We start from the raw sequence: 72089 nt of genomic DNA on the forward strand, positions 1-72089 counted from the left end.
TCAAGGCTTAAAAATCCTTCTTTAACTTGTCTCCTCCCAACATCTACACTGACTGGAAGTGGATTTAACAGGTGACATCAATAAGGTATCATAGCGTTTACCTGGATTCACCTGCTCAGTTTATGTCATTGTAAGAGCAGGTGTTCCTAATGTTTTGTACAATCAGTGAATATCATAAATACACACAGAACAAGTGTTGGTCCCATGTTTCCTGAGCTGAAATAAAAGATCCCAGATCTTTGCCAAGATAATCCATCCTTCTAACAGGTGTGGCATATCAAGAAGCTGATTAAACGGATTGATAATTACACAGGTGCACCTTGTGCTGTGGACAATAAAAGGACACTCTAAAATGTGCAGTTTGTCACACAGCACAATGCCACAGATGTCTCAAGTTTTGAGAGAGCATGCAATTGGCATGCATGCTGACTTGCCAGAGAATTCAATGTTCATGTCACTACCATAAACTGCCTCCAATGTCGTTTTAGAGAATTTGTCCAACCGGCCTCACAAACAGCTTGTGTGGACGAGCGGTTTGCTGATGTCAATTTTGTGAACGGAGTGCCCCATGGTGGCAGTGGGGTTTTATTTGCTTATTTTACCTTTAACTAGGCAAGTCAGTTAAGAACAAATTCTTATTTTCAATGACAGCCTAGGAACAGTGGGTTAACTGCCTTGTTCAAGGGCAGAACGACAGATTTTTTACCTTGTCAGCTCGGGGATTCAATCTTGCAACCTTTCGGTTACTAGTCCAACGCTTTAAACTCTAGACTAAATGCCGCCCGGGTTATGGTATAGCCAGGCATAAGTTACGGACAACAAACACAATCGATGGAAATTTGAATGCACAAAAATACCGTGTTGAGATCCTGAGGCCCATTGTGAGGCCCTTTATCTTAAGGTATCTGTGACCAACATAGCATATCTATAATCCCAGTCATGTGTAATCCATAGACTAGGGACTAATTAGTTAATGTATTTCCTTAAATGACCTGCAACTCAGTAAAGTCAATGAAATTGTTGTATATTGCGTTTATATTTTTGTTGAATATAAATCCAAAAATGGACGAGGCAACTAAGGATTCTAGTTTAGCCCCTTCCCCTAGGACCTATTCCCCTAACTCACTAGCCCCTTCCCCTAGCCCATACGTCTAGCTCCTTCCCCTAGCACTCTAGCCCATACGTCTAGCCCCTTCCCCTAGCACTCTAGCCCATACGTCTAGCCCCTTACGCTAGCACTCTAGCCCATATGTCTAGCTCCTTCCCCTAGCACTCTAGCCCCTTCCCCTAGCACTCTAGCCCCTTCCCCTAGCACTCTAGCCCATACGTCTAGCCCCTTCCCCTAGCACTCTAGCCCATACGTCTAGCCCCTTCCCCTAGCACTCTAGCCCATACATCTACCCCTTATTCCCCTAGCACCTAACCTCCTCATCTAGACCTTACTGTGTGCAGACATGAAGGAGCGGGTTGGGAGTGCTGAGTGCCCATGGCCCTGGCTCTACCCTCAGAGAGTGATTCATATTCTGAGTACCTCTTCAGTCCTGCTCCAGTCTGGATGATGACTCATTCAAACTGATTCTATATGGGAGGTTGATATTCTGGGATCTCCTTTGAAAATGTGCTCTATATTTGAGATAGTAGTAGCTACTCACACATATATCGATCAGACTACGGGGTGCTCATACTATTTCATTCACAGCCTTCCCCTGGGCCTGGCTATTGATTCTACTTTACTTTTATTCACATTCAGAGTATGCCTTCTCGCCTCAGAATCAAACACATCTGCTGTAAAGTGAGTCTTATTGATGTTACACTAACCAAGCCTTTGTCCGACCGTGAGGTTTGCTCCACACTGTGTGTGTGTGTGTGTGTGTGTGTGTGTGTGTGTGTGTGTGTGTGTGTGTGTGTGTGTGTGTGTGTGTGTGTGTGTGTGTGTGTGTGTGTGTGTGTGTGTGTGTGTTGAAGTTAGTTTGATCACGTGGAGCTGATTTACTCCATCTCTCAGTGACAGAAGGACCCCGTGATCAAACCTCCTTTAGATATCTCTCTCTTTCCCTCTCTCGCTCTGGCTCCTTCTTTTAGAAGTCACAGGGGAGAGGGAGAAAGAGGAGGTAGAGAGAAAGTTCTTGAAAGAAGAGAGTGGAAGAATCTCTCCATTCAATTCAAGGGGCTTTCTTGGCATGGGAAACATACGTTAACATTTCCAAAGCAAGTTAATTAGATAATATACAAAAGTGAAATAAACAATAAAAATGAACAGTAAACATTACACACACAGAAGTTCCAAAAGAACTAAGACATTACAAATGTTATATTATGTAAATATATCCAGTGTTGTAACGATGCGCAAATAGTTAAAGTAAAAAAAGGAAAATAAATAAGCATAAATATGGGTTGTATTTAAAATGGTGTTTGTTCTTCACTGGTTGGCCTTTTCTTGTGGCAACAGGTCACACATCTTGCTGCTGTGATGGCACACTGTGGTATTTCACCCAGTAGATAATGGAGTTTATCAAAATTGGATTTGTTTTCGAATTCTTTGTGGATCTGTGTAATCTGAGGGGAAATATGTCTCTCTAATATGGTCATACATTGGGCAGGAGGTTAGGAAGTGCAGCTCAGTTTCCACCTCATTTTGTGGGCAGTCAGCACAGAGCTTGTCTTCTCTTGAGAGCCAGGTCTGCCTACAGCAGCAGGGCTATGCTCACTGAGTCTGTACATAGTCAAAGCTTTCCTTAAGTTTAGGTCAGTCACAATTGGCAGGTATTCTGCCACTGTGTACTCTCTTTTTAGGGCCAAATAGCATTCTAGTATGCTCTGTGTTTTTTAGTTAATTCTTTCCAATGTGTCAAGTAATTATCTTTTTATTTTCTCATGATTTGGTTGGGTATAATTGTGTTGCTGTCCTGGGGCTCTGTGGGGTGTGTTTGTGAACAGAGCCCCAGGACGAGCTTGCTTAGGGGACTCTTCTCCAGCTTCATATTTTATTTCACTCGTTAAGTCAGTTAAGAGCAAATTCTTATTTACAATGACAGCCTACCCTGGCCAAACCCAGATGACGCTGGGCCAATTGTGCACCGCACTATGGAACTCCCAATCAAGGGCGATTGTGATACAGCCTGGAATCGAACCAGGGTCTGTAGTGACGCATCTAGCACTGAGATGCAGTGCCTTAGACAGCTGCGCCACTCATCCCTCTCTAGGTGAAGGCTTTGTTATAGAAGGTTTGGGAATCGCTTCCTTTTAGGTGGTTGCAGAATTTAACGACTCCTTTCTGGATTTTGATCATTAGTGGGTATCGGCCTAATTCTGCTCTGCATGCATTATTCTCTCTCGCTCTCTCTGTCTCTCTTACACACACTCTCACATATCCGTGCTACAATTCACAACCAATTACAACAAATTAGCGGGTAGACCCTGGGTGTATGTGTGTGTGTGACCTTGCTGAGGTTGGCATTAAACTAAAGACCAGGGCTACCTGGTCACACAGAGCTATCATAGACAACGCTGATGCTACGGCAGGAGGCGGGAATAAGTACAGGAAGTCCTGCTATGACCTCCACAGAGTCATCAAATAATAACAATATAGGAATAAGGTGGAATCATAATACACAGGCTACGACACCCACTGCATGTGGGAGAGGCTACAGTTCATTACGGATTACAAAGGAAGACCCAACCGTGATCTGCCCGACGATGCCTCTCTACCAGACAAACTCAATGCATTTTATTCCGTCTTTGACAACAACAACATCAAGCCGGGTGTGAGGGCCGTCACCGACCCAAAGGACTGGGGTGATCTCGCTCTCCGAGGCCAACGAGGGTCTTTAATCAGGTCAACACCCGCAAGGCATGAAGTGCTTTGAGAGGCTGCTTATGGCACACATTAACCATCCGACACCCTAGACCCACTCCAATTTGCATGCTGCCCAAATAGATCCATAGACGACGCAATCTCAATAAGAATAACAATAACGAGGCTATATACTGGGGGCACCGGTACCGAGTCAGTGTGCAGGGGTACAAGCTAGTTGAGGTAATCTGTACATGTAGGTGGGGGCGAAGTTACTATGCATAGGTAACAAACACACAGAGAGTAGCAGCAACACAAGAGGGAAGGGGGGGTATTGGTGCTGAACCCTGAGCTGTAGTTGATGAACAGCATTCTCACATATTTATTCCTTTTGTCCAGGTGAGAAAGGGCGGTGTGGAGTGCGATTGAGATTGTGTCATCTGTGGATCTGTTGGGGTGTTATGCAAATTGGAGTGGGTCTAGGGTATCCGGGAGGATGCTGTTGATGTGAGACATGACCAGTCTTTCAAAGCACTTCCTGGCTATCGAAGTAAGTGCCACGGGGCGGTAATCATTTAGACAGGTTACCTTTGCTTCCTTGGGCACAGGGACTATGGTGGTCTGCTTGAAACACGTAGGTATTACAGACTCAGTCAGGGAGAGGTTGAAAAGGTCAGTGAAGACACTTGATTGGTCCGATTGGTCAGTTGGTCCGCGCATGACAACGTCATCGATGCACTTATTGATGAAGCCAATGACTGAGGTGGTGTATTCCTTAGTGTCATTAGATGAATCGCGGAACATATTCCAGTCTGTGCTAGAAAAACAGTCCTGTAATGTAGCATCCGCATCATCTGACCACTTCCGTATTGAGGGAGTCACTGGTACTTCCTGCTTTAGTTTTTGCTTGTAAGCAGGAATCAGGAGGATAGAATTGTGGTCAGATTTGACAAATGGAGGGCGAGGGAGAGCTTTGTATGCATCTCTGTGTGTGGAGTAAAGGTGGTCCAGGATTTTTTTTTCCCTGATTGCACATGTGACATGCTGATAAATATTTGATAAAACTGATTTATGTTTGCCTGCATTAAAGTCCCCGTCCACTAGGAGTGCCGCTTCTGACTACTGAACATCTAAATCAAATCAAATTTTATTTGTCATATACACATGGTTAGCAGATGTTAATTCGAGTGTAGTGAAATGCTTGTATAAAAAAAATTAAGAACAAATTCTTATTTTCAATGACGGCCTAGGAACAGTGGGTTAACTGCCTTGTTCAGGAGCAGAACGACAGATTTTTACCTTGTTAGCTCGGGGATTCGATCTTGCAACCTTTCGGTTACTAGGCCAACGCCCTAACCACTAGGCTACCTGCTGCATCGAATCTACCTCCATCATCATTAAGTGCGATAGAGAATCTACCTCATCATCATTAAGTGATCGATAGAGATTCTACCTCCATCATCATTAAGCGATCGATAGACAATCTACCTCCATCACTCCAGCATCCCTGCACATGTAAATATGGTATTGGAACTGACTTTTTAAATATTTCCTGTATATGGTATGTTTACTTCATATATATCTATTGTGTTTTAAATGTTTTTAATTTTAAGTAATACATTGTAATTGATTATTCCATTGTTGGGCTTTCCGTTGTTGGGGTTTGCGAGAAAGACATTTAACTGTACTTGTGCATGTGACATGAAAAAAATGAAACTTGAAACTTAAGTGATCGATAGAGAATTGAGGGACTTTGTCTTCATAATGTAATTTTTTTAATGAACTGTTTTGACTTTTTCTCCTCAATTTCGTGATATCAAATTGGTAGTTACATTGTTGTCCCATCACTGTGTGGTGTATTTGGCATCTTTAAAACTGAAGACTTATTTTTCAAATAGCTCTCTGTAACTATTGTTACGCGATTAAACTGATTAATCATGTAACTGTAATTAACTAGGAAGTCGGGGCACCAAGGAAAATATTCAGATTACAAAGTTATAATTTTCCTAATATAACTTTTCAGATATTTTAATATCTGATCAATTAGTCTTCGAATTAATGAATTATTATTTACCTCACGTTAGTCTCATTCCAAACATCGTAAATTGTTGGTTATCTGCACGAACCCAGTCTTCACTATGAGTCATCCATACATCAATTGTCTTAAAATCGTTTATTTACTAACTAAGTAATTCACAGAAATGCATAAACAAACAAACAAAGTAGATATGGTTACAAAGAAATGATAGGGGGATGTGCCCTAGTGGGCTAAACCGGTATGGCAGCTTGTTAGACAAAAGGGGAGTGGGGGTCAGCTGAGAAGGCACTACAGAGTTGATAATTATAACAATTGAAATGCTAATCCTTTGCACATGAACGCTCACTCATTCTGGAATAATTGCAATCAATATATATATATATATATTTATGGTCAGTGAGTCGTCGGGATCTCTGTTGAAAAGTTTGTTTTTGTTGGAGAGTTTTTCCTCTCTCTCTCTGTTGTGGTTAGAATGGATAGTTCAGAGTGACATTCATTCATGTCGTTATAGGCTAGAAGGTTTCGGCGGTTGTCGGTCTTCGCGTTCAATGATACCAAATTCCTAGCTGCAGACTAGTAATTAATATCAAAGACTTGTTCTTATTCTGTCGGTATCGATAGTCTAAGAGTTTAACCATGTGGTATGGTTAAAATATTAATCCATCTACTCAAACCTTAGCTTATACTCAGGTTTATGGTCTCTGCTCAAACCTTGGCCCTCTTGTGGTAAGCTGGTCTGCAACCTTTAGCCATCTCGTAATTGAGGTAAGCTCGGTCTGGTGATAGAAAACGCAGGTGGGAGTTTTATTCGGGACATAGAAAAAGGCTGTCTAATGACGCCAGGTCCTGTCTGTGCCCCTGGGGGCGTGCCAATGACTTAGTGAAACTTTTTAGGGAATTGGAGTTACCTTCATTAAACAGTCCAAAATCACATTACACAATTTCAAACAGTATCATCCTAACTCATTCATCTTATACAACAATTAGATGTAAGCCTCATAACTGAGGCTATTGTATAAACAGTGTTATGGTAATGTATTGTCTCCCATGAGTTTCACAAACTTGTACCAAACGGACCAGTTCGTAGCTGGAATCTTCACCGATCTGTTATACCTTCTCAAGAACATAAATGTCGTTCTGTTCTCCAGTTCTGTGGGGTGGAAGAAATTCCTTTGTTCTCTCTATGAAACTCACTCTCTCTATATACTGTGGCCATGAGGAGATAATCTCCTCCAGGAATTTACGACCTCTCTGACCACATCAGCCTGGTTGTAGGAGACAGAGAGAGATTGTGCCGAGGTAGGGAGATGGTGCTCGCTGTGTCCAAAGAGGGCAACGTCATGACAACTGCAAGTCCCGTACGGACTCGGGAGAGGCGAAGGTTAAGAGCCATGAGTCCTCCGAAACATGACTCTTCCAAGCTGCACTGCTTCTTGACACACTGGTCATTTAAGCCAGCCGCACCAATGTGTCGGAGGAAATACTGTACAACTTGTGACTGACGTCAGCGTGCATGACTGGCAAGCGGTACCGGAGCGCCAATTCTAGGTCCAAAAGCCTTCTCAATAGCTTCTAACCCCAATCCATAAGACTGCTGAACATCTAATCAAATGGCTACACAGACTATTTGCATTGCCCCCCCACCCCCCTATTTTACGCTACTCTGTTTATTATCTATACATAGTCACTTTAACTCTACCTAGCTGTACATATTACCTCAACTAACCTGTGCCCCTGCACATTGACTCTCTACCCCCTGTATATAGCCTCGCTGTCACGGCTGTTAAAAGGAGAGGACCAAGGTGCAGCGTGGTGAGCGTACATTTACCTTTATTGATCAAAATGACGCCAAACAAAACAATAAACACTACAAAAACAAACCGTGAAGCTAACGGCTCTGTGCCCTAAACAAAATCAACTTCCCACAAAGACAGGTGGGAAAAGGGCCACCTAAGTATGGTTCTCAATCAGAGACAACGATAGACAGCTGTCCCTGATTGAGAACCATACCCGGCCAAAACATAGAAATACAAAATCATTGATAACAAAACATAGAATTGCCCACCCCAAATCACACCCTGACCAAACCAAATAGAGACATTAAAAGGCTCTCTAAGGTCAGGGCGTGACACTCGCTATTGTTATTTTACTGCTAATTATTTGTTAATTTGCTAATTATTTGTTTTTATTATTTCTTACTTATCTATTTTTTACTTAACACATATTTTCTTAAAACGACATTGTTGGTTAAGGGCTTGTCAGTAAGCATTTCACTGTAAGGTCAACATCTGTTGTATTCGGCGCATGTGACAAATAACATTTGATTTGATGTAATTTCTAATCAGAGGAGTGAATATTGAAATGCTTGATAGAAAATGTGGATATCTGTGTGGACATTCAGGTCATGGCAACCGGTATGTGCTGAGAGAGATGAGGGAAAGGGGAGATACCTAGTCAGTTGTACAAGCTAACGCATTCAACTGAAATGTGTCTTCCGCACTTAATCAACCCCTCTGAATCAGATCAGGTCAGTCTGCCTTAATAGACATCCACCTCAACAAGGGCAGAATGGCAGATTTTTCAACCTTGCCAGCTCAGGGATTCAAACCAGCGACCTTTTGGTTACTGGCCCAACGCTCTTACAGTTTTTCTCAATAGCTTAGACCACAATTCCTGGAACAACTCACACATTTTCTCAAATCTTCACGCACAAAACTTAAAAAACTCCCACCCAAACGGTACAAACATTTAACTTCTGGTTCCCAATTCCAACTTTACCCTCAGACAACACACACAAGCTGTCAAAAACACAGACTACATGACTGTTTGTTACACACTGGAGGGATTCATTCAAAACACTGCTACCAAAATGTTTAGAATAGGTTTTCAGATAAATAATTTGAAACTTTGTAAAATCACAGCACTGACTATCCAGATAACCCTTTCAGAAACACCCTGGAGAGAACTTCAAAACAGTACTGTAACAAATACCTCTTACATTAGTGGATAAGGTAATACTACTGTAACAAATACCTCTTACATTAGTGGATAAGGTAATACTACTGTAACAAATACCTCTTACATTAGTGGATAAGGTAATACTACTGTAACAAATACCTCTTACATTAGTGGATAAGGGAGTACTACTGTAACAAATACCTCTTACATTAGTGGATAAGGGAGTACTACTGTAACAAATACCTCTTACATTAGTGGATAAGGTAATACTACTGTAACAAATACCTCTTACATTAGTGGATAAGGGAGTACTACTGTAACAAATACCTCTTACATTAGTGGATAAGGGAGTACTACTGTAACAAATACCTCTTACATTAGTGGATAAGGGAGTACTACTGTAACAAATACCTCTTACATTAGTGGATAAGGGAGTACTACTGTAATAAATACCTCTTACATTAGTGGATAAGGGAGTACTACTGTAACAAATACCTCTTACATTAGTGGATAAGGGAGTACTACTGTAATAAATACCTCTTACATTAGTGGATAAGGTAATACTACTGGATATGCTGTTTTGGTCAAAAACCTGACCTTTTGAAATGTCACACTGACAAAACATGTAAGGAAGAGTCAATGCACAGTAAAATACCCAATTCCCAAAAGCTTAATTTCCAAATGCAGCAAATGTACAGGTTTCTCATCATCTCCTCTCAGGTCTGGGTCAGGCATTAATATCTCATCAATGTCACACATTATGTTGGCTCTTGCCAGGCAGTGTGGGAAAAATGCCATTTTGTGCCGTAGAAAACTCTGGATAGACTCCACAGACACATCACCACAGGCGTCCACCATTGCCTCCAGGAGGTTTTGCTGTGGCGTAGGGGTTGCTGTCATACACTCTCCACCGCCATGCTGAGAAAATTCCTCAATCGGATTCAGAAATGGGGAATATGCTGGCAAAAAAGAATGGGGGTGGTCATTGAACCAGGCGCGAACCAGGCGCGAACCAGAGCAGCCCGATGGAAACTCACGTTATCCCAAATGACAACATATTGGGCTTGCTCTGGTACCCTGGCTCCCCTTCCTGTTGAAGAATGTTATTGTGCAGCTGATCTAGAAATTGAAGGAGTTGTGTCGTGTTGCACTTTGACATGGCGGTGGAGGACGCCACGATTGCTGATGGCTGCACATAGGGTGACGTTGCCTGCCCTCTGGGGCCAGGAACTTGTATGATGGCACGGTGACCAATGGAGTTGCACCCCCTTTTGAGCATTTTTGTTAGGTTGAACCCTGCCTCGTCGATGAAGATGTCTTCCTGTGGGTCAGCCATGGCATCCAGCTCAAAGATTCTTTACAGAAGTAAAAAATAAAAATACATTTTACTATATTTCAAATACAGTACTGTACTGGAATGAAACATTGTGTACTGCAGTTACTATAACACATTACTATACAGTACTGTATTGATATGCTGGAGAGACGGGCCATACTCTACATACTGTAAAAGTTATATACAGTATAGAAATGACCTGCACAATTTGGAATCGTTGCTCCTTAAATCTGATTTCCGTTCAAAAGGCTCACGGTACAGCTGCTTTGTCCTTATTTGGTTCTTCTGAAGGATCCGGTCAATGGTGGAAATGCTGATGCTGTCAATTCCTTGGAAGACTACCTGGTCTTCAACTATTTGGGTTTGAATTTCCCTCAAACGGATGGCATTACTGGCAATCACCATATTCACCAGGGCAGTCTCCTGCTCAGCTGAGAGAAGTCTCCGCCTACCTCCAATAGATGGCCACCTCCCAGTTCTGCAAAAATGTTAAATTTAACCATTACTGACCTATGGTCATCCATTACCGTGGTAAAAACTACACTGAGAACAAAATGGAGATTCAGTCTATATGCACTACAATATTACATGTATCACAATAACAACAAGGCAAATTACCTGTTTTCCCTTCTGAAAGTACGGACAATGGATGCAACCGTGTAACGGCTTAGACTGGGTTGCACTAGCTGCCCAGCTTCTCTCATATTTCTCCCATGTACGAGCACATCTGAGATTACTTGTCTTTGTTGTTGTCGTCCTCGTCCTGTCTGTTGTCTTGCAACTTCGGGCATTGTTAGGATCCATTTTTCCAAAGCACATGGACATGCCTCCAGGCCCTATTTATTGATCCTGCAATTCTGATTGGTGTGTTAAAAACCTCTTAGGGCTAGGCGTCCCGACTTCCAGTGAAACTGGAGGGCGCGCAATTCAAATAAATAATCATACAAATGATGGATATTAAACATTTAGGTACATATGTCTTATATCGGCAGAAAGCTTAAATTCTTGTTAATCTAACTGCACTGTCCGATGTACAGTAGCTATTACAGCTAAAACATGCCATGCGATTGTTTGAGGATGTTTTTCCTAAATATTTTTCTACCGGCACAGGTTTCATACATTCACAAATAACGATTACATATTCACTTACTTTTTGAAAATCTTCCTCTGATATGTCATCCAAAGGGTTCCAGCTATAACATGTAGTGTCATTTTGTTAGATAAAATCCTTCTTTATATCTCAAAAAGTTAATTTAGTTGGCGCCATCGATTTGAGTAATCCACTCGTTCAACATGCAGAGAAAGGAATCCGAAAATCTACCCCTAAACTTTGTTTCAACAACTCAAAATATGTTTCTATTTACTCCTGAGATACCCTAAAATGTAATCAAACTATAATATTTCTTACGGAAAGAAACATGTTCAATAGGAAACCGATTTTAGCAGGGGAATTTCCAAGACTGTGTCCCTGTACTAAAACTGATATTTCTTATTCGTTTTTGAAGTTACAAGCCTGAAATCTTGAACAAAGACTGCTGACACCCTGTGGAAGCCATAGGAATTGCATCCAGGGAGCCAGGGAGCTATTTTCAATGACCTTTTCCTTGCCTTTCTAAGACGATGGTCTCTCAACAAACAAACAAAAAACTCAGGTTGGTTTTTCTTTGGATTTTCTCCTACCATATCTATTGTGTTATATTCTCCTACATTATTTAAACATTTCTACAAACTTCAAAGTGTTTTCTTTCCAATGGTACCAATTATATGCATATCCTGGCTTCAGGGCCTGAGCTACAGGCAGTTTACTTTGGGCACGTCATTCAGGCGGAAATGGAGAGGCTTAGTGTTTGCACTTGGAGAAAGGTTTGCTGTTTCAGTTTAGTTTGTGATGACTTTAGTTAATTATATTGAGAGCATGTGTTTGCTGAATGAGTATATAGTGCAATGATTGATTTATTTGGCCACTTTCGTGTAAAGTTTTGCAGAAAATGTTTTGAATATTGAAACTTGTGGAAACAGGTGAATAGTGTTTATGGTTATGGGAAATGTGTGTGTGTTTTGGGGAATGACGTAAGGGTATGGGTTTTTGTGCTACAGGAACCAGTTTTTGTGTTTAAGCAATCTAGAAAAACTGTAACAGCTAGGCTACTTGCTACCCATAAGTGAGAATAAGGAAACAGGGAAAGAGGATGTTTGGAAGGAGACGGCGAGGCTGGGATTTAGACTGGGATGCATTGTAGTGAATGGTAATATTGGGATTGGTAATGTTTGAGATGTGAGCCTAATTCCGTGCCACAGGGAAGGAATCTGTTTTTCGTGAATCCAATAACAGTGATCCAAGGGGCTTGTTTGGAGTTCTGATTGAACCAATCAAACAACAGGGTTTACAACGCATACTGCTTCATCCTGTTACCGCTCTCTTTGTTTCTCTCTCTGTCTCACACACACACACACACACACACACACACACACACACACACACACACACACACACACACACACACACACACACACACACACACACACACACACACACACACACACACACACACACACACACACACAGAGAGAGAGAGAGAGAGAGAGAGAGCTCTAACACAGTGTTGACACACAACAGGAAGTTGACACAATCATCTGAAAAGCTATGGTTTATTCAAAGCATAATCTCTAAAAGTGAATATAAATCTGTTATTACAACCTGGCTACATTGGTATGTACAGTTGATATATATCTATTAACCTAATATTCAAACACATTACAGAAGGATCACAATACAACATTCATTAAATAAATACAACAAAATGTTGAGGTGGGTACATGATGGTCTGTGTTGCAATTCATTTAAACACCATATTTAAGATAAAAGTGAATAAAAACAAGACACATTGTCCGTTATAAAAGCAGCAGTCCATGGATATTTGACTACCAGCTGTAACACACTGAGAACATAATGTACCGTGAACATAACACCAGCGCCACAAGAAATAATTAACAGATTATTACCACAATACTAAGAAGAGAATGTGTATACAGTCCACTGTTGAGTGGACAGAGAATGGACTGGCAGGGAAGTACTGCACTGGTGGACTGGCAGGGAAGAACTGTACTGGTGGACTGGCAGGGAAGTACTGTACTGGTGGACTGGCAGGGAAGAACTGTACTGGTGGACTGGCAGGGAAGTACTGTACTGGTGGACTGGCAGGGAAGTACTGTACTGGTGGACTGGCAGGGAAGTACTGTACTGTACTGGTGGACGGGCAGGGAAGTACTGTACTGGTGGACTGGCAGGGAAGAACTGTACTGGTGGACTGGCAGGGAAGTACTCTACTGGTGGACAGGCAGGGAAGTACTGTACTGTACTGGTGGACTGGCAGGGAAGTACTGTACTGGTGGACTGGCAGGGAAGTACTGTACTGTACTGGTGGACTGGCAGGGAAGTACTGTACTGGTGGACTGGCAGGGAAGTACTGTACTGGTGGACTGGCAGGGAAGTACTGTACTGGTGGACTGGCAGGGAAGAACTGTACTGGTGGACTGGCAGGGAAGTACTGTACTGGTGGACTGGCAGGGAAGTACTGTACTGGTGGACTGGCAGGGAAGTACTGTACTGGTGGACTGGCAGGGAAGTACTGTACTGTACTGGTGGACTGGCAGGGAAGTACTGTACTGGTGGACTGGCAGGGAAGTACTGTACTGTACTGGTGGACTGGCAGGGAAGTACTGTACTGGTGGACTGGCAGGGAAGTACTGTACTGGTGGACTGGCAGGGAAGTACGGTACTGGTGGACGGGCAGGGAAGAACTGTACTGGTGGACTGGCAGGGAAGTACTGTACTGGAGGACTGGCAGGGAAGTACTGTACTGGTGGACTGGCAGGGAAGTACTGTCCTGACAGAGAATGGACAGGCAGGGTAGTACTCTACTTTGTTACAGACTACAGAAGCCTTGTAAATGTGATTGGTTAAATGTGGGAAACATGGGAGTTGTAGTCAGGGAAGAAGAGACAACAGAGAAAGAAAGAGAGAGATGCAGAGGAAGAGGGGATGGATAAAGGGAGAGAGAAATAAAGAGAGAAAGAAAGAGGGATATATGGGGGCGAATCATTTAACAGAAGTAGCTAACCCAGAGCCGCGAAGTGTGTGTGTCTTCCTTAGCTCTGTCTCCATGGTTACAGAGACTGCGACAAGGCTCCGAGTCGCCTTGAGGGTGACCTTGTCTCTGATAAAAACCCACAGGCACAAATAAACACACACTTACACAAACACACACAGCACAGGAGGCTGCTGAGAGGAGGACGGCTCATCATAATGGCTGGAATGGAGTGAATGGAATAGAATGGAATGGAGTGAATGGAATTGAATGGAATGGAGTGAATGGAATAGAATGGAATGGAGTGAAGGGGATAGAATGGAATGGAATGGAGTGAATGGAATAGAATGGAATGGAATGGAATGGAATGGAGTGAATGGAATTGAATGGAATGGAGTGAATGGAATATAATGGAATGGAGTGAATGGAATAGAATGGAATGGAGTGAAGGGAATAGAATGGAATGGAATGAATGGAATATAATGGAATGGAATGGAGTGAATGGAATGGAATGGAGTGAATGGAATGGAGTGAATGGAATGGAATGGAGTGAAGGGAATAGAATGGAATGGAGTGAATGGAATGGAGTGAATGGAATGGAGTGAATGGAATGGAGTGAATGGAATGGAATGGAGTGAATGGAATGGAATGAATGGAATGGAGTGAAGGGAATGGAATGTAGTGAATGGAATGGAGTGAATAGAATGGAATGGAATGGAGTGAAGGGAATAGAATGGAATGGAATGGAGTGAATGGAATGGAACGGAATGGAGTGAATGGAATGGAATGGAGTGAATGGAATGGAGTGAATGGAACGGGATGGAGTGAAGGGAATAGAACGGATTGGAATGGACTGAATGGAATGGAATGGAGTGAATGGAATGGAATGGAGTGAATGGAATGGAGTGAATGGAATGGAGTGAATGGAATGGAGTGGAGTGAATGGATTGGAGTGAATGGAATGGAGTGAATAGAATGGAATGGAATGGAGTGAAGGGAATAGAATGGAATGGAGTGAATGGAATGGAATGGAATGGAGTGAATGGAATGGAATGGAATGGAGTGAATGGAATGGAATGGAGTGAATGGAATGGAGTGAATGGAACGGAATGGAGTGAAGGGAATAGAACGGATTGGAATGGAGTGAATGGAATGGAATGGAGTGAATGGAATGGAATGGAGTGAATGGAATGGAGTGAATGGAGTGGAGTGAATGGATTGGAGTGAATGAAATGGAGTGAATGGAATGGAATGGAGTGAATGGAATGGAATGAATGGAATGGAGTGAATGAAATGGAATGGAACGGAATGGAGTGAATGGAATGGAGTGAATGGAGTGAATGGAATGGAGTGAATGGAATGGAGTGAATGGAATGGAGTGAATGGAATGGCATCAAACACATGGAATCCATGTGCTTGAAGTGTTCCATACCATTCCATTGATTCTGTTCCAGTCATTACCAGAAGCCCATCCTCCCCAATTAAGGTTTAATTAAGGTCCTCCCCAACCTCCTGTGACACACACACACTGCACACTAACAAGAGGAGAGACTTTTTGCACCTCAGAGACTATCTTGCACTGACTCACCACACATCGAATCCAATAACACACACACACACACACACACACACACACACACACACACACACACACACACACACACACACACACACACACACACACACACACACACACACACACACACACACCAATGTTCTGTATACTATTTACTACAGTGTTGAGGGAGCTAGCAGGAAAGCATTTCACTGCACCTTTTATACCTGCTGTAAACTGTGTATGTGACCAATAACATGTGATGTTTTATATGATTTGGAAGAGGAGGGAGAGCTCCTGCACGCGTCCTGGATTCTCTCCCTCTCCCTGGTGGAGGAGTGTGTAGTGGTGGAGGAGGGTGTAATGGTGGAGGACGGTGTAGTGGTGGAGGAGTGTGTAGTGGTGGTGGTCCTGGTGGAGGAATGTGTAGTGGTGGAGGAGTGTGTAGTGGTGGAGGTCCTGGTGGAGGAGTGTGTAGTGGTGGAGGTCCTGGTGGAGGGGTGTGTAGTGGTGGAGGAGGGTGTAATGGTGGAGGAGGGTGGAGGTCCTGGTGGAGGTCCTGGTGGAGGAGTGTGTAGTGGTGGAGGTCCTGGTGGAGGAGTGTGTAGTGGTGGAGGTCCTGGTGGAGGAGTGTGTAGTGGTGGAGGAGGGTGTAGTGGTGGAGGAGTGTGTAGTGGTGGAGGTCCTGGTGGAGGAATGTGTAGTGGTGGAGGAGTGTGTAGTGGTGGAGGTCCTGGTGGAGGAGTGTGTAGTGGTGGAGGTATTCTATGATTTGAAACAGGAGGAGCAGGTCCTGCCCCTGCCAGAGTTTAATTGTGGGGAGATGGTGTCAGGGACTTCTGATTGGAGAAAATCGTTCTCGTTGGCGATGATGTGCTTCACCAGACAGTTAGCTGCTTCATCTATATTAATATTCTCCTAGAGAGAGAGAGAGAGAGAGAGAGAGAGAGAGAGAGAGAGAGAGAGAGAGAGAGAGAGAGAGAGAGAGAGAGAGAGAGAGAGAGAGAGAGAGAGAGAAAGAGAGAGAGAGAGAGAGAGAGAGAGAGAGAGAGAGAGAAAGAGAGAGAGAAAGAGAGAGAGGAAAAAAACAATACATTAATTTGATTCATTTACTGTCAAACTCAGAGACCACTGCATACAGTATGTGTGAATAAGTTGGTTCTGTTTCTGTGTGTCTGTGAGTGTATTAATGTGTCTGTGAGTGTATTACTGTGTCTGTGAGTGTATTACTGTGGCTGTCAGTGTATTAATGTGGCTGTCAGTGTATTACTGTGTCTGTGAGTGTATTACTGTGGCTGTCAGTGTATTAATGTGGCTGTCAGTGTATTACTGTGGCTGTGAGTGTATTACTGTGGCTGTGAGTGTATTAATGTGGCTGTGAGTGTATTAATGTGGCTGTGAGTGTATTAATGTGGCTGTGAGTGTATTAATGTGGCTGTGAGTGTATTAATGTGGCTGTGAGTGTATTAATGTGGCTGTGAGTGTATTAATGTGGCTGTGAGTGTATTAATGTGGCTGTGAGTGTATTAATGTGGCTGTGAGTGTATTAATGTGGCTGTGAGTGTATTAATGTGGCTGTCAGTGTATTACTGTGGCTGTGAGTGTATTAATGTGGCTGTGAGTGTATTCATGTGGCTGTGAGTGTATTAATGTGGCTGTCAGTGTATTACTGTGGCTGTGAGTGTATTACTGTGGCTGTGAGTGTATTACTGTGGCTGTGAGTGTATGTCTCTTCAGTAGTGTCAGTGTATTGTTGTGTCTGTGAGTGTATTGCTGTGTCTGAGTGTATTGTTGTGGTTGTGAGTGTATTGCTGTGTCTGTGAATGTATTGTTGTCGCTGTGAGTGTATTGTTGTGTCTGTGAGTGTATTGCTGTGTCTGAGTGTATTGTTGTGGTTGTGAGTGTATTGTTGTGGCTGTGAGTGTATTGTTGTGGCTGTGAGTGTATTGTTGTGGCTGTGAGTGTATTGTTGTGGCTGTGACTGTATTGTTGTGGCTGTGAGTGTATTGTTGTGGCTGTGAATGTATTGTTGTGGCTGTGAGTGTATTGTTGTGGCTGTGAATGTATTGTTGTGGCTGTGGGTGTATTGTTGTCGCTGTGAGTGTATTGTTGTGGCTGTGAGTGTATTGTTGTCGCTGTGAGTGTATTGTTGTGGCTGTGAATGTATTGTTGTGGCTGTGAGTGTATTGTTGTGGCTGTGAATGTATTGTTGTGGCTGTGAGTGTATTGTTGTGGCTGTGACTGTATTGTTGTGGCTGTGAGTGTATTGTTGTGGCTGTGAATGTATTGTTGTGGCTGTGAGTGTATTGTTGTGGCTGTGAATGTATTGTTGTGGCTGTGAGTGTATTGTTGTCGCTGTGAGTGTATTGTTGTGGCTGTGAGTGTATTGTTGTCGCTGTGAGTGTATTGTTGTGACTGTGAGTGTATTGTTGTGACTTTGTATTGTTGTGGCTGTGAGTGTATTGTTGTGTCTGTGAGTGTATTGTTGTGGCTGTGTATTGTTGTGGCTGTGTATTGTTGTGGCTGTGAGTGTATTGTTGTGACTGTGAGTGTATTGTTGTGGCTGTGTATTGTTGTGTCTGTGAGTGTATTGTTGTGACTGTGAGTGTATTGTTGTGACTGTGAGTGTATTGTTGTGACTGTGAGTGTATTGTTGTGGCTGTGAGTGTATTGTTGTGGCTGTGAGTGTATTGTTGTGACTGTGAGTGTATTGTTGTGGCTGTGTATTGTTGTGTCTGTGAGTGTATTGTTGTGACTGTGAGTGTATTGTTGTGAATGTGAGTGTATTGTTGTGGCTGTGAGTGTATTGTTGTGACTGTGAGTATATTGTTGTGGCTGTGAGTGTATTGTTGTGACTGTGACTGTATTGTTGTGGTTGTGAGTGTATTGTTGTGGCTGTGACTGTATTGTTGTGGTTGTGAGTGTATTGTTGTGGCTGTGAGTGTATGTCTCTTCAGTAGTGTCAGTGTGACGTTTTGATGCTGTGAAATAAAAGTTGGTATCCATCAATCAAACTCACACAGACACACACACACAGAGGCACAGAACGACACATACACACATACACAGAGGCACAAAACGACACAGACACCCAGACACATACACAGAGGCACACAACGACACACACACACTCACTCACTCACTCATGGGTTGATGTGCAGTGACACATCTGCATCTTCTACCTATTGCAGCGGTTTGATAATGAGACTAAAACACCAATCCACACGTTAATAATTTGGTGTGGTTTCTGTAACGAAGCCTTCGGGGTTGAGGTGAACTATGGGTTCAAGTCAGGAGAGGACAGGATCAGTGATCACTGATGAGAAGTTAATGAGAGGGAGAACATTAAGACAGGGATAAAAGTCTACAGTCTGATTTTAGAACATTTCAAGCCTCCAACAGCTGCTTCGCCAGCGACACACGCGCACACACGCGCACACACACGCACACGCACACACACAACACACACAGTCTTCCTCAGACCATGGGGTGAGTTGGGCAGCAGAATTAATTAGTTGAATATTGAATCTTCATGAGGTCCTTTATCAGCTTGCTCAGCAAGATGTGACATAGTGTAGTCTACAGCAGACTTCCTCTCTAATAACATCTTACATTACCACACACACAGAGAGAGAGAGAGAGAGAGAGAGAGAGAGAGAGAGAGAGAGAGACAGAGAGAGAGAGAGAGAGAGAGAGAGAGAGACAGAGAGAGAGAGAGAGAGAGCGAGAGAGACAGAGAGAGAGAGAGAGAGACCGAGAGAGAGAGAGAGAGAGAGAGAGAGAGAGAGAGAGAGTCTAATGTTTACTGTTAATTTTTTATTGTTTATTTCACTTTTGTTTATTATCTACTTCACTTGCTTTGGCAATGTTAACATATGTTTCACATGCCAATAAAGCCCTTGAATTGAATTGAAATTCAGTGAGAGAGAGAGAGAGAGAGAGAGAGACAGAGAGACAGAGATACAGTGCCTTGTGAAAGTATTCGGCCCCCTTGAACTTTGCGACCTTTTGCCACATTTCAGGCTTCAAACATAAAGATATAAAACTGTATTTTTTTGTGAAGAATCAACAACAAGTGGGACACAATCACGAAGTGGAACGACATTTATTGGATATTTCAAACTTTTTTAACAAATCAAAAACTGAAAAATTTTGCATGCAAAATTATTCAGCCCCCTTAAGTTAATACTTTGTAGCGCCACCTTTTGCTGCGATTACAGCTGTAAGTCGCTTGGGGTATGTCTCTATCAGTTTTGCTATCACATTCCTCCTTGCAAAACAGCTCGAGCTCAGTGAGGTTGGATGGAGAGCATTTGTGAACAGCAGTTTTCAGTTCTTTCCACAGATTCTCGATTGGATTCAGGTCTGGACTTTGACTTGGCCATTCTAACACCTGGATATGTTTATTTTTGAACCATTCCATTGTAGATTTTGCTTTATGTTTTGGATCATTGTCTTGTTGGAAGACAAATCTCCGTCCCAGTCTCAGGTCTTTTGCAGACTCCATCAGGTTTTCTTCCAGAATGGTCCTGTATTTGGCTCCATCCATCTTCCCATCAATTTTAACCATCTTCCCTGTCCCTGCTGAAGAAAAGCAGGCCCAAACCATGATGCTGCCACCACCATGTTTGACAGTGGGGATGGTGTGTTCAGCTGTGTTGCTTTTACGCCAAACATAACGTTTTGCATTGTTGCCAAAAAGTTCAATTTTGGTTTCATCTGACCAGAGCACCTTCTTCCACATGTTTGGTGTGTCTCCCAGGTGGCTTGTGGCAAACTTTAAACGACACTTTTTATGGATATCTTTAAGAAATGGCTTTCTTCTTGCCACTCTTCCATAAAGGCCAGATTTGTGCAATATACGACTGATTGTTGTCCTATGGACAGAGTCTCCTACCTCAGCTGTAGATCTCTGCAGTTCATCCAGAGTGATCATGGGCCTCTTGGCTGCATCTCTGATCAGTCTTCTCCTTGTATGAGCTGAAAGTTTAGAGGGACGGCCAGGTCTTGGTAGATTTGCAGTGGTCTGATACTCCTTCCATTTCAATATTATCGCTTGCACAGTGCTCCTTGGGATGTTTAAAGCTTGGGAAATCTTTTTGTATCCAAATCCGGCTTTAAACTTCTTCACAACAGTATCTCAGACCTGCCTGGTGTGTTCCTTGTTCTTCATGATGCTCTCTGTGCTTTTAACGGACCTCTGAGACTATCACAGTGCAGGTGCATTTATACGGAGACTTGATTACACACAGGTGGATTGTTATTATCATCATTAGTCATTTAGGTCAACATTGGATCATTCAGAGTTCCTCACTGAACTTCTGGAGAGAGTTTGCTGCACTGAAAGTAAAGGGGCTGAATAATTTTGCACACCCAATTTTTCAGTTTTTGATTTGTTAAAAAAGTTTGAAATATCCAATAAATGTCGTTCCACTTCATGATTGTGTCCCACTTGTTGTTGATTCTTCACAAAAAAATACAGTTTTATATCTTTATGTTTGAAGCCTGAAATGTGGCAAAAGGTCGCAAAGTTCAAGGGGGCCGAATACTTTCGCAAGGCACTGTATATATATATGACATTTGTAATGTCTTTATTGTTTTGAAACTTCTGTATGTGTAATGTTTACTGTTAATTTGATTGTTTATTTCACTTTATATATTATCTACCTCACTTGCTTTGGCAATGTTAACACATGTTTCCCATGCCAATAAAGCCCTTGAATTGAGAGAGAGAGAGAGAGAGAGAGAGAGAGAGAGATCCTTTATAGACTCTTGTAATAGGCTTATATCACCACAAATAATAGACATACAAAAATAAAACAAAATTCAGAATGGGTTCATGTAACAGAGGGGCCTTATCTAATAGCAGGCACATGACTGGTCCACACACACACATCTCAAAGCTCTTTCTGAGAAAATCAGTCATTTGCGTCATCTTGCGTTTCCACTAAGACGTGAAGAGAAACACGTCGTCATGGAGTCTTCAGGGAGATGGACCGGACAACTCAACACCACTGGAAGGATCAAGGACTTGTCTTAATGTTCTGCACACCCCTCTCTACACCACCGTCTATAGCACTGTCTATATCACTCCATACACCACTCTCTACACCACTGTCTATAGCACTGTCTATATCACTCCATACACAGCTCTCTACACCACTGTCTATAGCACTCCATACACCACCTCTACACCACTGTCTGTAGCACTCCATACACCACTCTCTACACCACTGTCTATAACACAACATACACCACTGTCTACATCACTGTCTATATCACTCCATACACAGCTCTCATATATAGCACTCCATACACCACGCCATACACCACTGTCTATAACACGCCATACACCACTCTCTACACCACTGTTTATAGCACTCCATACACCACTCTCTACACCTCTCTCTACACCACTGTCTATAGCACGCCATACACAGCTCTCTACACCACTGTCTATAGCACGCCATACACCACTCTCGACACCACTGTCTATAGCACTCCATATACCACTCTCTACACCACTGTCTATAGCACTCCATACACCACTCTCTACACCACTGTCTATAACACTGTCTATATCACTCCATACACCACTCTCTACACCACTGTCTATAACACAACATACACCACTGTCTACATCACTGTCTATAGCACTCCATACATCACTCTACACCACTGTCTATAGCACTCCATACACCACTCTCTACACCACTGTCTATAGCACTCCATACACCACTCTACACCACTGTCTATAGCACGCCATACACCACTCTACACCACTGTCTATATCACTCCATACACCACTCTCTACACCACTGTCTATAACACAACATACACCACTGTCTACATCACTGTCTACACCACTGTCTATAGCACTCCATACACCACTCTCTACACCACTGTCTATAGCACGCCACACAACTCTCTACACCACTGTCTATAACACTGTCTATATCACTCCATACACCACTCTCTACACCACTGTCTATAGCACTCCATACACCCCTCTCTACACCACTGTCTATAACACTGTCTATAGCACTCCATACACCACTCTCTACACCACTGTCTATAGCACTCCATACACCACTCTCTACACCACTGTCTATAGCACTCCATACATCACTCTACACCACTGTCTATAGCACTCCATACACCACGCCATACACCACTCTCTACATCACTGTCTATAGCACTCCATACATCACTCTACACAACTGTCTACAGCACTCCATACACCACGCCATACACCACTCTCTACATCACTGTCTATTGCACTCCATACACCACTCTACACCACTGTCTATAGCACTCCATACACCACTCTCTACACCACTGTCTATAGCACTCCATACACCACTCTCTGCATCACTGTCTATAGCACTCCATACATCACTTTACATCACTGTCTATAGCACTCCATACATCACTCTACACCACTGTCTATAGCACTCCATACACCACGCCATACACCACTCTCTACATCACTGTCTATAGCACTCCATACATCACTCTACACCACTGTCTATAGCACTCCATACACCACGCCATACACCACTCTCTACACCACTGTCTATAGCACTCCATACACCACGCCATACACCACTCTCTACATCACTGTCTATAGCACTCCATACATCACTCTACACAACTGTCTACAGCACTCCATACACCACGCCATACACCACTCTCTACATCACTGTCTATTGCACTCCATGCACCACTCTCTACACCACTGTCTATAGCACTCCATACACCACTCTCTACACCACTGTCTATAGCACTCCATACACCACTCTCTACACCACTGTCTATAGCATGCCATACACCACTGTCTATAGCACTCCATACACCACTCTCTGCATCACTGTCTATAGCACTCCATACATCACTTTACATCACTGTCTATAGCACTCCATACATCACTCTACACCACTGTCTATAGCACTCCATACACCACGCCATACACCACTCTCTACACCACTGTCTATAGCACTCCATACACCACTCTACACCACTGTCTATAGCACTCCATACACCACTCTACACCACTCCATACACCACTCTCTACACCACTGTCTATAGCATGCCATACACCACTGTCTATAGCACTCCATACACCACTCTCTACACCACTGTCTATAGCACACCATACACCACTGTCTACATCACTGTCTATAGCACTCCATACATCACTCTACACCACTATCTATAGCATGCCATACACCACTCTCTACACCACTGTCTATAGCACTCCATACACTACTCTACACCACTGTCTATAGCACTCCATACACCACTCTCTACATCACTGTCTATAGCACTCCATACACCACTCTCTACACCCCTGTCTATAGCACTCCACACACCACTCTCTACACCACTGTCTATTGCACTCCATACACCACTCTCTACATAGCTCTCTATACCACTCTCTACATAACTCTCTATATCACTCCATACACCACTCTCTACATCCCTCACTATACATCTCTCTACACCACTTGCTATACCACTCTCTACATAACTCTCTATAGCACTCCATACACCACTCTCTACACCACTCTCTATACCACTCTCTACAACACACTATATCACGCCCTACATCACACTATATCACTCTCTACACCACTCTATACCACCACTCTATATCACTCTCTACAGCACTCTATATCATTCTCTACATCACTCTCTATCACTCTATATCACTCTCTACAGCACTCTATATCACTCTCTACAGCACTCTATATCACTCTCTACAGCACTCTATATCACTCTCTACAGCACTCTATATCACTCTCTACAGCATTCTCTACATCACTCTCTTCATCACTCTCTACACCACTCTCTACACCACTCTATATCACACTCTCCAGCACTCTCTATCACTCTCTACATCACTCTCTACACCACTCTATATCACTCTATACACCACTCTATATCACTCTCTACAGCACACTATATCACTCTCTACAGCACTCTATATCACTCTCTACAGCACTCTCTACAACACTCTATATCACTCTCTACATCACACTATATCCCTCTCTACACCACTCTATATCACTCTCTACAGCACTCTATATCACTCTCTACATCATCACTCTCTTCAGCACTCTATATAACTCTACATCACTCCATATAACACTCTATATACCACTCTGTCACTCTATATATCACTCTTTACACCACTCTCTACACCACTTGCTATACCACTCTACATAACTCTCTATAGCACTCCATACACCACTCTCTATACCACTCTCTATATCACACCCTACATCACACTATATCAGTCTCTATCACTCTATATCACTCTCTACATCACTCTCTACACCACTCCATATCACTCTCTACATCACACTATATCAATCTCTACAACACTCTATATCACAATCTACAGCACTCTATTTACACTCTTCATCACTCTCTAAATTACTCTATATCACTCTCTACATCACTCTCAACTGCATCCCAATTTCACTTTCTACACCACTCCATATCACTCTCTACATCACACTATATCAATCTCTACAACACTCTATATCACAATCTACAGCACTCTATATCACTCTCTATATCACTCTATATTACACTCTTCATCACTCTCTACATTACTCGATATCACTCTCTACATTACTCAATATCACTCTCAACAGAACTATATATCATTCTAAACCACTCTCTACAGCATTCTACATCACTCTCTACACCATTCTACATCACTCTCTACACCACTATATCACTCTCTACACCACTATATCACTCTCTACAGCACTCTGTACATCACTCTCTACAGCACTCTCTACATCACTCTCCACATCACTCTCTACATCACTCTCTCCAGCACTCTCTACAGCACTCTATAGCACTCTCTACATCACTCTCTATAGCACTCTATATCACTATATCACTCTCTCCAGCACTCTCTACAACACTCTCTCCAGCACTCTATATCACTCTCTACATCACTCTATATCACTCTCTCCAGCACTCTGTACATCACTCTCTCCAGCACTCTCTACATCACTCTCTCCAGCACTCTCCACATCACTCTCTCCAGCACTCTCTACATCACTCTCTACATCACTCTCTACAGCACTCTATATCACTCTCTACATCACTCTATATCACTCTCTCCAGCACTCTCTACATCACTCTCTCCAGCACTCTATATCACTCTCTACATCACTCTATATCACTCTCTCCAGCACTCTGTACATCACTCTCTCCAGTACTCTCTAAATCACTCTCTCCAGCACTCTCCACATCACTCTCTCCAGCACTCTCTACATCACTCTCTCCAGCACTCTCTACATCACTCTCTACAGCACTCTATATCACTCTCTACAGCACTCTATATCACTCTCTACATCACTCTCTCCAGCACTCTACATCACTCTCTGTAGCACTCTGTATCACTCTACACCACTATATTACTCAATACATCACTCTCTGTAGCACTCTATATCACTCTCTACACCACTCTCTATCACTCTCTACATCACTCTCTACACCACTCCCTACAGCACTCCCTACAGCACTCTATATCACTCTCTACAGCAGTCTATATCACTCTCTACAGCACTCTATATCACTCTCTACAGCACTCTATATCACTCTCTACAGCATTCTCTATCACACTCTCCAGCACTCTATATCACTCTCTACATCACTCTCTACAGCACTCTATATCACTCTCTACAGCACTCTATATCACTCTCTATATTACTCTCTACACCACTCTATATCACTCTCTACACCACTCTATATCACTCTCTACAGCACACTATATCACTCTCTACAGCACTCTATATCACTCTCTACAGCACTCTATATCACTCTCTACAGCACTCTATATCACTCTCTACATCATCACTCTCTTCAGCACTCTATATAACTCTACATCACTCTCTACATCCCTCCATATAACACTCTATATACCACTCTGTCACTCTATATATAACTTTTTACATCACTCTCTACACCACTTGCTATACCACTCTACATAACTCTCTATATCACTCCATACACCACTCTCTATACCACTCTCTATATCACACCCTACATCACTCTATATCACTCTCTACATCACTCTCTACAGCACTCTATATCCCTCTCTACATCATTACACCACTCAACATAAATCTTTACAGCACTCTATATCACTCTCTTCAGCACTCTATATAACTCTACATCACTCTCTACATCACTCTATATAACACTCTATACACCACTCTGTCACTATATATATCACTCTTTACACCACTCTCTACATATCTCTACACCACTTGCTATACCACTCTACATAACTCTCTATACCACTCTATATCACGCCCTACATCACACTATATCACTCTCTATCACTCTATATCACTCTCTACATCACTCTCTACATCACTCTCTACAGCACTCTCTACAGCACTCTCTACAGCACTCTATATCACTCTCTACATCACTCTATATAACATTCTCTACATCCCTCACTATACATCTCTCTACACCACTTGCTATACCACTCTCTACATAACTCTCTATAGCACTCCATACACCACTCTCTACACCACTCTATATCACGCCCTACATCACACCATATCACGCCCTACATCACACTATATCACTCTATATCCCTCTCTACAGCACTCTATATCACTCTCTACAGCACTCTATATCACTCTCTACACCACTCTAAATCACTCTCTACAGCACTCTAAATCACTCTCTACAGCACTCTATATCACTCTCTACACCACTCTATATCACTCTCTACAACACTCTATATCACGCCCTACATCACACTATATCACTCTATACCACCACTCTATATCACTCTCTACATCATTACACCACTCTACATAAATCTTTACAGCACTCTATATCACTCTCTACAGCACACTATATCACTCTCTACAGCACTCTATATCACTCTCTACAGCACTCTATATCACTCTCTACAGCACTCTATATCCCTCTCTACAGCACTCTATATCCCTCTCTACAGCACTCTATATCCCTCTCTACAGCACTCTATATCCCTCTCTACAGCACTCTATATCCTTCTCTACATCCCTCTATACATCCCTCTCTACAGCACTCTATATCCTTCTCTACATCCCTCTATACATCCCTCTCTACAGCACTCTATATCCTTCTCTACATCCCTCTATACATCCCTCTCTACAGCACTCTACATCCCCCTATACATCCCTCTCTACAGCACTCTATATCCTTCTCTACATCCCTCTATACATCCCTCTCTACAGCACTCTATATCCTTCTCTACATCACTCTCTACATCCCTCTATATCCTTCTCTACATCCCTCTATACATCCCTCTCTATCACTCTCTACATCCCTCTATACATCCCTCTCTATCACTCTCTACATCCCTCTATACATCCCTCTCTATCACTCTCTACAGCACTCTATATCCCTCTCTACAGCACTCTATATCCCTCTCTACAGCACTCTATATCCTTCTCTACATCCCTCTATACATCCCTCTCTACAGCACTCTATATCCTTCTCTACATCCCTCTATACATCCCTCTCTACAGCACTCTATATCCTTCTCTACATCCCTCTATACATCCCTCTCTACAGCACTCTATATCCTTCTCTACATCACTCTCTACATCCCTCTATATCCTTCTCTACATCCCTCTCTACATCCCTCTATACATCCCTCTCTATCACTCTCTACATCCCTCTATACATCCCTCTCTATCACTCTCTACATCCCTCTCTATCACTCTCTACATCCCTCTATACATCCCTCTCTATCACTCTCTACATCCCTCTATACATCCCTCTCTATCACTCTCTACAGCACTCTATATCACTCTCTACAGCACTCTATATCCTTCTCTACATCCCTCTATACATCCCTCTCTACAGCACTCTATATCCTTCTCTACATCCCTCTATACATCCCTCTATATCCTTCTCTACATCCCTCTCTACATCCCTCTATACATCCCTCTCTATCATTCTCTACATCCCTCTATGCATCCCTCTCTATCACTCTCTACATCCCTCTCTATCCCTCTCTATCACTCTCTACATCCCTCTATACATCCCTCTCTATCACTCTCTACATCCCTCTATACATCCCTCTCTATCACTCTATACATCCCTCTCTACAGCACTCTATATCCTTCTCTACATCCCTCTATACATCCCTCTCTATCACTCTCTACAGCACTCTATATCACTCTCTACAGCACTCTATATCCTTCTCTACATCCCTCTATACATCCCTCTCTACATCCCTCTATATCCTTCTCTACATCCCTCTCTACATCCCTCTATACATCCCTCTCTATCACTCTCTACATCCCTCTATACATCCCTCTCTATCACTCTCTACATCCCTCTCTATCACTCTCTACATCCCTCTATACATCCCTCTCTATCACTCTCTACAGCACTCTATACATCCCTCTCTACAGCACTCTATATCCTTCTCTACATCCCTCTATACATCCCTCTCTATCACTCTATACATCCCTCTCTATCACTCTCTACAGCACTCTATATCCTTCTCTACATCCCTCTATACATCCCTCTCTACAGCACTCTATATCCTTCTCTACATCCCTCTCTACATCCCTCTATACATCCCTCTCTACAGCACTCTATATCCTTCTCTACATCCCTCTATACATCCCTCTCTACAGCACTCTATATCCTTCTCTACATCCCTCTATACATCCCTCTCTACATCACTCTATATCCTTCTCTACATCCCTCTATACATCCCTCTCTATCACTCTCTACATCCCTCTCTACATCCCTCTATACATCCCTCTCTATCACTCTCTACATCCCCCTATACATCCCTCTCTATCACTCTCTTGTATTTGAGTGAAGAGGCTGAATGCTTCATGTGGTTCATTTTCCAGTGCATCCATTCCAAAGAGTTGTCTCCTCACTTCTGCCCTCTTCCTCTTCCACTCCTCAATCCAACTGGATAGGTGAAAGTATATGTAGAACTAACTTCTGGAGAGAACAAAGGCAGTCAGATAGGGACAACTTTTCAGAAATAAAATGCAGCTGCATAAATCTGGTAACCCACGGTAATGACCTTTCACCTTTTTCTGACTCTCAGAATGTAGAGCTCCACTGGCACACGGGGTTCTCGGGACAGGAGAGTGGTGTGTGTGTGTTTGATCCAACTGACTCTGCTCACTTTCAGTTCATTTGTGAAATTCCAGAGCTGTACAAGGTGCCATGACTCCATAGCATGTGAGCAGGCTGGGGCTGTATACCGTTTATACCATATACCGGGGTATTTCAATAGCGTTTTCAAACATTTAAAAATGTAAAATAAATTGTGGGAGGTTGCGTGCTAAATGATCTCCAGCTCCGGGCTCCAGCTATGCATCGTGTTGCTAACTTGGTAGCTAAGCGGCTAGATACCAACATCAAGCTTCTTTGTTACAGCAGAATCATTGAATCCCCTCCTGAATCAAGATCCATGTTTCCTAAATTGTTTTTGCGTCAATTGTTTTATATTTTTATATAATAATAATAGCTCCACTGTGTGTGCACTTCCGGTAATACCGTATACCACGGTATGGTACAGAATTGAACATCTGGACACCACCCAACTTTACCTGTGAGTGTGTGTGTGTCAGTGTGTTAACAATATGTACGGAGGTGTGAGTGTGTGTGGAGGTTTGGTAAGACATTCTCATGAATGTACTTCTGTGTGTGTACGTGTGTGTCTGTGTTCTTACCTTGGCAGAGGTCTCGTACCATCCCACAAAGCCATTCTCCTGACAGAATTTCTCCATCTGGATCCCATTGTTGGTCAGCACGTCCTGCCCCTGGTCACACTTATTAGCCAATAACACAGCGGCCACATTTTTCCCATTGGCCAGCGTGAGTTTAGAGTCCAGGTCCTCCTTCCACTTGGTGACGGCCTCGAAGGAGGACGGCCGCGTCATGTCAAACACGATGAACGCCCCCATGGCCTCACGGTAGTAGACCCGGGTCATGTTCCCAAACCGCTCCTGACCTGACACACACACACACACACACACACACAGACACAGACACACACACAGACACACACACACACACACACACACACACACACACACACACACACGCACACGCACACGCACACGCACACACACACAGACACACACACACAGTCACACACACACAGTATTGTTAGTACTGATAGCAGGACTAAACGCTATACCTTAGCCTTGTGATAAAACATGTGTCTTGTTGCCACACCACCCCTGACCCTAATACCATATCATAAGCCCTGGTAACACCACTGAGATGAAGGTTACTTTAGGCTGTAAACAACCATTTGCCTCAGGGCAAAGAGTCGACTACACAGTCCTAGTCACAGTTGTAGAGGGTCAAATTCATTAATCAATCCCGGTAAAATACGACAATGTGGACAGACAGGATACATCTCACTCCACACATAGATCAAATATACAGTACCAGTAAAAAGTTTGTCACACCTACTCATTCAAGGGCTTTTCTTTATTTTGACTATTTTCTACATTGTAGAATAATAGTGAAGACATCAAAACTATGAAATAACACATATGGCAAAGTGTTAAACAAATCAAAATATATTTTATATTTGAGATTCTTCAAAGTAGCCACCCTTTGCCTTGATGACAGCTTTGCACACTCTTTGCATTCTCTCAACCCGCTTCAATGCTCTCCAACAGTCTTGAAGGACTTCCCACATATGCTGAGCACTTGTTGGCTGTTTTCCTTCACTTCGCGGTCCAACTCATCCCAACCCATCTCAGTTGGGTTGAGGTCGGGTGATTGTGGAGGCCAGGTCATCTGATGAAGCACTCCATCACTCTCCTTCATGGTCAAATAGCCCTTACACAGCCTGGAGGTGTTGAGTCATTGTTCCGTTGTAAAACAAATGATAGTCTCACTAAGTGCAAATCAGATGGGATGGTGTATCACTGCAGAATGCTGTTGTAGCCATGCTTGTTAAGAATTCTGAAATAAATCACAGTCACCAGAAAAGCACCCCCACACCATCACACCTCATCCTAGTCCATCTGTAAATAGCCCACCCAATCTACCTACCTCATCCCCATACTGTTTTTATTTTATTTACTTTTCTGCTCTTTTGCACACCAATATCTCTACCTGCACATCATCATCTGCTCATTTATCACTCCAGTGTTAATCTGATAAATTGTAATTATTCGCTCCTATGGCCTATTTATTGCCTACCTCCTCATGCCTTTTGCACACACTGTATATATACTTTCTTTTTTCTACTGTGTCATTGATTTGTTTATTGTGTTATTGGCTTGTTTATTGTTTACTCCATGTGTAACTCTGTGTTGTTGTCTGTGTCACACTGCTTTGCTTTATCTTGGCCAGGTCGCAGTTGTAAATGAGAACTTGTTCTCAACTAGCTTACCTGGTTAAATAAAGGTGTTCTCAACTAGCCTACCTGGTTAAATAAAGGTGTTCTCAACTAGCCTACCTGGTTAAATAAAGGTGAAATAAATAAAAAAAAATCCTCCATGCTTCATGGTGGGAACCACACATGCGGAGATCATCCGTTCACCTACTCTGTCTCTCACAAAGACACGGCATTTGGAACCAATAATCGCAAATTTGGACTCATCAGACCAAAGGATAGATTTCCACCGGTCTAATGTCCATTGCTCATGTTTCTTGGCCCAAGCAAGTCTCTTCTTCTTATTGGTGTCCTTTAGTAGTGGTTTCTTTGCAGCAATTTGACCATAAAGGCCTGATTCACACAGTCTCCTCTGAACAGTTGATGTTGAGATGTGTCTGTTACTTGAACTCTGTGACACATTTATTTGGGCTGCAATTTCTGAGGCTGGTAACTAATGAAGTTCTCCTCTGCAGCAGAGGTAACTCTGGGTCTTCCTTTCCTGTGGTGGTCCTCATGAGAGACAGCATCATCATAGCGCTTGATGGTTTTTGGGACTGTACTTGAAGAAACTTTCAAAGTTCTTGAAATTTTCCAGATTGACTGACCTTCATGTCTTAAAGTAATGATGGACTGTCGTTTGTCTTTGCTTATTTGAGCTGTTCTTGCCATAATATGGGCTTGGTATTTTACCAAATAGGGCATCTTCTGAATACCACCCTACCTTCTCACAACACAACTGATTGGCTCAACGCATTAAGAAGGAAAGAAATTCCACAAATTAACTTTGAACAAGGCACACCTGTTAATTGAAATGCATTCCAGGTGACTACCTCATAGAGAGAGAGAGAGAGAGAGAGAGAGATAAATAGGGAGCCCACCAGAGAGTGAGAGAAAGAGAGAGCCCACCAGAGAGAGAGAAAGAGAGCCCACCAGAGAGAGAGAGAGAGAGAGAAAGAGGGAGCCCACCAGAGAGAGAGAGAAAGAGGGATCCCACCAGAGAGAGAGAGAAAGAGAGAGGGAGCCCACCAGAGAGAGAGAAAGAGAGAGGGAGCCCACCAGAGAGAGAGAGAAAGAGAGAGGGAGCCCACCAGAGAGAGAGAGAGAGAGGGATCCCACCAGAGAGAGAGAGAGAGAGAGAGAGAGGGATCCCACCAGAGAGAGAGAGAAAGAGAGAGGGAGCCCACCAGAGAGAGAGAGAAAGAGAGAGGGAGCCCACCAGAGAGAGAGAAAGAGAGAGGGAGCCCACCAGAGAGAGAGAGAGAGAGGGAGCCCACCAGAGAGAGAGAGAAAGAGGGAGCCCACCAGAGAGAGAGAGAGAGAGAAAGAGCCCACCAGAGAGAGAGAGAAGGGGGGGGAGCCCACCAGAGAGAGAGAGAGAGAGAGGGAGCCCACCAGAGAGAGAGAGAAAGTGGGAGCCCACCAGAGAGAGAGAGAGAGAGGGAGCCCACCAGAGAGAGAGAGAGAGAGAGCCCACCAGAGAGAGAGAGAGAGAGAGGGAGCCCACCAGAGAGAGAGAGAGAGAGAGAGAGGGGAGCCACCAGAGAGAGAGAGAGAGAGAGGGAGCCCACCAGAGAGAGAGAGAGAGCCCACCAGAGAGAGAGAGAGAGAGAGGGAGCCCACCAGAGAGAGAGAGAGAGAGAGAGGGAGCCCACCAGAGAGAGAGAGAGAGAGAGAGAGAGGGAGCCCACCAGAGAGAGAGAGAGAGAGAGGGAGCCCACCAGAGAGAGAGAGAGAGAGAGGGAGCCCACCAGAGAGAGAGAGAGAGAGAGAGAGAGAGAGAGGGAGCCCACCAGAGAGAGAGAGAGAGAGAGAGAGAGAGAGAGAGGAGGGAGCCCACCAGAGAGAGAGAGAAAGAGGGAGTCCACCAGAGAGAAAGAGGGAGCCCACCAGAGAGAGAGAAAGAGGAAGACCACCAGAGAGAGAAAGAGGGAGCCCACCAGAGAGAGAGAGAAAGAGGGAGCCCACCAGAGAGAGAGAGGTCATAGGTGTGTAAATTCCTCTGCTTACAGCAGTGTAATGAGTGGAATGTGCTACTATGACTCCATCTCCCATCACTGACTCCTATAGTTACTATCAAAGCTGTTTTACTAGTGTGTCCAGATGTTATCACAGACTCCCACGGTCACTATGAAAGCTGTTTACCAGTGTGTTCTGACGTATTCACTGTCTCCTACTGTCATTATCAAAGCTGTTTACCAGTGTGTTCAGACGTATTCACTGTCTCCTACTGTCATTATCAAAGCTGTTTACCAGTGTGTTCAGACGTATTCACTGTCTCCTACTGTCATTATCAAAGCTGTTTACCAGTGTGATCAGACGTTACTGGACACGGCCATAGTCTTTGATAGGGCCCAATCCCAAATGGACCCCTAGACCCAGGGGTGTAAAGTACTTCAGTAAAAATACTTTAAAGTACTACTTAACTAGTATCTGTATTTTACTTTACTATTTATATTTTTGACAACAGTTATTTCACTACATTCCTAAAGAAAATATTGTCTGGTTTACTCCATAAATTTTTCCTGACACCCGAACGTACTTTTTGAATGCTTAGCAGGACAGGAAAATGGTCCAATTCATTTTATCAAGAGAACATCTGGTCATCCCTACTGCCGCTGATCTGGCGGACTCACGAAATACAAATCATTTGTTTGTAAATTATGTGTGTTTGGAGTGTGCCCCCGGCTATCCGTAAATTTAAAAAACAAGAAAATCAAAGTCTGGTTTGCTTAATATATGGAATTTGAAATTATTTATATTCTGAACTAGAATATAAAAGCAACAATTTCAGAGATTTAACTGAGTTACAGTTCATAGAAGGACATCAGTCAAGAGAAATCCTTTCATTAGGCCCTAATATACGGATTTCACATGACTGGTCAGGGGCGCAGCCATAGGTGGGCCTGGAAGGGAATAGGCCCACCCACTTGGGAGCCAGGCCAACTCACTTAGGAGCCAGGCCCAGCCAATTAACATTAAATTCTCTGGCAACAGCTCTGCCTGACATTCCTGCAGTCAGCATGCCAAATGCACAGTGCCTCAAAACTTTGTGGCATTGTGTTGTATGACAAAACTGCACATTTTAGAGTGGCCTTTTGTTGTCCCCAGCACAAGGTGCACCTGTGTAATGAGCATGCTGTTTAATCAGCTTCTTGATATGCCACACCTGTCAGGTGGATGGATTATCATGACAAAGGATCAAATGCTCACTAACAGGGATGTAAACAAATCTGGGCAAAACCTTTGAGAGAAATAAGCTTTTTGTGTACAGTTGTGGCCAAAAGTTTTGAGAATGACACAAATATTAATGTTCACAAAGTCTGCTGCCTCAGTGTCTTTAGATATTTTTTTTCAGATGTTACTATGGAATACTGAAGTATAATTACAAGCATTTCATAAGTGTCAAAGGCTTTTATTGTCAATCTGCCCTGGCATGCTGTCAATTAACTTCTGGGCCACATCCAGACTGATGGCAGCCCATTCTTGCATAATCAATGCTTGGAGTTTGTCAGAATTTGTTTGTCCACCCGCCTCTTGAGAATTGACCACAAGTTCTCAATGGGATTAAGGTCTGGTGAGTTTCCTGGCCATGGACCCAAAATATCGATGTTTTGTTCCCCAAGCCACTTAGTTATCACTTTTGCCTTATGGCAAGGTGCTCCATCATGCTGGAGAAGGCATTGTTTGTCACCAAACTGTTCCTGGATGGCGGGAGAAGTTGCTCTCGGAGGATGTGCTGGTACCATTCTTTATTCATGACTGTGTCCTTAGGCAAAATTGTGAGTGAGCCCACTCCCTTAGCTGAGAAGCAACCCCACACATGAACGGTCTCAAGATGCACTCACACCTGCCTGCTGCCATTCCTCAGAAAGCTCTGTACTGGTGGTGCCCCGATCCCGATTCTGAATCAACTTTAGGAGACGTTCCTGGCGCTTGCTGGACTTTCTTGGGCGCCCTGAAGCCTTCTTCACAACAATTGAACCCCTCTCCTTCAAGTTCTTGATGATCTGATAAATGGTTGATTTAGGTGCAATCTTACTAGCAGCAATATCCTTGCCTGTGAAGCCCTTTTTGTGCAAAGCAATGATGACGGCACGTGTTTCCTTGCAGGTACCATGTTTGACAGAGGAAGAACAATGATTCCAAGCACCACCCTCCTTTTGAAGCGTCCAGTCTGTTATTTAAACTCAATCAGCATGACAGAGTGATCTCCAGCCGTGTGTTAACGAGAGAATCACTGACATGTCAGCTGGTCCTTTTGTGGCAGGGCTGAAATGCAGTGGAAATGTTTTTGGGAATTCAGTTCATTTGCATGGCAAAGAGGGACTCTGCAATTAGTGGCAATTAACTTGATCACTCTTCATAACATTCAGGAGTATATGCAAATTGCCATCATGCAAATTGAGGCAGCAGACTTTGAAAATTAATGTGTGTCATTCTCAACTTTTGGCCACGACTGTATGTAAAACTGAGATCTTTGATTTTAGGACATGAAATCAACACTTTTCATGTAGCGTTTATATTTTTGTTCTGTGTACTTTTATTTTTCATACATTTATATTTCATTTTTATAAAGTATATTTAAAATCAAATACTTTTAGACTTACTCAAGTAGTATTTTACTGGGTTAGTTTCACTTGAGTACTTTTCTATTAAAATGTATCTTTACTTTTACTTAAGTATGACAATGGTTAATTTTTCCACCACTGCCCGAGACCTAGACCTGCCCAACGCCTTATAAATGATTGGATTTGATTGATGAAAGCAATACGTTCAAGCTTCCGCCTATTAAATACGTTCTATGTACTTGTGGAGATCTGAGAGTAAGGTCTTGCCTACAGGTACATCTGAGATCGGGCCTAGGTGTGACATTCTACAAGTGTATGATCAATAGAGCAAGGCTAGTTTAAGCAAAGCACAAACTCCAGTCTGAGTTAACGTCAGCTGGTAGCCAGCTGACTACATCAAGCTAAACTGAGAAACCATCCACATGACATTGCTATTTTGGTACGGCGCTCTATTTAAATTGACCACATCGACATACACGAGTTCTTCTGACTCAACTGTACTAGCTTAGCTGTTTTGTTGCTGCAAGACGTGTTTCCTTCCAAGGCTTTGAAAGCTTGTGATCATGTAGTTACTGACGGGAATGAGTCAAAACCCCTGCGTAATGAAGGTTGAGAGCTCTTATCAGAGGCCATATAAAGCAACACTAAACACTGGGACGTTGCAATGTCTCGAACACATCCTCTTATATTAAGGGTATGAGAAAACAGTTCACAATATCCCTCCAAATTGAGCTGAATGAAGCAATGCATCTATCTATTCTGAATACAATAGGTAGCAGGGCATTCTCGATCCCGGAAGTCTTGTCGGTTCTCATTCACGATAAACCCATTCTGAGCCTCAAATCTCCCTCACGAGTGCGAGACACATGACTGTACATGCAGGCTGTACCGGCCAGAGAGTATAGAACAGAGAGCGCGCACAGAAACATCAGACGAATTTCTCCAATAACCGCCCCTCACGTGAGATAAGTTACACCGTATGCGTATTGGCCTTAACTGCCATCGGTTCCCAACATCTGCACACGAACAGGACTGTTGTGTAATATTACTTAACATAACGCTCCCTAAAATTGTTGTATTACATGTTGCCGTCAGTATACAATACATCCAATATTTTAGATACACATACTCCGTTGACCACTCCACAGAACCTAATAACTACAAGTCTCTCCCGTCTCCCCATCCCGCTTCTTACGTTGTAACTTTGACAAGCCTTCAAACCTCTTACATTAATGACATGTCATTTATCCAAGTGAGGCCAAATAGCATAATACTAAAACGGGCCTGCCTGTGACCCCATTGGAGCAGTGTCACGCGTAATGCTTCTCCTACCTGCTATGTCCCAAAGCTGTAGCCGTACGGTTTCATGGTCCCAGTTAAGGACCTTCAGGGCGAAGTCCACTCCTATTGTGGCTCGGTAGTTTGGGCTGAAGTTCTGGTGGACATAGCGCTTGATGATGCTAGTCTTGCCAACCCCCAGGTCCCCTATTACCAGGATCTTATAGAGGTGCTCCTTGTGATTGTTCTGCATGGCGACCGCGGAGCGCTACGGTAGGACATTAATACGCCGTGATGACGGTAGAGAAGAGACTGTGGAGCGGTGTGCTCCAGCGATCCTGAAGGAACGCCCAGAGAAGTGGGGCAGAAGAGGGTAACAGCGGGACCTTGTGACTGGCGGGCCTAAGGCGTGAGCGCTCGCAGCTGGGCTGACCCCATCTAAAGTTCATACCGTTATCTGAAAATGACTTTATTCTGAAAAAATAGCAAGACATGCAACGTTCCATCAAGAATATTGAAGTTGAGCACATATAGTTTAAGATTTGCCCAGATGTCAATATATAAAAATCACAACATATTTCTAAAACTTTATTTTTTCAAATTCTAAAAAAGGCAAACAAAATCTGAACATGCATGATGTGATCTGATTGGAAAACTGACATTTCTAATGAAAGGCAACAACATTGAATCATACTGCATCCCTTCCAACAGCATGAGCCAGTCCCTTTGAACATTCCCAGGAGACTCCAATTTACAGCATCAGCAGAGATAGGAGAGGACAGTACAGAGATGACTAGCAACAAGGAATATATTTAAGATCACAGGACAGTCTTCCCTGAGATTACAGATAAAGAGTAGAGGTTCTCTGCCCTCCTATCAATCACCAGACTAACTACAAAATACTAATAAAACTACAAATCCCAGTTACAGGGAATTATAGCAGGTTCCCTTTTGGCATCATTCACAAAATTGCATCTGACTGGCAAGGATCAGACTGTCTAGCGAGCGTGGGGAACACTTTTACAGTTACCAACTCTGACAACGTCCCAGCCATTTCAAAATATCACATTTAAATGCAATTGTAGACTTCAGGCTAGGTTCCAATTGGGAAAACTAAAGATTAACCCTTTCCCTCCCACCCCCGTAGACCCTCTACAGTTTAGGGATGGGCTTGGCTGCCACAGCGATGCTCTCGATGGCACACTCGTCAGACCCCCGTCTGACCCTGAAGAAGCCCTCCTCGCCCCACGTCGTCCCCCAGCTGTTCTTCACCACCCAGAACTTCTGACCCGTGACGGGACATTGGCCGTAGCCCACCAGCAGCACCGCGTGGTTGGTCAGCTCAAACGGGTTGTAGGAGTCATGGAGGCCCGTGTGGTGGTAGATACCCTCCTTGTAGTGCATGAAGTCAGGATACACCTGGACGAGAACAGTGTGAGGAAGACACCTGGCCATTTTGACTTAGAACAACTAATACTGGCCATTATTCATATAGAGCTAGCCAATGCTCAAACCAACGTGTGTGTGTGTCCCACCTCAAAGGCCACCCCCATGGGTCCGTTCTTGACCAGTTCCAGCATCATGGCAGACTCGCTGCAGCCTCCGTAGAACCCTCCGACGTAGCTGTAGTCCGAAGTGTAGTGGCGGAGACAGCCATCGGGAACGTCACACGGGGAATCTGTCCCAGCGTACGGATAACACGACTCTTCCACGATCCCAAAGTCCTGGACGTACTTCCCAATGAGGTAGGGGAAACCACCGTCACAACCTGAGAGGGAGAAGTAAGAGGGCTTAGATATGGGAGAAATACACAAACACCGTTAAGGTACAATTATGCAGAGTGTGTTCGCTCATTACCTTGGGAGTACTGGGAGCAGGACACGACCTGCTGTGGGCTGAAGATGGGAGTCTCGGTGTTGTTGGTTTGGAGCCGGACACGAGCCTCCAACATTCCCATTAAGGCAAAGGAATAGCAGCTACCACACGAAGCTGGAGCCCACAGAGTACCAATCAAACCCTGCACTGTCACAACCAATCAAAAACCTCACTGTAATATCAGTCACCACTAAGAACCAGACACCCGGTCAAGCAGTCCGTGGATCATCTTTAACCTGCAACTAGAGTTCTGTGGGAATGAATCCTAAAAGCCCATTTATGCTGGAGATGAAAATGTGGTCAGAGGCTTCACATGGAGGGTGATGCAATTGTGGAGCCTCCGGAGGTATGCAGAGGCAAAATGAAACTCCGTACCACATCGAGCCTCCAATTGTAACAACGCAGAGGGCGCCGTATAGCTCTATTGACATGATTGGTTGACAGGTGGGGGAGGTACATCTTGTATAAACAAACTCACTCCCTTCACAATAGTTCTGCAGTAAATGCAGTATGGCCACTGTCGACCATGCAGAGCCTTCAGTAAGGGCCCCACTTCCTCACACAGCTATTAAAACCCCTCAACAGAGCCCCTAAATCCCAGCCCTGCCGTTGCCCTCTCAGCCAGCTATGCAACAACTCATTACACACGAGCATGTTGTCTGTGGGGTTGAGATGGGAACGTTGGCCACAATAATCCAGGAGGAAACATTGATTTAGCAGTTCTCTAACTAGGACAGGCAGTGGTACCCTGCCCTGTAGAGGACATTCCTAAGGCCTCAGACACAGCAGAAAGGCTGAACATTAAACACATGGGTTGTGAGAGGAGACATTTTGGCAACAGTCACAATAGACAAGTGTAGGCATTTGACCCAGCGTGCGTTACCCTGGTTGCGGACAGGACTGAGGTAGTTGACTCCGTTGACATCTCTCCAGTCCCAGCGCTCAGGGAGGCCGGCCGCCATCTTGGCTAGCGTTGATGTCACAGGGGCGGGGCCAACACGTCTGGGGAGGAGCATAGACTCATACAATAAGGGTACACCATGGGCATGTTCTGCAATGAATCCAAAATGAGTGTTCCTATTGAACACCTTTAGGTACTACCTCAGTTTTAGAGTCCTGTTTCATACCTACTGACCACCACCAAGGTGATCTCTACCCCACAGTCTCCTGAGGTGAACACTAGTCCCCCCCACACTATGGATTGGTGTCACCATAATGACTGTACTTAGTTCAACATATTTCTGACACCAAACTATTCCTTTAAAATCCATGAGGGGGGAGTGAACGAGTGGAGAGAAATACAACTCAGCTGGGGTTTGAGAGAGAAAGAAACCTCAGGCATTTGTAAGCCCTTGTACAGAGTGCCTCTTACTATCCGTCATACCAGAGCAGTCTAGACGAGTTGGGGCCAGAGACTGTGTCCCATTATCCTAAAACAGAACCCTCTAGCCTTGGACTCATCTGCCATGACTATTCTCTCCAGGGGCACAACTGTCACTGTGGACCTGTCCCTCCCACATTATGAAATTGCTTTTGTCACCCCCAGTTTGATCGTTGGAATGTGATGCTAAATGAGGCGAAGGTGTGCTTTAGGACCATGCGGACGCCGCCGAGCAGTCAGGTGGGCTGTGTGGAGTGTTTGACAGGATAAAATATAATAAATGATGTCCCCCCCACACTTAAAAAACAAAGTTAAGTCCCTGATTGTCACCCTTTTCTTTCAGAAGTAACAAATCTCACAGCTGACAGACATCCTGCTTCTTCCTTGTGTGAAGTTCACCAAAATTAGTTTCATAATAATTGAATTCCTGTTTCAATACATAGAGTCACAAGTGAGTGACTGTACCTGGGGATGTGTGAAGCTGGTCCCCCGGCTCTGTGCATTAGCTGCTGCAGAGTGTAGGTCTCATGTTCGCTGTAGGCCATGGCTTTCCAGGAGCTCTGAGCCACGTTGATGGAGTCAATGAAGTCCAGGTTGTGTTTGTAGGACCTCTGGAGGAACCTGGGGGAGGGGAGGGAGGAGTAAACAGACCTACACCAACCTGGGGGAGGAGAAAACAGACCGACACAAACGTAAAGACTGCTTCTACATTGCTTGCTGTTCGGGGTTTTAGGTTGGGTTTCTGTACAGCACTTTGTGACATCGGCTGATGTAAAAATCAGGCTTTATAAATATACATTTGAATGATTTGATTGACATATACCCCACATGAGAGGAGTAAACAGACCTACACAGCCTGAAGGAATGAAAACAGAATGAACTAATGCAGGAGCACTAGAACAGCCAGAGGGAGAGAGCACTGCTCAGACCAGAACACATGACTCACACAACACATGAGCAGTGACTGACAGACAACGTAAAAGAGAGTCTAAACTAAGCAGACTGCTTGTTTTTCAATATGAGCAATGCTCACACTAAAATGGGACCATGGATGAAAATAGCCTTCTAGCCAATTATAGGACTTTAATGTAAAAACATAGGTGATTATTGGAGAGCATTATTATTGGGCACAGAGTGTCAAGCCTGCTATAAAACCCTGAGGCTACTCACAGGTCATTGGGATGGTAGCGGTGTGTGTCTATGGAGCGAGGGGGTGTTGGGACAACCCTCTTGGCAGTGAAACAGGCCCAGTTGTTTCCCAGAGAATCATGGACCCAGCCTGGCAGAGTCTGGTCACAGTAGCTGGTCACCTCAGAGCCCTGCTCAGAGTACTGGAACAGAGAGGAGAAAAATCAGTCTGTACGAGGCGTCCCTGTGTGTTGTGTAGAAAGAGGACGATCACATATTGAATCTTTATGGCCTGAGTTAAAGATTAAAAAAACACAAGAGCTACAAGTCAGTGATGTTTTATGCAAGTGGAGGTGGCAGTTACCCTGATAACCGCTTTCAATATGAGCAGACAGTGTGGCGTTATGAACAGCAGCAATGAGTAACTAACAATTAGCTTTTCCAGTGAAGCATGTGGTGTGTCACTGTGCTGAAACAAGTCCAGACGGTTTCAATAAGGAAGTACAAGTGACGTGCAGATGTCAGCTAAACCATGTAGGAGGGACAACACTGAACATTTCCCCTGATAGTCACAAAGAAGGCACGTGACAAAGCCAAACGAAATACAACCCCAAATGAAAAAGGATCAACACTGAAAGTGTCTTTGAAACACAAGCCTGAATATATCAGTGTAGCAACTGAGATGTAAAAGTCAGATTAGTGATTGAACTACCAACCCTGCAATAACAGGAAAGGTGACCAGCCATGTGTCTGAAACTTAATGTACAAGGCTACAAGGTAGGAGGACTTCCATCGCGGCCAGCCCGGTCATCCGGGGGAATATTGATGGCATTGACTGAGCTAAACTGACCAAGATGCACCTAACACATAAAACCTCACAATTCTGCCCAAAAACAATGACAGTTCCTCTCAACCAGTGGCTTATGGGCTTTTTAGGTGAGAGCTGATGCCACCCTTTGATAATCAGTGTCCACTGCTTGTCTATTCCCAGCACACCTCTCCAGGAAGCTGCTATAGAAACATCTGTGCAGCACGTCAACATCCCATCAACAATCCTGTAGCAGATAGAATATGGTAGGACAAGGATGTGGTCTTTTCTGTAGCCTACAGGCTGGACATTAAATGACAATGTAATTCCATATTCACCAAAAATGTTCCAGACCTCTTGAGATCATAGTATGCTACTGTTACAGACTAAAGTGGAACCCTGAATGAAACAAGTGAGAGCTTAAACCTGCCTTGAAGAAGCCAAACCACTTGTAGTCGTTGAGGACAACCTCAAAGCCCTGATTGTAGATGAGGGTGAAGAATCCCGTGTTCCCCAGGTCGTCCACCGCCACAGACAGCTTCTCCAGGCGCACCGTTATCGACTTATCAATGGTGTCTTTTTAAAAACAGAGACATTTTGGTAATTACTTCTCAATTAAAATGTGAGCTTCTTCTGTATTGCAAAGTAAGACAGGGTAGACATTAACATTGGGCAGAGGTGAAAGTTGTAACAATGACACAATGCTCGATACAAAAGCTAAATCAATAGCCTACAAACTAAGGCAATAGACTACCGGGTCAAGTTAACACTTGAACCAATTTAAAGTTTGTTACATAGCCTACTTGATTGCTTAAAGCGTGAGGTCGTTCCGTATTTCCAGCTCTTACCCATCATGGAGCAGTTGATGCCTTTGTCTTGTCCCCCCTTCGATACTTGGAACACCCAGGTGCCCAACAGGTCTTCATATGTGCAGTTGGCCGGGGTATCAGCCTGGGAGCCCTCCACCCAGAGCAGGAACACACACAACAACACACCGCTCACCTTCATCGCGTCACACTACACTCCTGTTTACAGCACTACGCAGAGATTTGAATCTACGATAATAACTAACAAGGAACTTGAGTCTACGTATAAGAACAAATAGAAAGCGTTAAGCTATATTTCCTGAAAATGCGATGCACCTGCGATACGGGTTTGTTCCTTGTCCTCTACGATTTTGTACAATCAGAAGAAACTTTCCCTTCAGTCATATGACCCGCTGCAGCTTATCACGTGACTCGCTGGGGCTTTTTGAGAGAAGACAAATATTATTTATTATATTGTCAAGAAAGCCGAGTGACCCCCTCTAACAACGGAAATACATGTTCTCAATGATTGAAGGCAAATTAGGTCAGGTGGAACCATTGTAGCCAATGGTGCACAACTTAGTCATTTTTCTCAAAGTTACCGGAATGCAACGTGAATCCAATTATATCAGTACATTTGTAACAGCCTAAACATTACGAAACTTCTATTTGATCAAATTAGCCTCTAGTAACTCGACACTTTCACATACAGATTTTGGGCGAAGTAAATCCTCTCGCTTCACCTGTTCTTGTCTGGAGGAGAGGATCGAATTGGAAAGGGAAACTGCAAGTGTCGGTAATGACTTTGGGGTGTTCCTTGTTGAGGCAAATTACATTCAATTGGTTTTCAGCTGTGAAGACACTTCACTTCAGCAACTCTGCTGTTGCTGACTTTTAGAATCTGTAAGTCTTTCATCAGTGAAAGACAAGCGTTTTATTGGATAATGAGAACATTCAATATCATTTTTTATGTTTTTTTAAAGGTGTGTGTACAGGATATAAATTCAGCAACAACAAAAAACGTCCTTTCACTGTCAACTGCGTTTATTTTCAGCAAACGTAACATGTGTAAATATTTGTATGAACATAACAAGATTCAACAACTGAGACATAAAATGAACAAGTTCCACAGACATGTGACTAATGTAACGGATGTGAAACGGCTAGCTTAGTTAGCGGTGCGCGCTAAAATAGCGTTTCAATCGGTGACGTCACTTGCTCTGAGACCTTGAAGTAGTAGTTCCCCTTGCTCGGCAAGGGCCTCGGCTTTTGTGGAGCGATGGGTAACGATGCTTCGTGAGTGACTGTTGTTGATGTGTGCAGAGGGTCCACATAAATGGTATAATGTGTCCCTGAACAAGAGGGGGAGGTTCAAAAGTAACAGTCAATATCTGCTGTGAGATATTACCCCACTCTTCCACCGAGGCACCTGCAAGTTCCTGGACATTTCTGGGGGGAATGTCCCTATCCCTCACCCTCCGATCCAACAGGTCCCAGTCGTGCTCAATGGGGTTGAGATCTGGGCTCTTCGCTGGCCATGGCAGAAAACAGACATTCACGACAATCACGCACAGAACAAACAGTATTGCCACTGCCAATGTCATGCTGGAGTGTCATGTCAGGATGAGCCTGCAGGAAGGGATGTCTTCCCTGTAACGCACAGCATTGATATTGCCTGCAATGACAACAAGCTCAGTCCGATGATGCTGTAATAATGTGAAATAGATGCTCTTAAATTCAATTCAAGGGCTTTTTTTGGCATGGGAAACATATGTTAACATTGCCAAAGCAAGTAAAGGAGATAATTAACAAAGTGAAAGAAACAATACAAATTAACTTTACACTCACAGAAGTTCCAAAAATTTCATTTCAAATATCATGTGTCTATATATACAGTGTTGTAACGATGTGCAAATAGGTAAAGTACAGTGGTCAGGTATTCTGCCGCTGTGTACTCTCTGTTTAGGTTTAAATATAATTCTTGTTTGCCCTGATTTTTGTAAATTCTTTCCAATGTGTCAAGTAATAATCTTTTTGTTTCTCATGATTTGGTTGGTTCTAATTCTGTTGCTGTCCTGGGGCTCTGTGGGGTCTGTTTGTGTTTGTGAACAGAGCCCCTGTAACGGCCGTTGTTGGTGGTGGAAGAAGAAGAGGACCAATGCGCAGCGTGGTAAGTGTCCATATTGATTTAATAGAACACTGAACCAAACCAATAAAGCGACAACGAAACAGTCCTGAACGGTGAATACACAGAACATGATCACCCACAACTCAGGCGTGAAAACAGGCTGCCTAAGTATGGTTCTCAATCAGGGACAACGATTGACTGCTGCCTCTGATTGAGAACCATACCAGACCAAACACAGAAATCCCAAATCATAGAAAAAAGAACATAGACTCCCCACCCCAACTCACGCCCTGACCACACTAAAACAAAGACAAAACAAAGGAACTAAGGTCAGAACGTGACAGCCCCAAGTTAATTTCTCTGTAGGTGATGATTTTGTTATGGAAGGTTTGGGAATCGCTTCCTTTTAGGTGGTTGTAGAATTGAATGCTATTTTCTGGATTTTGATAATTAGCCAGTATCGGCCTAATTATGCTCTGCATGCATTATTTGGTGTTTTACGTTGTACACAGAGGATATTTTTGCAGAATTCTGCATGCATAGTCTAAATTTGGTGTTTGTCCCATTTTGTGAAATCTTGGTTGGTGAGCGGACCCCAGACCTCACAACCATAAAGAGCAATGGGTTCTATAACTGATTAAAGCATTTTTAGCCAGATCCTAATTGGTATGTCAAATTATCTGTTCCTTTTGATGGCATCAGATCGTTCACAGCTTTTTGGAAGGTATATGGCGCTGATGTTTAGGCTGAGGTATGTATATTTTTGGGTGTGCTCTAGGGCAGGTTTTCCCTAACTAGTGCAATGCTGTCGGGGGTAAGCCAAATAAAAATGTGATTCACATTTGTAATAATTTTTTTATGAAACAGTCCATTTATATTTTCCAACGGGGCTGTACATTTGGGTTCCAACGGGGCTGTACATTTGGGTTCCAATGGGGCTGTACATTTGGGTTCCAACGGGGCTGTACATTTGGGTTCCAACGGGGCTGTACATTTGGGTTCCAACGGGGCTGTACATTTGGGTGAGTTTTTTTTCTCATCTGAGTATCGTCGTTTCACCGGCAAAAATAAAATGAAACCATCTAGTGTTCAGCTAAATAACAACACAATGTCAAATACAGGTAGCCTAGTCAAATAATTAACATCCAATCGCATTAACCATTACTCTCTCGCGGGAATTCCACTCACGGTCCGTATCTAGCCAAACGTAGCTGCTGCTCATGTTTGTATCTGTACTGATGGCGCAAAAGCCATGACAGGGAGACATAGTGGAGTGGTAACGTGTGTGTAAGCAGTTTCTCCCAACGCCACTTGGGTACACTGCAGCATCCACCAAGAGGCTTTTGCTGCCAAGAGAATGCCTGACAGCTTGAAAGACGTTTTGGACACTACAGTGAAAATGGTAAACTTTGTTAAAACAAGGCCCCTGAACAGTTGTGTATTTTCTGCGCTATGCAATGATATGGGCAGCGACCATGTAACGCTTTTACAACATACAGAAGTGCGCTGGTTATTAAGGGGCAAAGTATTGATTTCGCTGAGGAACTGTACGAGTCTGCTGTTAATTGTAATGCAGAGGATTTTCCCAAAGTTGCTGTTGACGGATATCTCCTGGTAGATATTGAGGTCTGCACGAGCATTAGGCCTCATCTATACAGGTGCATGCACGCACGCACACACACACGCACACTCCACACACACACACACACACACACACACACACACACACACACACACACACACACACACACACACACACACACACTCAACATACACACACACACACACACACACACACTCAACACACACACACACTCAACATACACACACACTCCACATACACTCCACACACACCTAGGCCTACACACAGTTATACACACACTAGCCGGTATGTACCATTCACATAAGTGAGAAGCAGCATGTCTCAACTTCTCAGAGCTCAATCTGGCCTGACCACCAGTGTTTAATGTTATTAGATGACACCACTGTGACAACACTCTGCTGTGCTCAGTAACTAAACACACACACACAGCACTCTGCTGTGCTCAGTAACTAAACACACACACACAGCACTCTGCTGTGCTCAGTAACTAAACACACACACACAGCAAACCCCCCCACACACACAGCACTCTGCTGTGCTCAGTAACGAAACCCACACACACAGCACTCTGCTGTGCTCACTAACTGAACCCACACACACACAGCACTCTGCTGTGCTCACTAACTAAACCCCCACACACACACACTGTCAAATATTACAATTATCTGATACACTTAGCTATCGACCGATATAATGAAGCCATAAACATAGCCGTCATTAAACGCTCAACAACTTTTACTCTTGCGTTGGCAAGGTTTTGTGTGTGCACCTGGGGAGGTGTGTGGCCTGTGTGTGTATGTGTGTGTGTATCCAGTTGTTAAAAGGCTTATTTTATCTGATGGACACTGAAAATATGGGGTCTGAGTCTGGGACAGACACATTGATTACCATGGTTGCATGGTAGGAGACTGACTCATCTGCTTAACAGACCATAATAAGCACTGATCGAATGGAGAGGAGAGTAGAGGAATTAGTTGTGTGTGTGTGTGTGTGTGTGTGTGTGGGTGGGTGGACAGAGATAGCGTAAAGGAAAAAGATGGGGAGAGACAGAGACACAGAGAGAGACACAGAGAGAGAGCGAGAGAGACAGAAAGAGAGAGAGAGAGACAGAGAGAGAGAGAGACAAAGAGAGAGACAGAGAGAGAGCAAGAGAGACAGAGAGAGAGCGAGAGACACAGAGAGAGAGCGAGAGAGACAGACAGAGAGAGAGACAGAGAGAGAGAGAGAGGAAACAGACAGAGTTGTGTTGTTCTGTATGTTCTCTTTGAGAGACTCATTGAAGCTCTATGTTTCCATCCTGATGCCTCTCTGTCCGGCACAGCGAGGAAATGAACACTACTCACTTTAGTTTCGCTCCTGCTTCAATGAAACCCACAGACCTATCACCTACACACACACACACACACACACACACACACACACACACACACACACACACACACACACACACACACACACACACACACACACACACACACACACACACACACACACACATACATCTCCCAGTGTATGTGAGTGAGAGATATAGAGCGAATGTGTCTATGTTATTGTGAGATTGTTCCCTTCTTGCGATTCACTGCACGGCCACTAGGCTCCTACCTCCATAAATCTCTCTGTTTCATTTACGACGTCGTTTGTCAGAACGTGCCAGTCGGTGGCGGTAGCCATGATTTAATCCAGAAACAGATCATTCTACCTGCTCACAGCTCCACAAAATGTCTGTTTGTCTGATTGTGAGTAAATGGAAACCAGATAAGGTTGAACAGATTGCTGCAGCAGACCCAGACTTATGACGTATGCCCAAAGCAGATATGACACACACAACACATGCATGCACACACACACAACACATGCATGCACACACACATGCACACACACAAACACATGCACACACATACAGACCCAACCCCATGCTACTGCACATCTCTCCTACACAACTTACATCCTAAGCCCCATCTCACAATACAAAACCCTCCAGTACATGCTGTTTACATAACAACACTCTAATTTTAGACGTGATACATGTGAGTAATGTGTAGTATGTTCAAGTATGCCACGTATGTACAGTATGTTGTAGGTGGTTTTGGACTTGGAATTCGCTATGCCTCTGACTGTACATAGCAACAATATCCTCTGGAGACAATCAATTGCTGGAATCAATCAATAGTTGGAATCAATCAATAGTTGGAATCAATCTATAGCTGGAATCAAGCAATAGTTGGAATCAATCAATAGTTGGAATCAATCAATAGTTGGAATCAATCAATAGTTGGAATCAATCAATATATGGAATCAAGCAATAGCTGGAATCAATCAATAGTTGGAATCAATCAATAGCTGGAATCAAGCAATAGCTGGAATCAAGCAATAGTTGGAATCAATCAATAGTTGGAATCAATCAATAGTTGGAATCAATCAATAGCTGGAATCAATCAATAGTTGGAATCAAGCAATAGTTGGAATCAAGCAATAGAACAGTGAAATGAAGGGTTGTTTATTCTGATTGCCATGTGTGAAATCAAGGCCAGGATTCAGTATGAACACGGATTTGGACAAATAAAGGTCATTTATCTGCAGTGTTTACCGTGAATGTGGTGAATGCGGGAACAGTGCCTTTCAAGCGTACATTGTGGACGAAGCGTGATTGGATTGAGTCCCAACCTAAGTCCCTCCAATAATGCTGTAATGTCCACAAACGAGGAATGGATTTCTCAGTGTAGGGGAGGTGTATATTTCCCTGTGTAGGAGAGGTGTGTATTTCTCTGTGTAGGGGAGGTGTGTATTTCCCTGTGTAGGGGAGGTGTGTATTTCTCTGTGTAGGGGAGGTGTGTATTTCTCAGTGTAGGGGAGGTGTGCTCCCTGTCTGTCCCCAGGGAGCTGAGGGAGGTCAGACCCTCTGTTTGACCTGGATGTGATCCTCAGGTTCCGGGATACACCTCTCCCTGCACCCTGTTTCCATATCATCTCAGCATTCCCCCTATCCTAGCACCAGTAGGAGGGTTAAATGTGTGAAACAATACATCTGGATAATACACAACCAGGATCCTGCGTAGGGTGGGAGTGTTTGCCTCTGTGTGGGGGAGGTGTGGGTTTCTCTGTGTAGGAGAGGTGTGGGTCTCTGTGTAGGAGAGGTGTGGGTTTCTCTGTGTAGGAGAGGTGTGGGTTTCTCTGTGTGGGGGAGGTGTGGGTTTCTCTGTGTAGGAGAGGTGTGGGTTTCTCTGTGTAGGAGAGGTGTGGGTTTCTCTGTGTGGGGGAGGAGTGTATTTCTCTGTGTGGGGAGGTGTGTATTTCTCTGTGTGGGGAGGTGTGTATTTCTCTGTGTGGGGGAGGTGTGTATTTCTCTGTTTGGGTAGGTGCCTGACATTGAGGGTTTAACTCATTCTGTTTCTCAATGCTATTCCCATTCTTTACGCACTCATTCCTTTTTCCAGTTTAAACTGGCCTCTCAGTTAACCATCTGCTACGATTCCCTCATGCTGAATTAGTGGAGGCTCCTCAGAGGAGGAAGGGAAAGACCATCCTCCTCAGTGAATTTCATAAAAATAAAAATAGTGAAACAAAAAAGTTGTCATTTTTAGATAAAACTGTACTAAATATATTCACGTCACCAAATAATTGATTAAAACGCACTGTTATGCAACAGCACTCTGTAGGGTAGCACCATGGTGTAGCCGGAGGACAGTTAGCTTCCGTCCTCCTCTGGGTACATTGACTTCAATACAAAACCTAGGAGGCTCATGGTTCTCACCCCTTCCATAGACTTATACAGTAATTATGACAACTTCCGGAGGACATCCTCATACCTATCAGAGCTCTTGCATCATGGATCAGAGAATGAATCTAGCACTGAAAGCATAAGCTACAGCTAGCTAGCACTGCAGTGCATACCATGTGTTAGTTAACTCAAAGAGAAAGACAATAGTTGAACTTTTTTGAACAAATTAATTTATAAAAAGATTGAGACGGAAGAGAGGGAGAGAGAGAGATAGCTATATATATTTTTTTTTTTTCACTTTCACTTACTTAGCTAGCAAATGCAGCTAGCTAAACTCAGCAAAAAAAGAGACGTCCCTTTTTCAGGACCCTGTCTTTCAAAGATAATTCATAAAAGTCCAAATAACTTCACAGATCTTCATTGTACAGGGTTTAAACACTGCAAAAGGTGCTCTTCACTGACGAGTCGCGGTTTTGTCTCACCAGGGATGATGATCGGATTCGCGTTTTTTGTCGAAGGAATGAGCGTTACACCGAGGCCTGTACACTGGAGCGGGATCGATTTGTTGGTGGAGGGTCCATCATGGTCTGAGGCGGTGTGTCACAGCATCATCGGACTCATCGGACTGAGCTTGTTGTCATTGCAGGCAATCTCAACGCTGTGCGTTACAGGGAAGACATCCTCCTCCCTCATGTAGTACCCTTCCTGCAGGCTTATCCTGACATGACCCTCCAGCATGACAATGCCACCAGCCATACTGTTTGTTCTGTGCGTGATTTCCTGCAAGACAGGAATGTCAGTGTTCTGTCATGGCCAGCAAAGAGCCCAGATCTCAATCCCATTAAGCATGTCTGGGACCTGTTGAATCAGAGGGTGAGGGCTAGGGTCATTCTCCCCAGAAATGTCTGGGAACTTGCAGGTGCCTTGGTGGAATAGTGGGGTAACATCTTACAGCAAGAACTGGCACATCTGGTGCAGTCCATGAGGAGGAGATGCACTGCAGTACTTATTGCAGCTGGTGGCCACACCAGATACTGACTTACTTTTAACCCCCCCTTTGTTCAGGGACACATTATTCCATTTCTGTTAGTCACATGTTTGTGGAACTTGTTCATTTTATGTCTCAGTTGTTGAATCTTGTTATGTTCATACAAATATTTACACATGTTAAGTTTGCTGAAAATAAACACAGTTGACAGTGAGAGGACGTTTCTTTTTTTGCTGAGTTTAGTTTAGCCTACTCAAACACCTGGCTCAAACAGAGAGGAATGCTATGTTGGCTATGGCTATCCAATGCTGGAACTCTTCCAAGTCAAGGTAAGATTTTGGTTTTATTAATTTATTGCCACCGGGGCCCACCGGTGTAACTGCTAAACTGCTTGCTGACTGTACACTGTACTGCATGAGTGTAGCGTGTTTACTAACATGTTAGTTCTAGTAGCTTTGTTGACCATGACGTTAGCTAATATGGTGACAATGATGTAGGCTGTGTGTAGCGGTTATGATATGAAGGTTTGGCTTGGAAAAGTTTTTTCACCTGGTCACAGACAGCGGATGTATTGTGCACCGAAGTCCACAAGTGAAGGGAAAAGATGAGACGAAGAGAGCGCGTAGATGCGAGAAGGAATTATACAACGATCAAAGGCATCATGCTGTTTGTATGTGGCTTCTATGAAAATGAAATGTGTTTGCGTGTGATCAGGGGTGTGTTCATTCAGACGATTCTGTTGAAAAGTGGAATGAAACGGGGATAAACATACCTGAATTTGTCCAATAGAAACTCTTGTTTGCAACTGTTGGACAAATAATTACACCCTATATCAGCTAGATGCAGGCAAGAGTGTGCAAGGATGTATTGAATGTCACTGTCTGTCACCTCAATTACTCAAATTTCTTTCAACGTGTGCACCTACGTTGTAAACTTTCATGCATAGGCTAGGTTGTAACAACCTCATGATGGGTATAGGTAAAATTAGAGTATCATGTTGTAGCCTAAACCTATCGATGTTACATTGAGCTGGGTGAATGGAATATGAATCACAGTCATCCAATATGCTGTAATAGAAATAAAACCATTCTCACCAAAACATGTGTCGTCCTCACTCATCTTAAAAGGCACCAACCTCCACCGTGCTGAATCATCGTGTGGGAGAGAGAGAGAGAAACGAGAGTAAGTGAGAGAGATCAAAGAGAGAGGGAGGAGAGAGGGAGAGGAAGACAGCATAGTTTTGGCATTGCCATCCATAGTGTCTCCTAATTGAATGCAGTCATGACCAAAAGAGCCCTCTTTGTCCTCATGGGTGGAATGTTATTCATATTTTTCACAATTTCATAATAAAGTAAAACTTATAAAAATGTGGTGTTTCAATGTCAAACAGTTTTGTTATATTTGAGTCTACTGTAATGTATATAAAGTGTAATATTGGGATGCAAACTCAAAATGTAATACATTTCAACTCTATATCTGACATGGTACAGGCATCCTATTTCTTTAAAGCCCATAACCATGTGTGTGAGGTGTATATGTTTGTTTCAAAGGAGATTTTTTAAAGATGAACAAGAATCACTCGGTGTGACCCTGATTTAGCCCACTGCAGTAAAAGCTTAAGTCTGATTCATAGTGGGCCAATACAGTCTAATGTCTGGGATGTCATGGTGACTGATTCTGAGGGTTTGCAGGTCAGTCTGCTTGGATGAGTCGTTGAAATATCAGAACAGCTGATCATTGGCCTCAGCTACAACTATCTCAGCCAATCCACAGCTCTGACTATCTCAGCCAATCCAAATACATTTTCTTATTAAATAACAGTTGAGTCTTGCAGTAGGACATTACAATGAGAGGTTTTTAATAATGATTCAGAAGTTACTCTGCAGTACATTTTACACAATGATTCTGCAATGGCTAGGAAACGAAAGCAAAAACCTGCCACATTTCCTACCTTACGTACCACAGCCCAGTGGATCCCAAACCTTTGTGACCCACCTGAGCCCAGCTGGGACCAAGAGAAACCATCTGTGACCCAGCTGGGACCAAGAGAAACCGTCTGTGACCCACCTGAGCCCAGCTGGGACCAAGAGAAACCGTCTGTGACCCACCTGAGCCCAGCTGGGACCAAGAGAAACGGTCTGTGACCCACCAGAGGGCCCCGGCTCACCGTTTGGGAAACACTGCTCTGTAGGCTAGACTTCCCTCTCCTACTCCTTCAAAAGTAAACATGTTTCTAAACAGCCGTTAACATATATTCTCACGTTTTACAAAGCTGAATGAAACGACTAAATATATCATCAAATATCAACAGAAACCATCTCCAAAATCACACCGATAGTATCATGTTACATTCTACACTTCTACACGGAAGAGAAAGCAGCTAAACCCCAAACCAAACCCAAGTCCACTAACTTAGGAGAGCTGCAGACACAGTTCAGATCAGATTTTGTGTCAGCAGTAAACATGGTCTGTAGAGATTCTATAGAGTCGGCACTGAGGGAAGGAGGTTGGTGTCAGAGCCATGTCTTTTCAGAGAGTTGTGCCAATTTTAGAATGTTGAATATTGATCTAATTCTAGACATAAAGTTACATAGCAATATTCAAATATGCCCCATGTAATGTTAATGGGGAGCTACCATAGAATGTTGCAGTGTCGTGTAAATGTGTCATAATGCAGAATCTTCTGGAAATACATGGCTCTGGTTGGTATGAATGAACCTTGAGAATGCTCTGTGGAGTGTAGACAGTGTCAGTGTACATCTGTCCTCTCATCTTAGCTGTTTGTCAGTGAATGACTACGGGTGACATCTTGATAGGGTAGAAATGCAGAGACCATTGCATGCATTCCATGTACACACATGAATTATTGAGACTGCCTTGCCTTTGCCTATTGGAATTCTACATAGTTCATCACCGTTTCTCATGAAATCACAAAGCTAGCACAAATATATGCTGATAGGCTTGATAAATAATCATCACGATGTGATTTAACAACATAAACTGGATTATCTCAAGTGAGCAGTACGAATGTAAACAGCAATGTAATTCTAGGCAACATTCATCATCTTATTGACATCTCTAATGAACATAGAATCTCCATGAATAGAATCTCATTAGAATCACTGTCTTAGTCGTGATTATGGGAGTAAGAAGACGTATAACCATTTAGGAATTACAATTATTTCTCAAATCTTTCGATGTGTCTTAATTGAAAGAACAAAGAGTACCGTGTACCATGTCATAAACCTTACACTATTTTGTCACAAATGTAGCTTAAATTGGACAGTGATGTTGCCTCTGATGAGATGGTTCTCTGAATAGGCTATCTTACAGATGCTCAAATACAATTTAGTTGACTTGAGCACGTAGCCATGGCGTGTACAAGACATGGACACTGTACTGAAATATAAAAACATCCCACATTCAATTCAGCCGCTTCAACATTCATACCAAAATAGGGTTGACAAAATCTCAGATATCTAGAACAGCTCTCTGTGACTCATATATCTGAACAAATCTCCAGTTTCTCTATGTTTTACACAGTAAATATGGTTTGGGGTAAGTTCATCTGAACAGTGTTAATATAGAGCAGACTGAAATACTAACTTCACAGAGTCTTGATATTTATTTATTTAAACCTTTTTTACCTTAATTTAACCAGGCAAGTCAGTTAAGAACAAATTCTTATTTTCAATGACTGCCTAAGAACAGTTGGTTAACTGCCTGTTCAGGGGCAGAATGACAGATATTTACATTGTCAGCTCAGGGATTCGATCTTGCAACCTTTCAGTTACAAGTCCAACACTCTAAACACTAGGCTACCTGCCCCCCCATGCCAGAGTCTCGAAATGTCATGCAAATCTCCCAATCATTGTATGATTTGAGCAACTAAGACGTGAGTATCACAAGTTAGGACACAGCCCTGTAGGAGGAGAATGTGTGTTCAGGCTGTGTCACTGTGGAAACTTCCAGCCCTGTGGAACGAGCTGTTTTCTGTCTGTCTCCCTGTGGAAATCCCCAGCCCTGTGGAACGAGCTGTGTTCTGTCTGTCTCCCTGTGGAAATCTCCAGCCCTAGCTGATGTGTACCATTTTACATTCACAAATATGAGCTCAGGTCAGTTTTCCACAGATCAGTTTAGCATTTCTAGGGTTGATCTTAGTGTTGTTTATAGGAATCAGCCTTATAAATAATAGAATGGAATATGAGGAGTTACTGTGAATCCTGTGTTTCTGCCAAGGCAGCAGAGTAACTCAGAACAGCCCAGTGGGGCAACATGGAGTCAAAGTGCTGAGTCAAGCTGCTGCTGCCGCCACACACACACACACACACACACACACACACACACACACACACACACACACACACACACACACACACACACACACACACACACACACAGAACAAGCTGCATCAATACTGTGCTATCTCAACATAAACACGGGTAAATGACACTCCATAGCCACAACAAAGCTATCTCTATCTCAACATTGTTTAAAGGTCATTAGTCAATGGCACTGTTCTGTGATGAATGGTTTCTTAGAGAGTTGTAGGTAGAAGGGAGAGGGGTGTGTATAGCTGTGATAGGAGACTGAGGTACTCCAGACTACGGGACTTGTACCCAGTACAGATGTGTGTCATGTATGGGTAGTATTGCTTAAGGTTTAAAAATCTGGAATATATGTATATAGAAAATATCCGAAACAATAAAAACAGTTTACTTTTACGAAACCACCCAACATGTTACCCTCCCTCCCAAGCCCTCACACCCTTTGGCACGATAATATTTTTTTTAGGTATTTCTGTATTTTTGACATTTGAATAGTAACCTACACTCTCACATTCAATGTAACACCATTTTTTTGTCATATTGGTACTGTATATGTCACAACATAATCATCATTTTAAAAACATTTATTTTTGTAAATCTTTTTTTTAAATTTTTTTACTTTTTTGATATGTAAATGTAAATATAATTTTAGGATCTGTCATTGCATGCCCTTGTTATATACAGAACCAGTATGTCTGAGAGAAGCTGTTCTCTCTACTGGCCCGTGTCTAAGTGAACAATGGTACCAAGTCACAGGTAGACGTTTATTGTCATGAATCTTGCCCTGGAGGCAGAAGTGAGAGATTTGTGCTAGATGGGCCAGTCAAAATGGGAAACAAAAATAAAGAAGAGCTTTTTGATCTAATTTAAAGGTTAGGGTTAATAGTGTGGTTAAGGTTAGGTTGAGGTTTCTAAATCAGCTTTTATGACTTTGTGGCTGGCAGGTTATTGTTTTTCGTTATGACTCTTGTTCTGGAGGCAGCTCTGCAGAGTGGTCACTAGCTGGCACAGACACAAAGACATCAAATCTGATTTTAAACCTACATTTGCAGCTGGCATATATAAGGGGAAATCACTCATTTCTGACTTCAGGGCAATAAATACCAACCTGCTACAAAGTCACACACATTGTTATGCCAGAAGTGGATCCGTTTCTGCAAAATTCCTCTGGATCTCACAAATATTCTCATTCTGGCCCTCCTAGCTCTAGAGCCAGAGGGGATACTCAGCGGTAAATCAGTGTGCTAAAACATCTACAAGCCCTTCTGACAGCATGAAGCAAACATTACTTCAGACATCAGTCTTAGACAGGGGGCTGGGTGCAATGTGTGTGTGTTGGTGCGCAGACCGCCGTGCAGCTCCCCTGAGACTGCCGTGCAGCTCCCCTGAGACTGCCACTCGGAAGAAATATCAGCCCACAGAGAGTAGCACGAGGTTGAACTTTACTCAACTTTTGCGAGCAGTGGTCACCAACCGGTCGATCAAGATTGACTGGTCGATCTCCAAGGCATTCCTAGTCGATGGTCAAACATTTCTGTAAAAAACCCAATGATAAAGCATTGTTGTTCCTATATTTTTGAGGCGATAGGTGCACCCGATTCAGCTGCCCTGAGTGCTGGGTAGGCGAACTGTTGCCATTTTAACCATTTCATGTGTCTGAAGTTTGCACCTACTTTTTCTTCCCGGCAGGCCCAGAGAGAAAATCAAATGCACTGTAGGTCTACCGCTGGCCAATCAGATGGCTCAGATGACTGAGTCTGCAGTAACGTAGCAGGCATAAAGAAAGCTGCTGCTCTCTCCCTCCGCTGAGACTGACCATCAGATGGAGGCACCATCAGCCCAGTAAAATAAAAAGCTAATTATTTAAATGTATTCTCACTTAGTTGTGTCTCACAAGTAATACAACAACGGACCTATTACCGGTGTGATCATACAGTCTAGCTCCAATTTTGAAATATATATTTTTTTAAATGTCCCGAACAACAATGCATTGGCAGGTAAATTCAAGCAAAGCCCATATGTGGTGATAATGTATTGGGCCTATAGCTTACTGTACAAACCTCATTGCTACAGAACTGTTTTTAATTGGTTAATGTTGCATAGGATTACATTTTTTAAGTCCTGATAAAATAAAATAAGAGTGGTAGATCTCAGCATTTTGACTCAGAAAGTGATCTTGACTCAGATAAGGTTGGTGACCACTGTTCCAGAGTTTTCTCTGTTAACACTGTCAACGTTTTCCTTTACTGTGGCAATTGTGATTGAATCAAGGCAATATTAGCCACTTGCAATGCAGCATACCGAAACAAAGCAAATTATGAAAGAGATGTTGTTGGCAGAACACATCGGTGTAGGATTCTATTGCATTGACACACACTACTCAGCCTGTACTCTACAGTCGTTCAACAAAGTCTGCTGCTTCAGTGTCTTTAGATATTTTTGTCAGATGTTACTATGGAATACTGAAGTATAATTACAAGCATTTCATAAGTGTCAAAGGCTTTTATTGTTAATTACATGAAGTTGATGCAAAGAGTCAATATTTGCAGTGTTGACCCTTCTTTTTCAAGAACTCTGCAATCCGGCCCTGGCATGCTGTCAATTAACTTCTGGGTCACATCCGGACTGATGGCAGCCCATTCTTGCATAATGCTTGGAATTTGTCAGAATTTGTGGGTTTTTGTTTGTCCACCCGCCTCTTGAGGATTGACCACAAGTTCTCAATGGGATTAATACGGTCTGGTGAGTTTCCTGGCCATGGACCCAAAATATCAATGTTTTGTTCCCTGAACCACTTAGTTATCACCTTTGCCTTATGGCAAGGTGCTCCATCATGCTTGAAAAGGCATTGTTCGTCACCAAACTGTTCCTGGATGGTTGGGAGAAGTTGCTCTCAGAGGATGTGTTGGAACCATTCTTGATTCATGGCTGTGTTCTTAGGCAACATTGTGAGTGAGCCCACTCCCTTTACTGAGAAGCAACCCCACACATGAAAGGTCTCAGGATGCTTTACTGTTGGCTTGACACAGGACTGATGGTAGCGCTCACCTTGTCTTCTCCTGACAAGCTTTTTTCCGGATGCCCCAAACAATCAGAAAGGGGATTCATCAGAGAAAATGACTTTACCCCAGTCCTCAGCAGTCCAATCCCTGTACCTTTTGCAGAATATCAGTCTGTCCCTGATGTTTTTCCTGGAGAGAAGTGGCTTCTTTGCTGCCCTTCTTGACACCAGGCCATCCTCCAAAAGTCTTCGCCTCACTGTGCGTGCAGATGCACTCACACCTGCCTGCTGCCATTCCTGAGCAAGCTCTGTACTGGTGGTGCCCCAATCCCGCAGCTGAATCAACTTTAGGAGACGGTCCTGGCGCTTGCTGGACTTTCTTGGGCGCCCTGAAGCCTTCTTCACAACAATTGAACCGCTCTCCTTGAAGTTCTTGATGATCCGATAAATTGTTGATTTAGATGCAATGGCACGTGTTTCCTTGCAGGTACCATGGTTGACAGAGGAAGAACAATGATTCCAAGCACCACCCTCCTTTTGAAGCTTCCAGTCTGTTATTTAAACTCAATCAGCATGACAGAGTGATCTCCAGCCTTGTCCTCGTCAACACTCACACTTGTGTTAACAAGAGAATCACTGACATGATGTCAGCTGGTCTTTTTGTGGCAGAGCTGAAATCCAGTGGAAATGTTTTTGGGGGGATTCAATTCATTTGCATGGCAAAGAGGGTCTTTGCCATTAATTGCAATCCATCTGATCACTCTTCATGACATTCTGGAGTATATGCAAATTGCCATCATACAAACTGAGGCAGCAGACTTTGAAAATTAATATTTGTGTCATTCTCAAAACTTTTGGCCACGACTGTACACAGACCAGTGTGTCATAACCAATCAGAGCTGCAGTAGGTCGATATGCAAATAGACCATTGCCATACATGGTTCTGTTCCATTTACATTGAACTGGACTATGTTTACAGCATGTACAGCATGAGTGGTGGTGAGTAGGTGAGCTTGTTGAGATCAAAGCGAGAGAGACATGTAGTCACACGTGCACATTTTGTTCATATCATTTGCTAGTTAGTGAGTTATTAGGTTCTAGATCATTTGTAGTCAGCAGCAGGGTAGTGATTGAGCACAAAACATGTACATTTCTAGACATCTAAAGAGCCTTTTTTTGTTTTAAAGGGGCAGTGCTGTATTTTGAGACAGGCTTGAATAATCTAAGTAGCCAGTAGGCAGAATAAGTAGCCAATAGGCAGAGGGAAGCATAATTTGTCTGATTCTCTGTAATAATGGTATGGGAATAATAATGCATTTTATTTTGTAAAGTGGTTTCTTGCATCACACAACTCAACAACATATTGTAGCCTACTTGGCCACTGTGAAAACTGTCATTTAAACAGTAAACGCCGGCTGGAAGTTTTACAGAATGTTAACAATGTTCAAGTTTGCGCTCAGCAGACCAGAAATTTGCTCAACGCCTACATTTTTTTGAGGGAACATTGCCTGCATGTCTAGTTCACTTTAGTTTGATTGATTGATTTTACTACTTGAATCAGGATAGTTTTCTAGCACGTTACTGACTACTGTATAACTGTTCAATACTGGTTAGTTTAGTAGAATGCCTCCTCAGAATCACAGACACAGAGGTATGGAATGTTTGGTCCCAAAGCTTCAGGAATCATGTAGAAAATATTATACATTCAAACTTCTGAAGTAAATAATTGTCCAAAAGACCTCAAATATCAAAGAAACACAGAGAGAGAGAGAGAGAGAGAGAGTGGGGGGGGGAGGGGGGAGAGAGAGAGGGGAGAGAGAGAGAGAGAGAGAGACAGAGAGACAGAGAGACAGAGAGAGAGAGGGGGGAGGGAGGGAGAGAGGAAGAGAGAGAGAGAGAGAGAGAGAGAGAGAGGGGGGAGGGAGGGAGAGAGGAAGAGAGAGAAAAACAATACTAAGACAGTTGTTCAGTATTTCATACTATACATGGTATGTATAAACAGAAGCATCTGATATTTAGATTCCATCCAAGATCTTTTTGTATTTACACTTTTCCCCACATCAGCCAATATGCACGTGTGTGTGTGTGTGTGTGTGTGTGTGTGTGTGTGTGTGTGTGTGTGTGTGTGTGTGTGTTGGGGCGCCAGTGGACATAGCTGCTCTGCCCAGCCCTTATAGTTATTCCATGTGTCCATGGCAGCAGCTGGTCAGTCCTGTGAGGTTAGAGGTTCTTAGACACTCAGTAGGTCCACATGTGTCTATGCAGGTGCCCCCTACCACAATAAACATCTCTAATTAGTTGACAGCCGTTTTAGTTTAAGGCCACTACCAAAAGAAAGACCAAACACACCTCTAAGGAGAGACTTACGGCCAAACTTTTAAACACCAGAACGCTAAAGGATTTTTTTGTAGTCCTTGTTCTCGCTTTGGATGCCTAAATTACACTTCATTATACTTTATTATACTTCACCTCGCTGCTAACTGAACACATGTAAACACAAACACTGCAGGTCACCGTCCAATGACATCACACGATTATGTGTCCTGTTCCTGTCGCTCCATCTAACAGGGCTTTCACCTCTCTGAGGATCTGGCCAATCTTCTCTCGTTCTCCCGCTATCACAAGGCAGCCATCTCCATTTTCTCCCCCAAGAGACTGTTCTTTCTCTGCCCCCCCTCTCCGTCTCTGTCCTTTCACTCTCTTCCTCTTCTCCTCATCTCCTCTCATCCTTCTCTCACAGTGAGGAAGAGCTCTGGCTGTAGTTTCTCAGGGTCAGCATTTCGTATTTGGGCGGAGGGGACGAGGGCGGGGGCAGACACAGGGTGGACTCTGAGACCGGGGAGCCACTGCCCGACCCCAGCGAATCACGGAAGGGCGAGGGCGGGGTCAGATTCATTAGCTCCTCTTCCAGCTCTGCCCTCCTTAAAGGGGACCCCGCCCCCGCAGTGAGGTGTCGCACTGGAGATGGGGAGGCCTGAGGGTGAGGCAGGGGGTGAGGGTGAGGCTGAGGCTGAGGGAAACGGTGAGGGGAGTGAGGCAGGGGGTGAGGGTGAGGCAGGGGGTGAGGCTGAGGGTGAGGGAGACGGTGAGGAGAGTGAGGCAGGGGGTGAGCGAGGCAGGCGCATCCACCTACGTTGGACTCTACAGGGGGGATGGGCTGGACGTCAGCGTATGTGGTCATGGTGGGGGGGAGGGGGATCTCCCGGGGGAGGAGGAAGGGGTCTGCATGGTGGGAGGGCGTCAGGGTGTGTGTGTGGGCGTGTGTGTGAGAGTGTGTGTGTGAGTGTGTGGGAGACGGGGAGAGCATCATGCTGTTGAGCTCGCTGATGTTGGCAGTGAAACGGTTAACCACGCAGCTGATCTGATCCATCAGAGAACTGTCACACACATCGCCCCCGCCGACAGAACCCCCGGTCAGGTAGCTTGGTACGCCCATGACAAGTGGCTCATCCCTTAGTCCCGCCCCATGCATGCGCTGGCTGACAGTGCTGATTGGTGAAGGGGTCTGAGGCCGGTAGGTGATTGGGTATCTCTCCTCAGGGTATCTCTCCTCTGCCTCTGTGAGTTCATACAAAGTCTTGTCTGCATCAGAGTGGGAGTGGGATAGGGAGGGCAAGGGCATATGGGGGAGCAGGTCAGCACCCCCACTGTAGCGCCCCTCGGGGGTCTTGGAGAAGGGCTTGATGACAGCTGTCTGGTTGTTCTCCTTCCTCTTGATGTGGAACGACAGGCGCTGCCACAGGTGGTTTCCACGGGAACCCCGCTCCGTCTGGGCCCAGGATACTGACTTCCCATTGGAGCTGTAGAGACAGGAAACAGGAAGTGAAAACAGGAAATTAAATAAGTGTGTTTCAGCTGGTCCATATCAGTGTAGAAACCATTTTCTCTATTCCTCCCCTCCATCTCTTCTCTCTCCCAATTGTCAGGTTAATTAGTGTGATTAATCTATGATGGAGCGTCTGATTAAATCATGCTGCTATGGGAGGACTCATATAACCTCAGCACACAGACAACAGGGGGAGAAAGATCCGGAAAGAGGAATGTTTCTGACACATTTGACATTTTATCGTAGTGCGTGCATACATTTTCCATACATTTTCCATACATTTTCCATACATTTTCTCATACTGGTCCCTCGTGAGAATCAAACCCATAATCTTTGTGTTGCAAATGCCATGTTGTACCAACTGAGCCACATGGGACCACATCTTATACTGGTCTGGTTGTAGTCTTGGCAAACGAGACCGTAACCAGCTGACTAAAGAGACTATCTTTTTCTCTTTTCCTTTTGACTCTGTGGAGCAGCACGTTGTCATTTCATATGGCTGGTCACATGGTTGTTCCATTAGAGATGGAGAGCTTGGTCACATGGTTGTTCCATTAGAGATGGAGAGCTTGGTCACGTGGGTTTTCCATTAGAGATGGAGAGCTTGGTCACGTGGTTGTTCCATTAGAGATGGAGAGCTTGGTCACATGGTTGTTCCATTAGAGATGGAGAGCTTGGTCACATGGTTGTTCCATTAGAGATGGAGAGCTTGGTCACATGGTTGTTCCATTAGAGATGGAGAGCTTGGTCACATGGTTGTTCCATTAGAGATGGAGAGCTTGGTCACGTGGTTGTTCCATTAGAGATGGAGAGCTTGGTCACATGGTTGTCCCATTAGAGATGGAGAGCTTGGTCACATGGTTGTTCCATTAGAGATGGAGAGCTTGGTCACATGGTTGTTCCATTAGAGATGGAGAGCTTGGTCACATGGTTGTCCCATTAGAGATGGAGAGCTTGGTCACGTGGGTTTTCCATTAGAGATGGAGAGCTTGGTCACGTGGGTTTTCCATTAGAGATGGAGAGCTTGGTCACATGGTTGTTCCATTAGAGATGGAGAGCTTGGTCACATGGTTGTCCCATTAGAGATGGAGAGCTTGGTCACATGGTTGTTCCATTAGAGATGGAGAGCTTGGTCACATGGTTGTTCCATTAGAGATGGAGAGCTTGGTCACGTGGTTGTCCCATTAGAGATGGAGAGCTTGGCCTTTAGCCCATCCTCTTCCAATTGTTTGTTTTATCTTCCTCTCTCCCTCCTCTTTCTCTCTCTCCCTACTGCCCTCTCTCTCCCTCCCTCTCTCTCTCCCTTCTCTCGCACTCCCCTTTCTCTCTCTCTCTCTCTCTCTCCCTCCCCTTCTCTCTCTCCCCTCTCTCTCTCTCCCTCCCCCTCTCTCCATCTCTCTCTCTTTCTCCACCCCTCTCTCTCTGTCCCCCTTCTCTCTCTCTCCCCTCTCTCTCTCTCCCTCCCCCTCTCTCCATCACTCTCTCTCTCCCCCTCTCTCTCTCTCTGTCCCCCCCCTCTCTCTCTCTCTCTCCCCACTCTCTCTTTCTCCTGGAAAGTGGTCTGCATAATCAGGTATGCGGGTCGGACTCAGGTCAGACAGAGAGAGACAGAGAGAGACAGACTCACAGCGGCTGGGGAAGCATTGACTCAGATGGCCTTCATTGAAATGGCCCTGCACTAAAAAGGCTGTTACTGAAACGGCCCTCAAATGAGATTCACTTAGCGAGCAGTGACCCAGCACCGATCTCTGAAACATTCCTCAGCTAAACTCTACCTCCTGTGTGATCCCAGCCTTTACAGCATCTCTATGTATTCCCTGCGACACACACACACACACACACCTGAGTGTCTCTCCGGCGGAGCCACGTCGCCTCCAGAGGTTGGCCAGGCTGGAGGAGCGGCTGGCGGCCGAGGAGGACTTCCCATCGCCCACATGCATGCGTACTACCGTGCTCGTAGTGAAGGCACTGCGCACGTTACGCTCCGGCTTGGCCAGGATGATATACACCTGGAGAGAGAAAGAGAGACAGACCGAAGAGCTTCATAACCCTTCATAAGCATAGACAGCACACTAGGCACTATATAACACTATTATAACCCTTCACAAACCCCTTATAACCAATACGTTTTTGTTAAAGAGCACAGTTTGAAAGATATGGCAAATATAAATTAAACCGAATGGACATCAGAAACAAGTCCTAAAATGGCAGCTTCATTAAATAGTACCCGCAAAACACCAGCCTCAACGTCAACAGTGAAGAGGCGACTCTGGGATGCTGGCCTTCTAGGCAGAGTTCCTCTGTCCAGTGTCTGTGTTCTTTTGCCCATCTTAATATTTTATTTTTATTGCCTGATCTAAGATATGGATTTTTCTTTGCAACTCTGCCTAGAAGGCCAGCATCCCGGAGTCGCCTCTTCACTGTTGACGTTGAGACTGGTGTTTTGCGGGTACTATTTAATGAAGCTGCCAGTTGAGGACTTGTGAGGCGTCTGTTTCTCAAACTAGACACTCTAATGTACTTGTCCTCCTGCTCAGTTGTGCACCTCCCACTCCTCTTTCTATTCTGGTTAGAGCCAGATTGCGCTGTTCTGTAAAGGGAGTAGTACACAGCGTTGTACGAGATCTTCAGTTTCTTGGCAATTCCTCGCATGGAATAGCCTTCATTTCTCAGAACAAGAATAGACTGACGAGTTTCAGAAAGGTCTTTGTTTCTGGCCATTTTGAGCCTTTAATCGAACCCACAAATACTGATGCTCCAGATACTCAACTAGTCTAAAGAAGGCCAGTTTTATTCCTTCTTTAATGAGAACAACAGTTTTCAGCTGTGCTAACATAATTGCAAAAGGGTTTTCTAATGATCAATTAGCCTTTTAAAATGATCAACTTGGAATAGCATTGGAACAAAGGAGTGATGGTTTCTGATAATGGGCCTCTGTACGCCTATGTAGATATTCCATTAAAAATCAGCTGTTTCCAGCTACAATAGTCATTTACAACATTAACAATGTCTACACTGTACTTCTGATCAATTTGATGTTATTTTAATGGACAAAAATTTTGCTTTTCTTTCATAAACAAGGACATTTCTAAGTGACCCCAAACTTTTGAACGGTAGTGTATGTATATACAGTTGAAGTCGGAAGTTTACATACATACACCTTAGCCAAAAACATTTAAACGCAGTTGCTCACAATTACTGACATTTAATCCTAGTGAAAATTTCCTGTCTTAGGTCAGTTAGGATCACCACTTTATTTTAAGAATGTGAAATGTCAGAATAATAGTAGAGAGAATGATTTATTTCAGCTTTTATTTATTTCATCACATTCCCAGTGGGTCAAAAGCTTACATACACTCAATTAGTATTTGGTAGCATTGCCTTGAAATTATTTAACTTGGGTCAAACATTTCGGGTAGCCTTCCACAAGCTTCCCACAATAAGTTGGGTGAATGTTGGCCCATTCCTCTTGACAGAGCTGGTGTAACTGAGTCAGGATTGTAGGCCTCTTTGTTTGCACACGCCTTTTCAGTTCTGCCCACAAATGTTCTATAGGATTGAGGTCGGGGCTTTGTGATGGCCACTCCAATACCTTGACTATGTTGTCCTTAAGCCATTTTGCCACAACTTTCGAAGTATGCCATTTGGAAGACCCATTTGCGACCAAGCTTTAACTTCCTGACTGATGTCTTGAGATGTTGCTTCAATATATCCACATCATTTTTCTCCTCATGATGCCATCTATTTTGTGAAGTTCACCAGTCAGTCCCTCCTGCAGCAAAGCACCCCCACAACATGATGCTGCCACCCCCGTGCTTCACGGTTGGGATGGTGTTCTTCAGCTTGCCATCCTCCCCCTTTTTCCTCCAAACATAACGATGGTCATTATGGCCTAATAGTTATATTTTTAGTAGAGTAGAGAACATTTCTTCAAAAAGTATGATCTTTGTCCCCATGTGCAGTTGCAAACAGTAGTCTGGCTTTTTTATGGCGATTTTGGAGCAGTGGCTTCTTCCTTGCTGAGCGGCCTTTCAGGATATGTCAATATAGGACTCGTTTTACTGTGGATATAGATACTTTTGTACCTGTTTCCTCCAGCATCTGCACAAGGTCCTTTGCTGTTGTTCTGGGATTGATTAGCACTTTTCGCACCAAAGTACGTTAATCTCTAGGAGATAGAACGCATCTCCTTCCTGAGCAGTATGACCACTGCGTGGTCCCGTGGTGTTTATACTTGCGTGCTATTGTTTGTACAGATGAACGTGGTACCTTCAGGTATTTGGAAATGGTTCCCAAGGATGAACCAGACTTGTGGAGGTGTACAATTTTTTTCTGAGGTCTTGGCTGATTTCTTTTGATTTTCTCATGATATCAAGCAAATATGTACTAAGTTTGAAGGTAGGCCTTGATGATGTCAATTAGCCTATCAGAAGCTTCTAAAGCCATGACATTTTCTGGAATTTTCCAAGCTGTTTAAAACCTGTTAAAGATATGGCAGACATATGCCCCCTTTGGAGGGATTGGGTACCCCTAGTAAACTGAAAAAAAAATCTGTCAAAAATTGCTAATATATGCATATAATAATTATTATTGGATAGAAAACACTCTAAAGCTTCTAAAACCGTTGGAATTATGTCTGTAAGTATAGCAGAACTCACAGGGCAGGCATTCTTCCAAACTAGTTTTTGTGGTCATGAAAGTTGGAGCAACTTTGACGTCATCGCCCCCACCCTTCCCAACCAGTTATGATTCTGGGGAGACTTTCTATGTCTTCCACTAGATGTCCTCATTCAGTAGAGCTTTTAATCGTTCAAATCCCGCGAGAATTGGCCCTATGGGAGTGATTTGAGTAAGTGCCACGAGAAGAAAACCTGTGCGTTAGGGCGCGAATTGGTCACAGCCATTCCTTTGTTCCAGCACTCAAGAGAAGGACAGACGATGGCCGATTGAATTGAAATTTGTTTTGTGTGTTAAAAACATCATAAAGCTTGCTTCTGCACTTAGTTTGACCTGTTTAGTCGACATATAATATGTAATTTTGAAGTTTTGATGCACAACTTTTCCGGACCAGAGGACATTTTGGGTGCATTTCAGCTGATGTTATTAGCAGTAGCTAATACAAAGACGCAAGACTTGAAACCAAACGATGTATTGGGTAAGTATGAAGCCTTCCACAACATTCTGAACGAAGACCATCGAAGGTAAGGGAATATTTATGCTTAAATCTGTGTTTCTGTTGACTCCAACATTACAGAGAAATGTAGCTTGTATCTGAGCGCCGTCTCAGCATATTGAATAGTGTGCGATTTCTGTAACGTTAAAAATAAATGTAACAAAGCGGTTGCATAAAGAAGCAGTGTATCTTTCTAACTATATGTAGAACATGTATATTTAGTCAAAGTTTATGATGTCTATTTACGTTATCTTGCCGCGCTACCTAGATTTCCTGCGGACATTTTTTAGTAATTTCTGACCATGAACTCAATGTAAATGGACATTTCTGGATATAAATGGCATATTATTGAAAAAAAAAATGTACTGTGTAACATGTCCTATTACTGTTATCTGATGAAGATTTTCAAAAGGTTAGTGAATGATTTATTTTTTAATCCTGCGTTTTTTTGATAGCATGTTTTGGCTATTCAAATGAGCTGTGTCTGGTGGTGGTTTGACATAAATATGTACTATGTTTTCGCCGTAAAACATTTTAGAAATCTGACTTGCTGGCTAGATGAACAAGGTGTTTATCTTTCATTTGAGCTATTGGACTTGTTAATGTGTGGAGGTTAAATATTTTTAAGAATATTTTTGCGTTCCATGCGCCACCGTTTCAGCTGAACGTGGGAGGGTTGAGTCCCAATTGGGAACCAATATCTTTAAGAGGTTTTAAAGGCACAATCAACTTAGTGTACGTAAACCTCTGACCCACTGGAACTGTGATACAGTGAATGATAAGTGAAATAATCTGTCTGTAAACAATTGTTAGAAAAATTACTTGTGTCATGCACAAAGTAGATGTCCTAACCGACACGCCAAAACTATAGTTTGTTATAAAGAAATTTGTGAAGTGGTTGAAAAATGAGTTTTAATGACTCTAACCTAAGTGTATGTAAACTTCCAATTTTAACTGTATATTTGCAAAAAATATATATGTGGGGGATTGGAAGTGATGCAGTCAATTACATTGATGGAAGCTACAATCTACCAGCAATATTAAAGCTGATCTACCCCCTAAAAATAAATAAATACAATACAAATAAATAACCTTATAACCAAACACAATCTTCCAAAAAACATTACTTTTCAAGGTCCTCAGTCAAACTCCTTTGTTGTTAAAGCTGAAGTTAGTTTGGCTCCACTTTCTATCTCTAGTGTTGTGTGTCTTACCTTGGGTGCGAACATGCAGCAGAGCGCCACAGTGGCACTGAGGCTGACGCTGAAGCACATGGTGATGATCTTGTAGTTGGAACCGAAGTAGATGGGCACGAAGGCCAGCCAGATGATACAGGTGGTGTACATGGTGAAGGCGATGTACTTGGCCTCGTTGAAGTTGGCTGGGACGTTACGCGTCTTGAAGGCGTAGAAGGTGCAGCTCAGGATCAGCAGGCCATTGTAACCCAGTGGCGCCACCACGCCCAGGTTGGTGGTGTAACAGATGAGGTTGACCTGCCGGATGCTGGGGTAGTCGTGGATCACCTGCAGGTAGTAAAGCCATCAGTGTGTCACGTTGGCATGAAGGATCGGGAGACAGGCGCAGGAATGCGTAATAGGGTTTTTTATTTTACCCAAATTACGGCGTGCCATGTAAAGGCACGGGGCGAAGACCAAACAAGCACTATACAAAAACACAGGGTTGAAACTCAAACAAAAGAGCGAGGAGTACCTCGAATAAATAACACTAGCGCACAATGATTATCACACGGGATGAGACCCGTAATCATCTGTGCAATCCACAAGGGCAGGAAAGCCCAAAACACATAGCACAGGTACTCACACATACCAACGGACATTGTAACAATAACAGCACCATAGTGAATAAAGGGCACATAAACTCAGCAAAAAAATAAACGTCCCTTTTTCAGGACCCTGTCTTTCAAAGATAATTCGTAAATATCAAAATAACTTCACAGATCTTCATTGTAAAGGGTTTAAACACTGTTTCCCATGCTTGTTCAATGAACAATAAACAATGAATGAACATGCACCTGTGGAACGGTCATTAAGACACTAACAGCTTACAGAGGGTAGGCAATTAAGGTCGCAGTTATGAAAACTTAGGACACTAAAGAGGCCTTTCTACTGACTTTGAAAAACACCAAAATAAAGATGCCCAGGGTCCCTGTTCATCTGTGTGAACGTGCCTTAGGGAGGCTGCAAGGAGGCATGAGGACAGCAGATGTGGCCAGGGTCCCTGCTCATCTGTGTGAACGTGCCTTAGGCATGCTGCAGGGAGGCATGAGGACAGCAGATGTGGCCAGGGTCCCTGCTCATCTGTGTGAATGTGCCTTAGGCATGCTGCAAGGAGGCATGAGGACAGCAGATGTGGCCAGGGTCCCTGCTCATCTGTGTGAACGTGCCTTAGGCATGCTGCAAGGAGGCATGAGGACAGCAGATGTGGCAGGGGAAATAAATTGCCATGTTCGAACTGTGAGACGCCTAAGACAGCGCTACAGGGAGACAGGACGGACAGCTGATCGTCCTCGCAGTGGCAGACCACAGGTACAGGATGGCAACAACAACTGCCCGAGTTACACCAGGAACGCACAATCCCTCCATTTGTGCTCAGACTGTCCTCAACAGGCTGAGAGAGGCTGGACTGAGGGCTTGTAGGCCTGTTGTTAGGCAGATCCTAACCAGACATCACCGGCAACAACATGCCTATGGCCACAAACCCACCGTCGTTGGACCAGACAGGACTGGCAAAAAGTGCTCTTCACTGATAAGTCGCGGTTTCGTCTCACCAGGGGGTGATGGTCGGATTCGCGTTTATCGTCGAAGGAATGAGCGTTACACAGAGGCCTGTACACTGGAGCGGGATCGATTTGGAGGTGGAGGGTCCGTCATGGTCTGGGGCGGTGTGTCACAGTATCATCGGACTGAGCTTGTTGTCACTGCAGGCAATCTCAATGCTGTGCGTTACAGGGAAGACATCCTCCTCCCTCATGTGGTACCCTTCCTGCAGGCTCATCCTGACATGACCCTCCAGCATATCAATGCCACCAGCCATACTGTTCGTTCTGTGTGTGATTTCCTGCAAGACAGGAATGTCAATGTTCTGCCATGGCCAGCGAAGAGCCTGGATCTCAATCACATTGAGCAGGTCTGGGACCTGTTGGATCGGAGGGTGAGGTCTAGGGCCATTCCCCCCAGAAATGTCCGGGAACTTGCAGGTGCCTTGGTGGAAGAGTGGGGTAACATCTCACAGCAAGAATTGGCACATCTGGTGCAGTCCATGAGGAGGAGATGCACT

At 43.8% G+C, this 72089-nt stretch overlaps 3 protein-coding genes across 4 annotated transcripts in view; all 3 read right to left on the bottom strand.

Annotated features, from left to right (window-relative positions):
• Nucleotides 1-13986: 13986 nt before the first annotated feature.
• On the bottom strand, nt 13987-38318 carry LOC139382574 (ras-related protein Rab-38-like). The gene is made up of 3 exons (XM_071126692.1): nt 38083-38318; nt 30513-30793; nt 13987-16686 (listed from the first exon to the last, which is right to left on the bottom strand). Exons 1-3 carry the CDS (start codon nt 38279-38281, stop codon nt 16534-16536), a joined length of 633 nt encoding a protein of 210 aa, XP_070982793.1. The 5' UTR covers nt 38282-38318; the 3' UTR covers nt 13987-16533.
• Nucleotides 38319-38603: 285 nt separating this feature from the next.
• LOC139382435 (dipeptidyl peptidase 1-like) lies at nt 38604-44799 on the bottom strand. Of its 2 annotated transcripts, XM_071126483.1 has the most exons (9): nt 44737-44799; nt 44069-44467; nt 43651-43796; nt 42455-42615; nt 41750-41905; nt 40787-40905; nt 39886-40017; nt 39564-39796; nt 38604-39447 (listed from the first exon to the last, which is right to left on the bottom strand). In XM_071126483.1, the coding sequence occupies exons 2-9, from the start codon at nt 44226-44228 to the stop codon at nt 39181-39183; spliced, it is 1374 nt and encodes a 457-aa protein (XP_070982584.1). In that variant the 5' UTR covers nt 44229-44467; nt 44737-44799; the 3' UTR covers nt 38604-39180. The 2 variants fall into 2 exon arrangements, with proteins under 2 accessions (XP_070982584.1, XP_070982583.1); XM_071126482.1 differs by lacking the exon at nt 44737-44799 and having other exon boundaries at nt 44069-44549.
• Nucleotides 44800-62071: 17272 nt separating this feature from the next.
• The window catches only part of LOC139382525 (metabotropic glutamate receptor 5-like), a 123981-nt gene continuing 113963 nt past the window's right edge, over nt 62072-72089 (bottom strand). Inside the window, exons 14-16 of the mRNA XM_071126620.1 lie at nt 70007-70315; nt 65462-65628; nt 62072-63593 (exon numbers count right to left, since the gene is read on the bottom strand). Coding sequence (XP_070982721.1) covers nt 62528-63593; nt 65462-65628; nt 70007-70315 — 1542 coding nt within the window. The 3' untranslated portion in view covers nt 62072-62527. The remainder of the gene's footprint in view (nt 63594-65461; nt 65629-70006; nt 70316-72089) is intronic.

This window comes from Oncorhynchus clarkii, chromosome 24 (assembly GCF_045791955.1).
Source record: "Oncorhynchus clarkii lewisi isolate Uvic-CL-2024 chromosome 24, UVic_Ocla_1.0, whole genome shotgun sequence".
Lineage (NCBI taxonomy): Eukaryota > Metazoa > Chordata > Actinopteri > Salmoniformes > Salmonidae > Oncorhynchus > Oncorhynchus clarkii.

Coding starts and splice junctions, on each gene's coding strand:
- LOC139382574 (XM_071126692.1), bottom strand. CDS start 38,281: ATGCAGAACAATCACAAGGAGCACCTCTATAAGATCCTGGTAATAGGG. Junction 30,794..38,082: donor ACAGCTTTGGGACATAGCAG/GTAGGAGAAGCA, acceptor TGTGTGTGTCAG/GTCAGGAGCGGTTTGGGAAC. Junction 16,687..30,512: donor GGTACGAGACCTCTGCCAAG/GTAAGAACACAG, acceptor CTCTCTCTCTAG/GAGAATATTAATATAGATGA.
- LOC139382435 (XM_071126483.1), bottom strand. CDS start 44,228: ATGAAGGTGAGCGGTGTGTTGTTGTGTGTGTTCCTGCTCTGGGTGGAG. Junction 42,616..43,650: donor AGTGGTTTGGCTTCTTCAAG/GCAGGTTTAAGC, acceptor TCTCTGTTCCAG/TACTCTGAGCAGGGCTCTGA. Junction 40,906..41,749: donor CCAGCTTCACACATCCCCAG/GTACAGTCACTC, acceptor GCTCCTCCCCAG/ACGTGTTGGCCCCGCCCCTG.